The 72,089-nt window shown below is 43.7% G+C and overlaps 1 pseudogene; it reads left to right on the top strand.

Annotated features, from left to right (window-relative positions):
* Positions 1 to 16,661: 16,661 nt before the first annotated feature.
* On the top strand, positions 16,662 to 19,596 carry LOC112406899 (40S ribosomal protein S21 pseudogene; annotated as a pseudogene).
* Positions 19,597 to 72,089: the final 52,493 nt, after the last annotated feature.

Raw genomic sequence — 72,089 nt, 5'->3', positions numbered from 1 at the left:
TGATTCCCCTCTGCCATGGAGCCTGATGAAGTCACAGGTTCCGGGGATTTGGACAACTTTGGGCCGTGATCTGCCTTGGCAGCAGGAGGGGGAAGGGTAGGAGGAGACCACACCTGGGGGAGGTGAGTGAAGGCTGGCTGTCAGGAAGCCCTGCCCAGACGGGAAGGAGGCAGTGTGGAGGTGGCCCAGGCCCCATTTAACAAGCTCTACCTGGGGCCCTGGGCTGTGGAGGAGGGCAGAGAGGAGCGCATGGGGCCAGGGAGGGGCTGCAGGCAGGGAGGAGGGGTCAGGAAATGCGAGGGGTGGGAGGTGGAGGGAAGGAGGGAGGGAGCCGATGGGGCCTGAGTTCGGATGCAGGGAGGGAAAGAGGAGTCAGCTGGATGCTGCTGGGAGGCTGAGTGGACGTCCCCATAACGGAAGAGCTGGCCCCAAGTCCACCTGCAGCCATAGGCCCCGTGGTCACACTTCGGATGTCCTTATGTCCCCGTCCCCGAGTTCCCCAACCCCCAGGGACGAGGGTTCCAAACGCAGGGGGAGAGAGGCCACATGGAGCATTCACCCCAATCAGCCCTCTGAAGCACTCTACCCCGCCTTGTTGGCCTCCAGCCGGTATGGGGGGTGCGGGTGGACAAGGCACTCCACTGAGTGGACCTCTGACCAAGAGAAGCAGATAGGGATGGGGGAGGGTAAGGGACTGACCCTCCTGGGCTGTAGTCACCTCAGGGCTAGCACCAGGGTAGGTGGGTCTGCAGGTGTGGATGTACCTTGGGGATCCACTTCCACCCAGGGTGGGAGGGCCGGACACTTCAGTGGGGGACTTGATTGTCTGCTGACCAACATGCCCAGAGATCACAGGCGTGGGCGCTGCGGGCACGACGCAATGGAGCCCTGGGGTGAGAGTCTTGTCTGCTCCAGCCCTGGGGTCCAGTGACTCCAATGATGGACAGCGGCCGGAGCTCAGCCAGGCAGTCAGGTCATCCTCACATCCAGTCCTCTGACCACTGGGCTCCATGGTCACATTCAGGATGTCCTCATGTCTCCGTCCCCTGACCACTGGACCCTGGGGCCACACCCAGGATGTCCTCACATCCCCATCCTCTGACCTCTGGCCCCCGAAGTCACACTCAGGACATCCTCACCTCCAGTCCACTGACTACTGGACCCCAGGGTCACACTCAGAATGTCTTCATATCCCATCATCTGACCACTGGATGCCATGGTCACAGTAAAGATGACCTCACATCCCCTGTAAGGGTCTGGTCCCCTCAGGCTATGGACCCCAAGTCCGGCAGTGCTGTCCCCACAGACGGGCTCCCTCTGGAGCTCGAGGCTTGCTGCCCTGCTGGGGTTTGGGCCCGTCAGCTCCGGGAGGTGGCTCCTCCCACACCCTCACAGGAGTGGGTGTTTAACGTCCAATCAGGGCTCAGAGTATTTGAGTGCGAGCCCGAGGCTCCCGCGCGAAGAGACGCGAGAGGGGGTCGGAGGAGCCGCCGGGAACTCTGCTGGATTCCGAGGTCGCGGTGAGGACCCCCTGCCTGTCTGAGTTCAGAGTCTCCGGGTGGGGTGGGGGTCGAGGTTGGTCCACGCTCCCCCAGGCCTCAGCTCCTCCTTCCTTGCAAGGCCTCAGCGGCTGGAGGGGCAGCAGGAGGGGCTGGAGGGCCGGGGCCGCGGGGGAAGCGTCCACTCGCAGACTCTCGTGTCCGCCACACAGAGGGTGGGAGCCCCGCTGGGTCAGAGCCCTGAGCCCTCAGAAGCCCCTGGGCTGCAGCTCCCGGAGCTGTAACAAGCCCACCGTCTCCCGTGCCGCTGGCCGAGTAGGCAGGTCAGGTTGGGGTTGGGGAAGAACTTGTTGACTAAGGTCTCCTGTCCTGTCCTTACGCTGTGGCGATAGGGCCGTCAGGGCGAGTCGGTATACGTGAGCATTTGGGGGGCCGGTGAGAATTAAGGAGACCCAGTGAGCATTTGGGGAGCCCAGCTAGCATTTGGGGGGCTTGGAGAGTGTTTGGCGAGCCCAGTGAGCCCTCGTGGGGGCCTAGTGAGTGTTCAGGGCCTGGTGAGCATTTAGAGAGCCCAGCAAGCGTTTGAGGAGCCCTCTGAGCGTTCAGGGCCGGGGGAGGAGGAGAACAGGAATGTCGGGTGGGTTTGCCGGCTGTGTGCACGTCCATCCGTTCATTTACCTGAGAACTATGTCCTGAGTGTCTACTGTGTGTGTCGCCACCTGCAGATGTGCATGGGGACAGAAGAAGCCTGCTTGCGTAGTCACAGGTTGGTGGCTCAGGTGTCTCACCTGGCCAAGGTGGGTGAGTGGGACTGGAGCCTTAACTTATCCTAAACCTGTGTGTTTTGTGAAGCCCTCTCCTGGTGCTCACCTGAGCCCCGTGTTGACTGAGAAGGCAAAGGGTGGAGTGGATCCAGCTGAGGAACTGCTCAGTGGGGAAGGCTTCAGGGTGCGCAGGTGCACGCAGCTTACTCCCAAGGGTGCTGTCCCAGGGCTCGAGGTTGGAGCTGCACCTGGGGAGCGGGGCTCGCCTGGGCGGTTCTGGGTTTGCCCTAGTGCTGAGCACACCTGAATCTACTTGGAAACCAGAAAGCGGGGTCTGCTGTCAAGGGCGAGGACGAGTGACCCACACCTGTGCACCTGGGAGGAGGCGAGTGCCTGGCAAGTACAGGATTGGTGTCCACGGTGGTGGGACGATTTTCCCCTCACCATGGATGAACCCACCACCATCTCAGATGAGGGCAAATGGGAGGATGAGGGACTTGTTACAAAGTGATCCGGATTCTGCTGAAACAGAGGTATGGGGACAGGAGTGGACAGGACACTCTTAGTGTCATGTGACTTGTGTTTGGGGCACAGGTCTCCTCTGTGATGGCAATGCAGATGCACACCCACAGGTGTCCCCACAATGGTAACACAGACACACCAACAGGTGCCCTACATGATGGGGACACACATCCACAGGGGCCTCTGTACCACTCACACCTGGGTCCTGCAATAAGTGTTTCGCTCTACGTCACCTTTGCAATGACTTTTATTTCAAAAGAATTATTGCAAGGAGGAAGGGGAACTATTACAAGGGGATGAGAGTATACTACTAGGGGGAGGGACTACTACGATAGAGGGGGGACCATGACAGTAGAGGGGGACTATTACAGGAGAGGAAGACTTACTCTAGAGGGTGGACTGTTGCTATAGAGGGGGGACTATGACAACAGAGGAGTATTATTACTCTATGGGGGACTGTTACTGTAGTGATGAGATATAACAGTTGAGGAGGACTATTACTATAAAGGGGTACTGTTACTTTGGAGAGAGGATATAAAAACAGAGGAGGACTGTTGCTCTAGAGGAGGGACTATGACAATAGGAATAACTCCCGACAAAGTCTGCAAGCATCTGGAGAGTTGGAGCAAAGGAGGTTTCTCCATGGAGACAAGTAAACACAAGTATAAAGAGGCCCAGGCATGGGGTTGGCGAGAGAGGTGGCCTGACGGCACATGGATCAGAGGCCCCGACTCAGGAGGTGCCCTGAGCGGGGCTTCCACCCAGGGGACAGGCAGTGGCCACAGTTCGGGCTGGGGAGGAGGGGAACGCATGGGTAACCAGCCCTTCTTCTGACTGATCCCGGGAAGGAGCGGGTCAGCTCCTGGCTGATGAGCCTGGGGAGGGACTGGGTCCGTGTGGCCTGGTCAGGAAACAGGGGCTCCTGAATCTCAGCTGAGTCTTTGTGGGGAAGGGTCTTCACAGGAAGTCGTTGCCCAGACACAGAGGTTGAGGGGGTTTGGACCCTCGGTCACCTTTAACATTGTCGAGAGGGCCTTTGTCCCTCTCACAGGTGGGCAAGCCAAGGCACAGAGGCTCAAGAGCAAGTTCAGGGTCCAGGCAGGGAGACAGGTAAAGACCCAGGGTCTGCAGTGGAGGGAGGCTTCTGAACCACCAAGTCCTCAGCATGTTTGGGAGACACAGCTCTGCTCACCAATCACAGTTTCTGTCTCCTTGGAAATGGGTGATTGCCGTTAAAGCAGGACCCCCTTCAGTGTTGGGGTAAGGGATGCTCAGTGCCCAGTAAGCAAGGTTCCAGTGTCTTAACCCCACCCCCCCCCCAAGGACCCTCGGCCTGTGAGGAGAAGGAGGGAACACCCAGACCCTGGGCTGTGACAGGAGGGAGGGGACATTCCACAAACACAGGAGGGAAAACACCATTTACTCTGGAACCAGCGTGAAAGCACAGTGGGGCGTGCATCACAGGCGGCATCATGGGTGGCCCGCTGCGAGGCTACAGAGACGGAAGAGTCTCACCCTTCTCCGCCCATGTTCCTGGATAAAAAGTCACTGATTTTTTTCATGAAAAAGATGGTTCTGTGTTTGGAGCCAGGCCTCTACTCCCAGGAGCCAGGAGATAGGCATTTCCTTCTCCATCACATTTCAGAGATATGCCCAGACCTGCAGGAAACATTCTGAGCTGTGATAGTGTCAGAGGCGTGTTCAGCCTTTAAAAGATGTTCATACACTTCAAAGAGAGAAGGAATCCCCACATTTTCTAAAGCAAATGTCTTAAGAAAGGGGAAGGGGAGGAGTCTTCCCTTATTCTCAAGGGGGAACTAAGACACGAGGTTTGAATTTAGATTTGCTCTTACACTGCCCAGTGTTGAGTCCCAGGTGGGCTGTGTAGGAACTGAGTTCCCCAGCCTGCTTTGTGAATTCGTCTGCACTGTGGATGGGTGTTTTCTGTTCTGTCTCAATGTAGATGAGGCCCCAGGAATTATTTTACTTTGTCGAGGATTAAAATTGCAAAGCAACATGCTAGTAATGGAGCAATGACCACCACCACTCCCACTTCTGGAACAGCTACGGCAGATTGACTAGGTGTGTGCCCCTGAGGACGCTGAACAGATCGGGGGGCCTAGGGGAGGTACGAGGTAGGTACAGGGAAGGGGGAATCTCTCCATTTTCAGATTCATGTTTTAGCTGGATTTTCTTGGAGGAACACTGAATCTTGTAGGTAGAAGTGTCTGTGTGCCTGTAAGGTACAGGGGTGACCTTAAATGTAGGGACTCCTGTGACTGTATCTGGGGGTGACGTTCATTCACTCAACAGACTCGTGGTTGGGGTCAAGGGCCTGCGATGCAAGTGTCAGGCGAGCTCCCTATTGGGAGTGACTCTGGAATTTCTCTGGCAAAGGGGCTGCTGGGGGGAGGGGTGTCCCTGTGGACCCCCTGCTGGGTCACTGCCCTTTCCTTCCTTCATTTGTTCATTCCTTCATTCACTCAGGCCTGAGTGAGGCTGAGGTCTCTTAAGGTGATCCTCCCTCCCACAGTGATGGTGCCCAGTTGCAGACGTGCTAGAGCACAGCATCGTTGTCTGGTTCTCTTGTGAGAAGCGCGCCTGGCTTCACCACAGCCGTAACTGTGGACCTGCCGGTTAGACACGCTGTGTTCCTCCTCCTCCGTCTCGTAGGAGCTCTGCCCGCTGCCCTCACTGACATCCAAGTGCGCAGAATGGCTGTGTTTATCCAATTCGGCAAGTCATGGAATTGAGGTGAAAGTCTAGAAAATCCATACCCCTGGACACTTATGTCTTGGGTGCAAGTCCAGCTGATGTGTCAGGGTCCAAGTTCCGTCAGGGGTGGTGACAGGGTCAAGGGCAGGGACATGCTGGCCAGTGGTCAGGACCTGGCTCTCCAGGGAAAAGAACCGGCATGTGTGCACAGTTTAAAAGCTGATGTGAAGGACAGTGATACAGATAACAAAGGTGATGATATGCTGATGTCATGTAATAACATAACACACAATCCTCTTGTCAGCGGGCTCCCCCAGAAGGTGCATATATGGGCATATATGTTTATTAGCTAAACTGATACACAGGCTGTATAGTACACAATTCACCAAATATGCTAGTAGACAGGACTCTGGTGTAGATTCCAGAGAACCTGGGGCCTCACGGATGCTTTGGTGGATGTTTGCTCAGCTCCCATTTCCCAGACATGCGTGGTCCCCCAGTTGACAGATGAGAGTGGTCCTGACGTCACAAACATTCCTTGGTATTTTCTTGTAATTAAGGAATAAGACTATGAACCCAGTTGAGCTGAACCTCATTTTTTCCTCCGTGATGTCAACAGCCTCTACTGAGTTGCATCCTGGGTTTCAGACGTGGAAGAATATTCTCTCAGTCATTACAATGCGGTTTTGTTTTACCATTTTTGTTTTATTAGGGATGCATGTTTAAATTAATCTGCTATTTGCCTAAACACCACAGACACACACCTGTGCATCTGGTCTGCACATGTCACACTTTCCCCATCACTTTCTAAGTCTAGACCATCAACAAAACAATCAACCAAGACTGTGGCATTTGCCATTTCTGTGGTGTAGATATTCCCACGGTGGCCAGTTTCAAGTTTCCAATGTGATGTTCCTGAGAGCGGAGTTGGGAAGAACCCCAGCGAACGTTTCCACCACACACACTATGGGTGGGAGGGAGTAAGAACCCGAGCAGAGACAGTAGTAGATGCATTACGTAGCCAGCAAAGTCTGCAGTGATAGTGGTGAGATTTTAGAATTTGCTGCCTTTATTCTTCATATAGTGTATTCAATTGTAAGGTAAGTTAATTTCTAACACTATCTGTGTTTAACAACCCGCTCACGCCATTCTTGAAGATTGCAATATGGCTTTCACCATGGGTGGCAACCACTTCCAGTGCCCTCTCCCCTTCCGGGTTCAGTGCCTGGAACCCAGAAGTTAAACTAAGAAAAAAAAAAAAATACTGAGAAAAGACAGACTAACAATGAAAGATCACATGCCGTATGTCCACGTGGAAGTTTATGAAGACATGTTACTCAAGGGGGCAGTGAGAATTGAGGACTTAAATACCATCTTGGACTGGACAAAGGAAGGGGGTTTGGGGAGAGTAAGTTATGGAGAGGCAGCCAGGAAAGCCCGCTGAGCAAGGGTGTTCAGTGGCGTTTGTGATGCAGACTCAAGTCGGTGCTGTGTCCATTGACGAGAATTGTTAAGATGCCTCCTCTTCCAGCTATGGAAGAAGGAGAGGTCGCTACAAGTGGGCATTTCCTTTATAAAGTGAATTTCCTCTACAGAGAAAACTTGTGCGCCCTGTTCTTTTTCTTTTCTTTTTTTTTAAACATCTTTATTGGATGTGCCTTGTTCTTAAAGCTTTTCCTGCATCTGCTGGTTTTCAGTGGCCTTCCGCTCAGAATAATCCTTATGCCAAATGGGCACATTTTGGGTTGATGAGTTCTGGTTTCCTTCATTTGAAACTCAGTGGTTTTCCCTTAGAAAGCAAAATGGGGAATCTCTGTGAGATCCCAGGAGTCACCTGAGCCCCTTGGTTTGGAATCATTGAGACCTGGCCCAACTGGAATAGGATCTAGGAGGATCAGTACTCCATTTGGCTGTGAAGGGGGTATGACAGGGTGGGTGGTTGGGAGGGGTGCAGACCCACCCCTGTTCTCCTAATAAGGACAGCACAAAGGTGTGTGTCCCTGTGTCAGAGCTGACCACACTCCCACATGGGGGCCCTGTGGTGCAGTCATCCCACACTGCAGAGTCCTGAGGTTGGGGTTTGGTGGTCTGAGCCCTGGCCTGAGACCTGTGTGCGGGAATGTGTGGGTCATCGTGGCTGGATGGCACCAGGATGCAGTCACTCCCATGTGTGCTGCATGGCAGAGTCTAGCTCCAGCCACCTGGACACCTGCTGTCTGAGTGTCACATGCCCCCAGTGGTCTGTGGTTCCATGCTCACTCCTAGGGGGTGGGCATTTATGAGACAGGGCGTGAGCTGAGAGAGCCACAGGACAGGCGGTGAGGGAAGATGGAGGCGGGGTGCTAGTTGAGTCTCTTTCATAGATGGGGAGAGGTATGGGGTCTCTGCTGCTGCTGGGGCAGAGCAGGAACTAGCGGGGGGTTGGCTGTTGGTGTGCTCAGTGCCGTGTAGGGGTGGAAAAACTTTTCCTCTACCCGCTTATGTTCTGTACCAGAGATCAGCAAATTAAACTGACAAACGACAGATTAACAGGAGCAAAAGGTTTATTATGTCTGTGTACAGAACCATTCACAAAAAAGAAGTGGAGACCCAAAGAGACAGACTTAAAGACTTATGCGCCATTTTAACCAAGTGTGATAAGTTAGTAGAGAAGTGACAAGACAAAGGAAAACAGGTTTCAGCTTCTAATGGCAGTAAGTTATGGGACGGTAAGTAAATGGGAAATAATGGAAGACAAAGATGATTTAGTGAGGTTTGTTCCTCAGACTGAAGTCAGAACCTTCTCAGATGATAAGATTCCTTCTTCCCTTCCTGGTACAGGAGAGGGAGGGGCACATCCTCACAAAGGGATAAGGCAGATGGGGAAGGGCAGAGTTTTTCTTTTCACTGCTTCTCAATTGCCTTTGGCTCAAAATGACCCTTATGCCAAAGTGGTGTGTTTGGGGTGGCAAATTCTGATCCTCTTCAGCTATATACAGAGAGTTTCTAACAGCTGGAGATGGTCCTGGTGCATGGGCCTCCCCCAGACTAGAGGGAACTCTTCCCCCTCAGAGGAGAGGGTCCAAAATGTCGGGGTGATGACCAACACACTTCATGGTTATGGTGAACCTCAGTTCTGAGCTCCTCACACGCTTCAGCTCACAGAATCCACCCTCCAGCCCTGTGAGATGGGCACTATTACCAATCCCATTTTACAGGTGAGAAATCGAGGCATGGATGCTGGGGTGACTGGTGGATGCAAACCCAGCTCTTCACCACTTCTCCATAGAGAATGGTGTCTGAGTTTCCTGGGGCTGCCATAACAGACACCGCAGACCGGGTGGTTAAACAACAGACATTTATTGTCTCACGGGTTTTGGAGGCTAGAGCTCTGAGTTCAAGCTGTGGGCAGAGTTGTTTCTCCTGAGGTCTCCCTCCTTGGTGTGTAGACAGACATCTTCTCTTCCTCCTGTGTCCTCTTTCAATTAGAACCTGAGCCAGACGGTGATCAAAGCAGCAAAAACAGATTTTATTCAGGAGCTATTGCAATGGGGGAAAAGAAGCCCCTGTATAGAACCGGACTCCATCCTGAATTCCCCAAGGGCAAGGGGTTTACAGTTGATGAGCAGAATGAAGGGGTCACGACGGACACTTGCTAAGAGTAGACATCGGGGGTCAGCGGGGATTCTGACTAAACTGACCTACCAGAATCCTTGCGATCAGGCATTACCTAGGGGAGGTGGGGGATGAGGAACCGATCAGATATCCGGGCTGACCAGATATCGAGGGAGGGTCCTCTGCAGAGGAGGAAAGCGCATCTTTTCCTCTGCCCCTTCTCCGGCTGGGGCCCCATGCACAAGACTGGCCAAGGACAGATCAACAAGAGAAAGACACATACAAGTTCATTAGGATGGTGTTGGTTCACAGAAGAGTTCATGGTGTCACACATACGCATGGGGACAACCAGTGATGATCACCCCAAGGGTGAATAGAACTTGGGCTGGTCACCCATCTTGGGCTGTTCAAAGAAAGAGGTTTGGGCTTCTTTTCGCGGGAGTGAGTTACAGAAAGGCAGCCAGGAAACCATGGTGAACAAGGGTGTTTAGTGAGGTTTGTTCAGTGGGCGTCTCCTCCGTAAATGTGAATTTCCTTTGTAGGAGGAAAGCTTGTGCCCTGATCTAGAGCTTTTCTTACATCTGCTTCTCAATAGCCTTTAGACCAAAGGTACCCACATGGCAAAGAAGCCCATTCTGGGGTGGTGTGTTCTGGTGCCGTCATTTCTCCACGGCCTCAGCTGTGCAGGCCCAGCAAGGATGGGACCTGGGTGAGAGATGCTTGAGGAGAGTCTTGGTCACCTCGTGTGGTCCTGGGTGTGCACCTTGTGTCTCTGTGTCCTGATATCCTCTTCTGATAAGGACACCAGTCCTATGGGATCTGTTATTTCAGAGTGAAGGGGGATTGTGTACCCCCCATTGAAAGACATCCACATCTTGACCCCAGGGCCTCAGGACGTGACCTCATTTGGAAGTAGGACCTGGTTTTGTAAGTAGGTAATACAAGGGCATTATGGTGGCCCTAATCCTGTGTGACTGTGTCCTTATAAGATGAGGGGAGACACACAGAGGAGAAGCCACATGAAGACGGAGACAGAGGTGGGAGGGATGCAACCACAAGTCCAGGGACTCTTGGAGCCCCCAGAAGCTGGAAGAGGCAGGAAGGACCCTCCCCTGGAGCCTCAGTCCTTTCCAAGTAGACAGTCGCCATGAGTGGGCCTGAAAAAAAGGTGGTGCCATGACCCCTGACCCTTCTGTGTTCTCTGCATGGTGCCCTGGGGACAGCTCTTGCAGGACGCTGACCAGCAAGGTGTTTGCACATGAGACCATAGGGTGCTGGCCCCCTAAACATGCAGGCCCATCTTACCCTTCCTCCTGGGATCTGGTCACATGGAGTGTCTGTGCACCAGGTAGGGCTGGGCTTTTGGCCTCTGCACAGGACCTCTGGGTGTTGGTTAAAAGTGCAGGTTATGCCCCAAGAATAATGGAAGGTAAACTTCTCATCAGCCCTATGCAGTGTGGGCAGGGAGTCATAACTAATTATAGAGTTATAAGCAGAGGAAGTGAATATTACTCAGCCATGAAAAGGAGTGAAGCACTGACACTATAACATGGATGAACCTCGAAAACATGATGCCCAGCGAGAGAAGCCAGACACAAAAGGACAATTAGTGTGTTGCTCCATTTATACGAAACATACAGAACAGTCAAATCCATAGAGACAAAGTGGATTAGTTATGTCGGGGCTGTGGGAAATGCGGGGTGACCTCTAAGGGGTGGGCGTTTGGAGGAGACAGTGGAAATGTTCTAAAATGGATTGTGTCGATGGTTGCACAGCCCTGTGAATATATAAAACACCGCTGAGCTTTATACTTAAAATGGATGAATTGCGTGGTATGGGAATTAAATCTCAACGAAGTTATCAAAGGTGAAAACCTGGAGGCCTCCAGTTTTGTGGGGTCAGACAGAACCTGCGTGTCTGAAAGCCCCGTTACGTCCAACCAGGCAGTCTGGGGGCACCTCATGAAATTCTCCCCATGGCATCAGACACGTGGCCTCTGGCATGGTTAGACCTCAGCCAGTGAGGCTGGATTCTGTGGCCCCGCCGTCCTCTCTTAGAAACGGTGGCGTCAGCTCCGTAGCAGGAGGTGGGTCAGCTTGAAGCCCACTTCTTTCATCTGCACATTTCTTCTTTCTCTCCCAGCAACGGTGACAGCCGAACCGTGCCAGAGCAACGAAAGCAAGGGTGTCATGCACAGAATGACCGAGAGGTTTGACCGGGAGGGGTGGGCTCCTCGGAGGCGGTGACCCAGGACTGAGGTCCCAGAGCCTCCTTCTGAGCGTCATGGCCCCAATGCCCCACTCACAGGAGTTGCCATCAGGCTTGATGGTTGAAGAAGCCACGGCATCGGGATTTCACTGGTAGAAACCATCCTCCTTTGCTTCCCTGGGAGAAGCAGGCCTCCATTTACTTTGTTGGGGAGGCCCCCGTTCTTTATAAACAAAAATGATAAACTTTAATATTAAGAATTATGTTATATACATGTAAGGAATTCCCTGGTGTTCCAGTGGTTAGGACTTGCGCTTTCACTGCTGAGGGCACAGGTTCAATCCCTGGTCGGGGAACTAAGATTCCATAAGCCATGCGGTGTAGCCAAAGGAAAAAAAGAAAAAGAATTTTGTTATATATACAAGTAAAGAATAATCATAAAGATCCAGGGATAGAACATGACGAGTGGGCACCCAGGAGTACCCTTCCCTTGTCAAGCCTCCTCCCCACGCTGAGGCAGCTGTTCTCCCAATCCTGTGACAGTAATCTTGTCCTCAGAGTTTACCCCCAGGCACACATCCGTAAATAAGGCAGCCCAGCTTTGCCTAGTTTCCAGCTCTGTACACAGGTTTACTGTGCATGTTGCTTTGTGGCTCGTGGTGGCTCAACATTGTATCCATGAGATTCTTTCATCGTGTGGATATAGTTTTTTAAAATAATTGTTATAGTTTTTAATTAAATTAAAACATAATTGCTGAGGAATATTCCTTCGTATGAGCGTGCACGGTTCATTTCTGTATCCAGTTGTGATGGCCTTCAGGTTGGTTTGGGCTCTGGCTCCTGTGGCTGTGTAGTCCATGTCTGTGTGTCCTGGTGCGGTGCTCGGGGGTGTGTATTTCACTGGGCGCAGCACTGGGGGTCCCTGTGTGCACGGATTTCACTGTCTGAGGCCGGATTGTTTCAGAAGTGGGTGCGTCCTCGCCGTGTATTAGGCTTTGCATTGCTCCACGTCCTGCTGGCAGTTGATAGTGTCTGTCACGTTTGCCGGTCTGGTGCGTGTATGCGTAGTTTTTTCTTATGGTTTTAATTCCCTGGGTTATTAGTAAAGTTGTGCATCTTGTTGCATTCCTGGACTATTTCCTGTTGTTTTTTTTTTAAAGTTTTTAAAATTGTGGTCAGGGGGCTTCCCTGGTGGCACAGTGGTTGGGGGTCCGCCTGCCGATGCGGGGGACGCAGGTTCGTGCCCCAGTCCGGGACGATCCCACATGCCGCGGAGCGGCTGGGCCCGTGAGCCATGGCCGCTGAGCCTGCGTGTCCGGAGCCTGTGCTCCACAACGGGAGAGGCCACAACAGTGAGAGGCCCGCTTACCACAAAAAAAAAAAAAAATTGTGGTCAAATACACATAACATAAAATTTACCATCTTAACCATTTAAGTGCATATTTCAAGGTCATGAAGTAATTCATACTGTGTGTAACCATGACCACCATCCACCTCCAAACTTTTTCATCTTGCAAAACTGACACTGTTCCCATTAAACACACTAACTCCCCATTCCCCTCCCTCACCCTTTGGAACCCACCATCCTACTTTCTGTCTCTGTGGATCCGACTGCTCTAGGGGCCCTGTATGAGTGGAATCAAACATTTGTTCTTTTGTGTCCGGCTTACATCACTGAGCATAATGCCCTCAAGGTTCATCCCTACTGCAGCCTGTGTCAGAACTGCCTTCCTTTTTAGGCTGAAGAATATTCCATTGTATGGATGGACCATGGTTTGCTTCTCCATTCATCCATCAGTAGACACAAGTAATAGGTACATTAATTTCTCACATCATAAATATTTGTGGAATAACTTCAGAAAGTCCTATGAATCAGAAGTTATTTACCATTAACTTTTTCTTAAACTTTTTATTTTGAAAAACATCAAAGCTAAGAAAAAGGGAAAAATACATACGAGCTTCACTCGTTTTCGGGAATTAATGCTTTATAGTATTAGTTTATTCCCTGTGTGTGTGCGCACGTGTGTTCCTGTGCTCGTGTATGCATATATTTGTACTGTGCATACGTTAGTGTGTGTGCCTGTGCACGCATGTGTGTACACCTGTGTGTGTTTGCCAGAACCACTTGCAAGTTGATTACGGCTGAATTGGGCCCCAAATACGTCAGCATGCATCTGCTCAGACGATCCTGTGTAGCCATGTAAAGGTCATGGATATTGGGCATTTAAATGAATGGAGCAGAATGTCCTAACACAGAGTCTGTCTTCTGCTTGCTGTCACTCTCAGTAATGTCCTTCACACCTTCATTAAGTCCCATTCAGGGTCCACCTGAGGCCCCCATTACATTCAGTCATCTGCCCCAGGTCCCCTTTAAGCTACAAGTCACAGTTGGAGAACCCGGCCAGGGCCAGGGTGCACCCCTCCTGTTGCCCTGACCTCCAGGACCTGAAGTTAGCTCCTGTGTTCCCATTGCTCAGTGTGGCCCCAACTTGGATGGGGCTAGCGCCTCTTTCCTCGGAGGGTCCCGACGCCCAGACAGGAGGGTTTATCCATTCGTTCTCCACTTGGATGGCCTCTGTGCCCCAACCTCTTCCCCCTGTTCTTCCTTCAGAGACAGCGAGGTACACACTCTGGGCATCATCCCTGGTGCACGAAGCCACCTGACCAGGAGCAGTCAGCCCTCCCTGCTGCAGGGAAGCAGGACCTGAGTGTGGTGCTCTCGGCTGCCTGAATGTGCTCCACCTGAAATCAGGTGGCAGGGTGGACCGTCCTGCCTGGGCTTCCAAGTGCGGCCTCCTCCTGATAGGAGCCCGGGGCACTGGAATCAGGCCGCTGCTGGTCTGTCCTTGCAGGAGACTGGGCCGCACTACAAGAAGTTCCTGGCTTACTCCAGGATCCTGGCCATCACGTGGCCAGAGAAATTGGTATCGTTTTTGTTTCACACATTGAAATGTTTGATGACAGAAAGATTTTGTTCAGTTTCCTGATGTGGGTGAAGTGTGGAATCTGACGTTTTCCAAGATACGTACATCCTGGTTCCTGCAAGAGGGTGAGCCCCTGTCCAGAAATGAGAGACCCCATGTGTGTGACCTGTGCCTGCTGGGAGAGCAGCCCTAAGCTAGTTTAAAGCTGGCCAAGTTCTGTCTACACAGTAGATTTAGACCTTCCCGTGTTCTGTCTATACTGAATATGCTTAGATCTGACCATGTGCTGTCTGCAGTGAGAACATTTAGACCTGACTGTGTTCTGTGTGCACTAGGACATGGAGACCTGGCTAGAGACCAGGCCTGGCTTCAGTCCTGGGAGCTTCAGGGCAGACGTGGAGAGCTGGGTAGACACCAGGCCTGGCCTCAGTCCTGGGAGCTTCAGGGTGGACATGGAGACCTGGGTAGACACCAGGCCTGGCCTCAGTGCTGGGAGCTTCAGGGCAGACGTGGAGACCTGGGTAGAGACAAGGCCTGGCCTCAGTCCTGGGAGCCCCAGGGGGCATGTGGAGCTCTAGGTAGACACCAGGCCTGGCCTCAGTCCTGGGAGCTTCAGGGCGGACGTGGAGACTTGGGTAGAGACAAGGCCTGGCCTCAGTTCTGGGAGCCTCGGGGGATGTGGAGCTCTAGGTAGACACCAGGCCTGGCCTCAGTTCTGGGAAGTTTCGTGCCTGTGTCTGAATGTCAGTGCTTAGATGTCTGGGGTCTGGAGCTGAGGCAGGCTTGTCTGGGTAACAGCCTCTGCTCTGAGTGTGGTTCATGTCCCTCCCCGGGGTCAGTGCTGTGGTAGGGGCCTTGGTCCTTACCCCTGTGAGGTTCACCTTACCTGGGGCTCATGGAGACTCCTCAGGTGGGCTCTGTGGTAATTATTCCGGTTCACCAGCACACACAGGGTGAGGAGAGAGGCAGGGTTACCTGGTGAATTAATTGCTGGGCACGTGGATCGTGGTTTAAGGCCGATGGGCAGCATATGAGATGTGCCCCTGTGATCGCCTTCCAGCCAACCATCTCTGCTCAGCAGAGTCTGGACCTGCCCCTCCTCTTTCAGTGCTGCTGTCTCGTGAGTTTTCTCAACACCTCAGAGAGAGAGAGGCAAGGGCCGAGCCTGTCTGAACCAAGGTAGTATGTTCAACTTTAGCATGAAAGTTTTAAAAACAATGAAAATCGCATGGAACCCAAATGAAAAGAGGAGGGGACTGACTTCTCTGGGACTGGTGTCGGGGGAGGAGATAGACCCTACTCTTCTTTCTACAGTCCCAGGAGGGCCCGGGGACCCAGCTCCTTCCCACGTTGGGGGCTCAGCCAGCACAGCCATGGTGTCCTGACCAAGGGGACGTGTGACCCCAAGGTGTGGGGTCCGAGGAGGTGGGGTCACCCTGGTGAGTGTGGACGTGTGACCCCAGGTGCAGGGTCTGGGGAGGTGAGGTCACCCTGGAGATTGTGGTTGTGTATCCCCAGGTGCGGAGTCGGGATTGTGTGGGTCTCACCCCATCTGTATGGGTCAGTCTCGAGTGCAGGGGGAGACCCCATATCTGCTCTTTGCCTGCAGTGTGTCTCGTCCCTTCTGAGATTTCTAACAACTTCATTGAGGGTGTTGCCCTGATTAACCTATGGACCCTTTTCTTAATCTTGTCACATTCATATGGAGATGGGTTCCTTTGAGTGGCTTGCTGCTCCATGTTCTGCTGCGTGGCAACCCTCAGTGGCATCATATTATCACAGCGTATCATATATCATATCCAAACCATGGGAATCACCGCTGTCTGGGTTCCCCTGGACACAGCTCAGATAGCACAGACTAGGTCCCTAAGAATGGTCCCCCCACATGCCATGTGAGGGTACAGTGATGGCCCCAGAGGTGCAGGACGGTGCTTGGGCCTCACACATTTGTATAAAGGGGAGTTGAATTGGAATCTCAATTAACAAGACATCACTTTAAAAATTTATTTTAAGTGAAATAAAACACACATCACACACCCCTTACCATCGTCACCATTTTAAGTGCACATTTCCAAGGCATCAGGTACATTCACCTTGTGGAGCCATCACCACCATCCCTAGAACTTTTCATCTTGTAAAACCAAAATTCCACAATGATGAAAGTCTCACTGCCCACCCGCTCCTGCAGCCCCAGCACCACCGTCCACTTCGGTCCATGAGTTGTCGACTCTAGGGCCCCCATTTGAGTGGAATCCTGCAGTGTTTGCTGATGGGTCAGTTTGGAAGAGCTGACTTTCAGTCTGAAGGTCTGCCTGTTTGCATCTGAAGAATCTGCATTTAGGGACAGGGTGTCCGGGGCACAGATGAGCTGTGACCTGACCAGTCGCCTGTGGGGCCCTCTGGCCCCGTCCCTTGAGCTGTGCCTCATCTGTGTCATGGCTGTCCCCGCTGGCACCCCTGGGATGCTGGTGTCTGAGTGAGATTCCTCTGGTGCCCTGCTCCCCTGCCCTCTTCCTGCCTGTTGGGGAGGGGGCTGCTTGCTGGGGGGTCTCTGCTTCTGCGGCAGGAAGGACCCTACAGGGCAGACCCACAGTGTGGGGCATGATCCCAAGAGCATGAGGCCCTCATAGGACACAGCGTCAGGGCCATGACTAGTGCTCGGACCACCTCATCACCGACACAGAATGTTCCCAAGATCCCACTCAGGAGGGTGTGGTGGGTGGCCTGGGACCCCAGAGGCCCCATTCCTATCCTGGAGCTTGGAGAGGGCATCCACCATGGGCTCTGAATTCACCCCACATCTCAGCCGTCTCCCTCTGTCCTGTCTTTGAACACAGGAAAACTTCTACTGATTATTGTCCACAGCATAGGCCTGGTCCTGTCGAGATTAGAGTTCTTTAATTTAGGCACCCTGGGATAGCAGCTGTTTTTAGGCCTAAAGAAGCTATAGCTCATGAGTGTAAAACATTTTCAGTTGAAACTAATATTCGATGACTAGCTCTATACTAGTCGGTTGTTGACTTCTATTAGTCATAATTCTCCAGGTTTCAGATCTGATGTGGGAATTGTAGAGGAGTCAAAATTAAAATCTTCATAACCTGTGTATTCATAGCTTCAGAATCATTTGATGGCCCATAGTTTTTACGGTTAGGGAAGGGTTACTGATTTCATGTATCATGAAAAGGATTCGTAGTGATGATAGGGCAATTATATGATGGCTGATAAATGGTTCAAATGGTCTTGTGCATCTGGTGAACCTGTATGGGTCAGTTTAGTTGTCAATATTAGTTAAGTTCTATTTTAAAAATGGATATTAATGTGTGATCATGAAAATGTAAAAGTTCTTCCATGACAGGTAACGTTGCATCTTGAGAGCCTAGTTGAAATGGATGTGCCATAGTGATATACAAGATTTTTGCCTATGATTTAACTTTGATGAAGTTACATAACTTATTTTTATCTCATTTATTGAGAAAGACATAATTGTCATGGTGTGGGCTTGAAACTGGTTGAAAAGAATTCGATTCCTTCCTTCCTTATTTTAAACTTACATAAGTAGGATCTTCAAACATAGGATATGCTGGACAGCGTCCATGTAGCCATTCTAGGTTAGTAGTTGTTACTCTACTGAGACTCTCATTTGAATGCAAGAGCTTCTCAAATTATAAAGATTATTAGCAGTACTGCTATTACTGAGATGCACGAGCCTGTAGATGAAAGATTTCATGTTGTGTGTGCGTCAGCGTAGTTGGAGTAATGTAGTGACATCCTGAAAGGCCAAGAAAGTGCAGCGGGAAGAAGATCATATTTACTACTACAAATATAACGATGAAGGGAATTTTTGCTCATGTTGAGTTAAGTGTATAACCTGAGAATAGTGGAAATCAGTGCATGAAGCCTCCTATAATAGTGAACACTGCTGCTTTTTTTTTTTTTGCGCTCACACTCATTGTGGTGCCACCAGACGCTCCCTCAGCACACAGAACAATGCCAGCGAGTTCGTGGACCTGTACATGCTGCGGAGATGCTCCGCAGGCAACCGCATCATCGGCGCCAGGGACCATGCGTCCATCCAGATGAACGTGGCCGAGATTGACAAAGTGACAGGCAGGTTCAATGGCCAGTTTAAAACCTACGCTATCTGCAGGGCCATTCGCAGGATGGGTGAGTGAGATGACTCCATTCTCTGACTGGCCAAGGCAGACGGCATCGTCTCAAAGAACTTCTGCCTAGAGAGGAACCTGGATGTGGAATGTTTGTCATAAATAAATAGTGACACCCCCCCCAAAAATAGTGAACACTGCTCCCATTGACATTATATAATGGAAGTGTGCTACTTCATAGTATATACCATGGAGGACAATGTCCAGGGATGAATTAGCTAAGACCATTCCTGTTACACAACCTACTGTAAAAAGAAAAAGCCTAAAGCTCATAATAGACTGGGAGATCATGTAATATTACCTCCATGAAGAGTTGCTAATCAGCTACTTTTACTCCTGTCGGGATAGAAATAATTACTTTAGCTGATGTAAAGTATGTTCATGAGTTGACATCTGTCCCTACTGTAAACATATGATGGGTCCACAAGATAAGTCCTAAAAAGCCAGTGGACAGGACTCACACTATTCCCATATAGGCGAAAGGCTCTTTTTGTCCTAAATAGCATGTAATATGTGAGATTATTCCAAACCCTGGTAGGCTACAAATAACAGACTTCAGGGTGACCAAAGAATCAAAATAGGTGTTGGTATAGGATTGGGTCTCCTCCTGCAGGGCCAAAGAAAGTAGTGTTTATATTTCTTTCTGTTAACAATATGGTAACATTTCGGCTGCTAGAACTGAGAGTGATAATGATAGTAATATGGCTAGAATTAGGGCAGCTCAAACAAATAATGGTGTTTGGTATTGAGATATGTCTGCTGGTTTTATAGTAAAGATTATAGTTGTTGACTGAAAAAAACGCACAAAGTGAGAGTTTTGTGTTAAGTTTTATTTTGGGGCAAAATGAGGACTATAGCCGGGGAGACAGCACTGCAGACAGGTCTGAGAAACTGCTCCAGAGAGGTAGGGGGTAGGTCAGTATATATGTGATTTTGGTGCAGGGGGAATACATGCAATCAAGCACATATTTTTTTGCAGAAGGATTCTGCTAGTCACGAGGAGCAAAGTCACCCATGAAGGATTTTAGTGCTTTTCTAAATACGAGGAGATGCAAGAATTGGGCTCATAAAATCTTCTCCTGAAAATATCTATCTGAAGACCTGTTCTGCCAGTTGTTCCCAGGGCATAGAGTGCCTCATTCCTGATCTTCACCCGGAAATCCTTTCAGGTATTAAAGGTCAGCAGCTGCTGCGGCTCATAATTTAATCCTTGTAGAGGTAGATGGCAAGTGCCAATTTTTAGTTGTCATAGTGATAAAATTAATAGCACCAAAAATTGAAGAGACATCTGCTAAACGTAAGGAGAAAATGCTTAGGCCAACAGAGGCTCCTGTGTGGGCCAGATTGCTGGCTAGAAGTGGATATACACTTCAACCAGTACCAGAACCAGCTTCTACTGTTGATAATAGGAGTAGGAATAAGAATGATGGGGGAAGTAGTCAAAAGTTTATCTTACTTTTCAGGGAAATGTTATATCAGGTGCCCCAGTTATTAGTGGGACAAGTCAATTTCTGAACCCTCCAATCATAATGGGTACAACTCTACAGAAAATTATTACAAATGCAGGGGCTACATTACAGATTTGGTCATCTCCAAGTAGCACTCCAGGTTAGCATAGCTCAACATGGATTAATAGACTTAAGGTGTTGCCTACTATTCCAGCTCAAGCACCAGATAGTAAATATAAAGTGCCGATATCTTTGTGCTTTGTTGAAAATGATCAGCAGTTTATGAACATAAGTAAAATGACTGAGTTAGCATTAGACTATAAAGCTAAAGAAAGAGATTGAGCCCCCTTTTTGCCAAGCCCTGTGTTCAGTCAGCAAATTGAATTGCAGATTCAGAGAAGCAGCTTCAATTCTGCCTGTGCTTCTCCTATTTTTTTTTTTTTTTTTGGGAAGGCGGGAGAAGTATTCAATAGATTGAAGCCAGTTGACTACAGTATTTCCTGTTAACTAAGATTTCATGGGGTGGAAGCCCATCAATCTAGTGAGGATTTAGCTTAATTAAAATGTTTTATTTGCATTCAACTGATGTAGGATAGAGACTTGCAATACTTATTTTCAGGAATTAAGTAAATTATACTTGCTTACGGTTTTGAAAGCTCTCGGTCTAAACTAACCTAAATTCCTAGCCCAGCACTGATAGAAATGTGTGTTACAGGTAGTAATAGTGTAGCTATTACAATTAGTAATGATAGGAAGGTTATCTGTTTTGTATGTTGGAATTGTCATTTTATTTTTATTGAAGGGAATATAGTTGGTGCTGTGGAGTATATATCTAGAAATATATGTTAAGTAGTGCTCGGATGGCTGTTAGTGTTGGTAGAATGTTATTGTTTTTTATCTCCTAGTAATTATTCGTTTAGGTAAAAATCTTGATAGTGGTGGGAGACCTAATGATCCTTCAATGGTGAGGATAAGGATTGTGATGGAAACTGTTTTCTTTCATGTGTGTGATAATGATAGTTTCTGGTACATGAGCTGGCCATAAATGGTAAGAAGATAATGTTATTATGATATAAATTAGCATGTTTAGAATTTCTGTGGTTGAATTATACATTATAATAGCAGTTATTCATCCTAAATGGGCCATTGATGAATGAACGGGCTATAATTTTTGTAGTTGAGTTTGGTTGAGTCCCCCTCAGCCTCCAATTATGATTCATGATATAGCTATGATTAATAGTATGTTTAGGGTTATGGATGGTGAGACTTGGTATAAAACTGATAGGGGTGCAAGTTGGTCATGTTACTAGCATCAGGCCCGCTGTTCATGGAATGCCCTGTGTTACTTCAGGCACTCAGAAGTGAAATGGGGAAAGCCCTAATTTTGTGACAAGGGCTATTATTATGATGGTCGATGCTTTGGATTAAAGATTTTTGTAATGTTCATTGACCATAGTATATTGGATTAATAATTTAGCCATTATAGTAGTATTGGTGCAGTGGGTTGTTTTAGAAAATATTTGTTGGATGTTTCTATAGCTTATGGGTTAATTTTTTTATTAGAATGGGGATAACATTAACCAGTGTGAGCTTGTTACTTCAACTATGGTTCCTGAGATGACGGCCAGTAGAATTGAAAGTAAAAACAATACGGCTTATTAGTACTGGAAGGATATAAACCAACATTCTTGGAGTCTGGGACTGATAGCTTACTTAGCAGACCTTACTATAAAATGTACTATAAGGTGGTAGTATGAAGCAAGTAAAATTCTTTTTTTTTTAACATCTTTATTGGAGTATAATTGCTTTACAATGGTGTGTTACTTTCTGCTTCATAACAAAGTGAATCAGTTATACATATGTTCCCATATCTCTTCACTCTTGCATCTCACTCACTCCCACCCTCCCTATCCCACCCCTCTAGGGGGTCACAAAGCACCAAGCTGATCTCCCTGTGCTATGCGGCTGCTTCCCACTAGCTATCTGTTTTACGATTGGTAGTGTATATATGTCCCTGCCACTCTCTCATTTTGTCATAGCTTACCCTTCACCCACCTTCCTTGAGGATCTTTGCTGTCCTCAAGTGTGTTCTCTAGTAGGTTTGTGTCTTTATTCCCGTCTTGCCCCTAGGTTCTTCATAACCTTTTTTTTTCTTAGATTCAATATATATGTGTTAGCATACAGTATTTGTTTTCCTCTTTCTGACTTACTTCACTCATATGACAGACTCTAGGTCCATCCACCTCACGACAAATAACTCAATTTCATTTCTTTTTATGGCTGAGTAATATTCCATTGTATATATGTGCCACATCTTCTTTATCCATTCATCTGTTGATGGACACTTAGGTTGCTTCCATGTCCTGGCTATTGTAAATAGAGCTGCAATGAACATTGTGATACATGACCCTTTTTGAATTATGGTTTTCTCAGGGTATATGCCCAGTAGTGGGATTGCTGGGTCGTATGCTAGTTCTATTTTTAGTTTTTTAAGGAACCTCCATACCGTTCTCCATAGTGGCTGTATCTATTCACATTCCCACCAACAGTGCAAGAGGGTTCCCTCTTCGTCACACCCTCTCCAGCATTTATTGTTTGTAGATTTTTTGATGATGGCCATTCTGACCACTGTGAGATGATATCTCATTATAGTTTTGATTTGCATTTCTCTAAAGTATAATGATGTTGAGCATTCTTTCATGTGTTTGTTGGCAATCTGTATATCTTCTTTGAAGAAATGTCTATTTAGGTCTTCTGCCCATTTTTGGATTGGGTTGTTTTTTGATATTGAGCTGCATGAGCTGCTTGTAAATTTTGGAGATTAATCCTTTGTCAGTTGCTTCATTTGCAAATATTTTCTCCCATACTGAGGGTTGTCTTCTGGTCTTGTTTATGGTTTCCTTTGCTGTGCAAAAGCTTTGAAGTTTCATTAGGTCCCATTTGTTTATTTTTGTTTTTATTTCCATTTCTCTAGGAGGTGGGTCAAAAAGGATCTTGCTGTGTTAGGTAGGTTTATTCCTAGATATTTTATTCTTTTTGTTGCAATGGTAAATGGGAGTGTTTTCTTGATTTCACTTTCAGATTTTTCATCATTAGTATATAGGAATGCCAGAGATTTCTGTGCATTAATTTTGTATCCTGCTACTTTACCAAATTCATTGATTAGCTCTAGTAGTTTTCTGGTAGCATCTTTAGGATTCTCTATGTATAGTATCATGTCATCTGCAAACAGTGACAGCTTTACTTCTTCTTTTCCGATTTGGATTCCTTTTATTTCCTTTTCTTCTCTGATTGCTGTGGCTAAAACTTCCAAAACTATGTTGAATAAGAGTGGTGAGAGTGGGCAACCTTGTCTTGTTCCTGATCTTAGTGGAAATGCTTTCAGTTTTTCACCATTGAGGATGATGTTTGCTGTGGGCTTCTCATATATAGCCTTTATTATGTTGAGGAAAGTTCCCTCTATGCCTACTTTCTGCAGGGTTTTTATCATAAATGGGTGTTGAATTTTGTCAAAAGCTTTCTCTGCATCTATTGAGATGATCATATGGTAAAGGTTCTAATTTCTCCATCAAATCTGAAGGAGATCCTTGCTGGGTAGAGTAATCTTGCTTATAGGTTTTTCTCATTCATCACTTTGAATATGTCCTGCCACTCCCTTCTGGCTTGCAGAGTTTCTGCTTAAAGATCAGCTGTTAACCTTATGGGGATCCCCTTGTGTGTTATTTGTTGTTTTTCCCTTGCTGCTTTTAATATGTTTTCTTTGTATTTAATTTTTGACAGTTTGATTAATATGTGTCTTGGCGTGTTTCTCCTTGGATTTATCCTGTATGGGACTCTCTGTGCTTCCTGGACTTGATTGACTATTTCCTTTCCCATATTAGGGAAGTTTTCAACTATAATCTCTTCAAATATTTTCTCACTCCCTTTCTTTTTCTCTTCTTCTTCTGGGACCCCTATAATTCGAATGTTGGTGCTTTTAATGTCCCAGAGGTCTCTGAGACTTTCCTCAGTTCTTCTCATTCTTTTTTCTTTATTCTGCTCTGCAGTATTTATTTCCACCATTTTATCTTCCAGGTCACTTATCTGTTCTTCTGCCTCAGTTATTCTGCTATTGATCACTTCTAATGAACTTTTAATTTCATTTATTGTGTTGTTCATTGTTTGGTTGCTCTTTAGTTCTTCTAGATCCTTGTTAAACGTTTCTTGTATTTTCTCTATTTACAAGATTTTGGATCATCTTTACTATCATTATTCTGAGTTCTTTTTCAGGTAGAGTGCCTATTTCCTCTTCTTTTGATATTATGTGGAGCTGGGAGGTCTCTTGTGGACCAGTGTGCTGAAGTTGGCTCTCCCACCTCAGAGGCACAGCACTGACTCCTGGCTGCAGCACCAAGAGCCTTTCATCCACACGGCTTAGAATAAAAGGGAGAAAAAGTAGAAAGAAAGAAAGCAAGAAAGAGGATAAAATGAAATAAAATAAAGTAAAATAAAATATAGTTATTAAAATAAAGAATAATTATTATGAAAAATATTTTTAAAGTAAAACAAAAAATGGACGGACAGATCCCTAGGATAAATGGTAAAGGCAAAGCTATAGACACAAAATCACACACAGAAGCATACACATACACACTAACAAAAAGAAAAAGTGGGGGGAAATATATATCTTTGTTCCCAACGTCCATCTCCTCAATTTGGGATGATTCGTTGTCTATTCAGGTATTCCACAGGTGCAGGGTACATCAAGTTGACTGTGGAGATTAAATCTCCTGCTCCTGAGCCTACTGGGAGAAATTTCCCTTTCTCTTCTGTATTCGCACAGCTCTGGGTTCAGCTTTGGATTTGGACCCGCCTCTGCGTGTAGGTCCCCAGAGGGCGTCTTTTTTTCGCTCAGACAGGACGGGGTTAAAGGAGTAGCTGATTTGGGGGCTCTGGCTCACTCAGGCCGGTGGAAGGGAGGGGTACGGAGTGCGAGGCGAGCCTGCAGCGGCAGAGGCCAGCGTGTCGTTGCATCAGCCTGAGGCACGCCATGCGTTCTCCCGGGGAAGTTGTCCCTGGATCACGGGACCCTGGCAGTGGCGGGCTGCACAGGCTCCCGGGAGGGGAGGTGTGGATAGTGACCTGTGCTCGCACACAGGCTTCTTGGTGGCGGCAGCAGCAGCCTTAGCGTCATCTCTGGAGCTCCTTTAAGCGGCACTCTTAATCCCCTCCTCGTGCACCAGGAAACAAAGAGGCAAGAAAAAGTCTCTTGCCTCTTCGACAGCGCCAGACTTTTTACCTGCCGGCTAGCCATGGTGCACTAACCCCCTTCAGGCTGTGTTCACACTGCCAACCCCAGTCCTCTCCCTGTTATCCAAACTCCGAAGCCCGAGCCTCAGGTCCCAGCCCCGCCCACCCCGGTGGGTGAGCAGACTAGCCTCTCGGGCTGGTGAGTGTCGGTCGGCACCGATCCTCCGTGCGGGAATCTCTCCGCTTTGCCCTCCGCACCCCTGTTGCTTTGCTCTCCTCTGTGGCTCCGAAGCCTCCCCCCTCCTCCACCCACCATCTTCGCCCCCGAAGGGGCTTCCTAGTGTGTGGAAACCTTTCCTCCTTCACAGCTCCCTCCCACTGGTGCAGGTCCCGTCCCTATTCTTTGTCTCTGTTTTTCCTTTTTGCTTTTGCTCTACCCAGGTATGTGAGGAGTTTCTTGCCTTTTGGGAGGTCTGAGGTCTTCTGCCCGTGTTCAGTGGGTGTTCTATAGGAGCAGTTCCACCTGTAGATGTATTTCTGATGTCTGTGGGGAGGAAGGTGATCTCCGTGTCTTACTCTTCTGACATCTTGAAGCTCCCCCGAAAGTAAAATTCTTTTTTTTTTTTCACATCTTTTTCTTTTGCCCTACCCAGTTACGTGGGGAGTTTCTTGCCTTTTGGGAGGTCTGAGGTCTTCTGCCAGCCTTCAGTAGGAGTTCTGTAGGAGTTGTTCCACGTGTGGATGTATTTCTGGTGTATCCGTGGGGAGGAAGGCGATCTCCGCGTCTTACTCTTCCGCCATCTTCTTGACCTGTTTCTAGATTTTTTGATGATGGCCATTCTGACTGGTGCGAGATGATATCGCATTGTAGTTTTGATTTGCATTTCTCTAATGATTAAAGATGTTGAGCATTCTTTCATGTGTTTGTTGGCAGTCTGTATATCTTCTTTGGAGAAATGTCTATTTAGGTCTTCTGCCCATTTTTGGATTGGGTTGTTTGTTTTTTTTGTTATTGAGCCACATGAGCTGTTTGTAAATTTTGGAAATTAATCCTTTGTCAGTTGCTTCATTTGCAAATATATTCTCCCATTCTGAGGGTTGTCTTTTGGTCTTGTTTATGGTTTCCTTTGCTGTGCAAAAGGAACACTCCCTAATTCATTCTACAAGGCCACCATCACCTTGATACCCAAACGAGACAAGGATGTCACAAAGAAAGAAAACTACAGGCCAATATCACTGATGAACATAGATGCAAAAATCCTCAACAAAATACTAGCAAACGGAATCCAACAGCACATTAAAAGGATCATCCACCATGATCAAGTGGGGTTTATTCCAGGAATGCAAGGATTCTTCAATATATGCAAATCAATCATTGTGATAAACCATATTAACAAATTGAAGGAGAAAAACCATATGATCATCTCAATAGATGCAGAGAAAGCTTTTGACAAAATTCAACACCCATGTATGATAAAAAGCCTGCAGAAAGTAGGCATAGAGGGAACTTTCCTCAACATAATAAAGGGCATATATGACAAGCCCACAGCCAACATCATCCTCAGTGGTGAAAAACTGAAAGTAAAATTCTTAAGGGTAGGTTCAATTCCTATGATTCTAGGAATAGGAGGGTTTAAACCTCTATTATTTACTGTATCTAAGTAACTCTTTTGTAAGACATGTTTCTTATGTTTGTGGTGGGATGCCTCATGTGATGAAAGGTAGAGAAACCTCTCATATAGATAGGGCTAGTATTAGTGGTAAAAAAAAAATTTATGAGGTAAGTTGATCATATCAAAATTGTGGATAGGATATTTCAACTCATAGAAAGGAGATTGTTAGGAGTGGGTTTTTTGGTTTAATTATTTTTATTTAAAAATTTTTATTTTGTATTGGAGTGTAGTTGATTTACAGTGTTATGTTTCAGGTGTACAGCAAAGTGATTCAGTTATACATATACCTATTCTTTTTCAGATTCTTTTCCCATATAGGTTATTATGGAGTATTGACTAGAGTTCCCTGTGCTATACAGTAGGTCCTTGTTGGCTATCTGTGTTATATAAAGTAATGGCTATATGTGAATCTCAGACTCCTAATTTATCCTCCCCCTCTTCCTCTTTGGTAACTGTAAGTTTGTTTTCTATGTCTGTGAGTCTGTTTGTTTTGTAAATAAGTTCATTTGTATCATTTTTTAAGATTCTACATATATGTGATATGATATTTATCTTTCTCTGACTTCACTTTGTATGATCATCTCTGGGTTCATCCATGTTGCTGCAAATGGCATTATTTCATTCTTTTTAATGGCTGAGTAATATTCCATTGTGTATATATACCACATCTTCTTTATCCATTCATCTGTCAATGGACATTTAGGTTGATTCCATATCTTGGGTATTGTAAATGGTGCTGCAGTGAAGATTGGGGTGCATGTATCTTTTCGAATTATGGTTTTCTCCAGATATATGCCAAGGAATGGGATTGCAGGATCATATGGTAGCTCTATTTTTAGTTTTTTAAGGAACTTCCATACTGTTTTCCATAGTGGCTGTACCAATTTACATTCCCACCAACAGTGTAGGATGGTTCCCTTTTCTCCACACCTTCTCCAGCATTTACTGTTTGTAGACTTTTTGATGATGGCCATTCTGACTGGGTGTGAGGTGATACCTCATTGTAGTTTTGACTTGCATTTCTCTAATAATTAGCGATGCTAAGAATTTTTTCACATGCTCTTGGTCATCTGTATGTCTTCTTTGGAGAAATGTCTGTTTAGGTCTTCTGCCCATTTTTTGATTTGGTTGTTTGTTTTTTTTATATTGAGCTGCATGAGCTGTTTGTATATTTTGGAGATTAACCCCTCGTTGGCAAATATTTTCTCCCATTCTGTGGGTTGTCTTTTCATTTTGTTTATGGTTTCCTTTGCTGTGCAAAAGCTTTTAAGTTTATTGTCAAAATGACTATACTACCCAAGGCTATCTACAGATTCAGTGCAATCCCTATCAAATTACCAATGGCATTTTTTGCAGAGCTAGAGCAAAAAATTCTTAAAATTTGTCTGGAAATACAAACAACCCCAAATAGCAAAAACAATCTTGAGAAAGAAAAACAAAACTGCAGGAATCAGGCTCTCTGACTTCAAACTGTACTATAAAGCTACAGTAATCAAAACAGGAGTGTTTTAATGATGACATTGGCTGTATATAATTCTGGCATGTAGGGATTGTGAAATGCTCCTAAAAATAGATGGTTGTGAAAATACTTACTATAATGATATTGACATATTCTGCTAGAAAGAATAGGGTGAATCGGCCTGTTACATTTTCTACACTGAGGCTGAATACAAGTTTTAATTCTCCTTCTGTTAAATCCAGTGGGGCTCCACTGGTTTTTGCTACAGTGGAGATAAAAGTTTCTGGCTAGGGGTCAGGATGTGAAAAATAGTCATAGGTGTTCTTGTGTAATAATTACTGTTGAAAGTATCAATGATCCATTTATCTGTAGGAATAATAACAGAATAATTGCTAATGTTACTTCATATGAGATTGTCTGTACTACTGCCCATAGAGCTCCGATTAATGCATATTTTGAATCTGAAGCTCATTCAGAGCAGAGAATGGAATAAACGGCTAGGCTTGATATAGCTAGTATAAATAGTACGCCTAGGTTCATATTAATTAGTGGATAAGGTGTGTTAAGAGGAATTCATAATGTGACAGCCAGGGTTAAGGCTAGCATTGGTGCAATAGTAAACATAAATTGATGAGATTGATGGTTGTAGTGGTTCTTTAATAAATAATTTGACTGCATCAGCAATGGGTTGTAATAATCCATAGAGGCTGATGATATTTGGCCCTTTCTGGATTTGCAGATAGCCTAGGATTTTCCATTCAGTTAAAGTGAGGAATGCTATGGTGAGTGAAACTGGGTAATTAGTGAAAGAACGTTGATTATAAACATATTCTTAGGAAGACGACTTGAACCACTGTGGATAAAGGTTTAAGTTTTATGCAGTTACCATGTTCTGTCACCCTAACAGACACTGTTCTACAGTAGGGTATGTATAATTTAATTGAATGTAGATTATATAATCAGTTTGAAGACATTTTGTAAAGTAGGCCTTATTTCTCTTGTCCTCTCATACTGGGAGAAATCTATAATAGATAGAAATCAACTGGGATTACTCCAGTCTGAGCTCAGATCACGTAGGACTTTAATTGTTGAACAAACAAACCATTAATAGCAGTTATACCATTGGGATGTCCTGATCCAGCATCAAGTTTGTAAACCCTATTATCAATATGAACTCTAGAATAGGAACTTGTTCTGTTGATCAGTGTTTTAGGTCAATAGGTGTAAAGCATTTGACTAGTTGGTCTAAGTTTTAATCACTCAAAGGTTGTTCTACTCTCCAAGGTCACCCCCACCAAAATTGTTAATCCATTAAAAGTTATGTTATCCCTTAAAGTTCAGTTATTATTTTTTGAATTAATTAACTGAAGCTCCATAGGGTCTTCTCATCTTATGTTATTCCCACCTTTTCAGGGCAAGGTCAATTTCACTGATTAAAAGAAACAGGAAAACCCTCGTGTGACCAATCACACAAGTCCTTATTTAGAGAAAAAATGATTATGCTACCTTTGCACACTCAGAATACCCTATTAAACAGGTGTCATTGGGCAGGCAGTGCCTCTAATACTGGAAGTGCTACAAGTAATGTTTTTAATAAACAGGCAGGGTTTGTGATTGCCTAGTTCCTTTTACTTTTGTTAATCTCTCCTTAAATGTGTGCCTGTGTTGGGTTAACAAACGTTTTAATAAATAATGAGGTATTTGTTTAGGTTTATTTATTATTTATTTAGCATGCAGGCTCAATAGCTGCGGCATGCAGGCTCTCTAGTTGTGGCACGCAGGCTCCGTAGTTGCCCCACGGCATGTGGGATCTTAGTTCCCTGACCAGGGATTGGACCTGCATCCCTTGCATTGGAAGGTAGATTCTTAACCACTGGACCACCAGGGAAGTCCCGTGTTTAGGTTCATCTTAATGTTAACTATCAGTAGGTTACCCGTCTGATGTAAGCTCATGCAAGGAGAACCATTTCTTGTTACTCATATTGACAGTATTATTGTACTTCTATTAATTAATAGATTAGACCAGTATTAAATTAGGAGTTGGGTTGTTTACTGTTAGTATTAAGATGAATGTGCGGTTGACCTTGAATGCTTTCTTAATTGGTGGCTGCCTTTAAGCCAACTATGGTATTGTTAATGCTTACTCACTAGGGAAATTTGTATCCTGTAACTAAAAGCTGTACCTTTTTTGCATAACTTTTACAATTATGTTAAAAGTTATGTTTTTAAAGTAATATTTCAAGTTGAACTAAAATTCTTTTCTGGAAAACCAGCTATCACCAGGCTTGTTAGTTTTGTCACCTCTACTCATACATCTTCCTACTCTTTTGCCATATAGATGAGTTTATTCCTGTAAACTGTCCATAAATAACTCATCTGATTTCAGAGTATTTAACTTAAGTTCTCTATGTTAAAGTTTTCTAGTTAAACCATTATGCAAAAGCTAAAAGAGGTAAACTTTGCTTTTTGGTACTTTCAGTGATTTTTTTCATCATTCCCTTATGGTACCTTATCTATAGCCCCTGATTTAAATTTCTATCTCCTATACTTTATTGTTTTTAATTTTGATTGAAAAATAATTTACAATGTTGTGTTAGTTTCAGGTGTACAGGAAAGTGATTCAATTATGCATATATGTATATATAAATAAATACATATATTCTTTTTTTACTTTCCCTTCCATTATAGGTTATTGAGTATAGTTCCCTGTGCTATATAGTAGGTCCTTGTTGGTTATCTATTTTATATATAGTGGTGTGTATATTTTAATCCCAAACTCCTAATTTATCCCTCCCCCCACCCTTTGGTAACCATAAATTTGGTTTCTATGTCTCTGAGTGTATTTCTGTTTTGTAAATAAGTTCATTTGTATCTTTTTTTTTAAGATTCCACATAAGTGATATCATATATGTCTTTGTCTTATGTAACTTAATATGATAATCTCTAGGTCCATCCATGTTGATGCAAATGGCATTATTCCATTCTTTTTTATGGCTGAGTAATATTCCATTGTATTTATATACCACATCTTCTTTACCCATTCATCTGTCAGTGGACATTTAGGTTGTTTCCATGTCTTGGCTATTGTAGATAGTGCTGCTGTGAACATTGGGGTGAATGTGTCTTTTTGAATCATGGTTTTCTCCAGAGTGGGATTGCAGCATCATATGGTGGCTCTAATTTTAGTTTCTAAGGAACCCCCTGTTCTCTGTAGTGGTTGTACCAACTTACATTCTCACCAGCATTGTAGGAGGGTTCCCTTTTCTCCACACCATCTGCAGCATTTGTTACTTCTAGACTTTTGATGATGGCCATTCAGACTGGTGTGAGGTGATACCTCATTGTAGTTTCGATTTGCATTTCTCTAATAATTGGCAATGCTGAGCATCTTTTCATGTGCCTTTTGGCCATGTGTATGTCTTCTTTGGAGAAATGGCTTTTTAGATCTTCTGCCCATTTTTTGATTGGGTTGTTTGTTTTTTTGATATTGAGCTGTATGAGCTGTTTGTATATTTTGGAGATTACCTTGTCAGTCTCATCATTTGCAAATATTTTCTCCCATTCTGTACATTGTCTTTTTGTTTTGTTTATGGTTTCCTTTTCTGTGCAAAAGCTTTTAAGTTTAATTAGGTCCCATTTGCTTGTTTTCATTTTTATTTCCATTACTGTAGGAGACAGGTCCAAAAAGATATTCTGTGATTTACATCAAAGAGTGTGCTGCCAATGTTTTCCTCTAGGAGTTTTATAGTATCCAGTCTTACATTTAGGTCTTTAATCCATTTTGAGTTTATTTTTGTGTATGGTGTTAGAAAATGTTCTAATTTCATTCTTTTACATGTAGCTGTTCAGTTTTCCCAGCACCACTTATTGAAGAGACTGTCTTTTCTCCATTGTATATTCTTGCCTCCTTTGTCATGGATTAATTGACCATAGGTGCGTGGGTTTATTTCTCGGCTTTCTATCCTGTTTCATTGATCTGTATGTCTCTTTTTGTGCCAGTACCATAATGTTTTGATGACTGTAGCTCTGTAGTACAGTCTAAAGTCAGGGAGCCTGATTCCTGCAGCTCCGTTTTTCTTTCTCAAGATTGCTTTGGTCTTTAATTTATGAATGTGGTGTATCACACTGACTGAATTGCAGATATTGAAAAATCGTTGCATCCCTGGGATAAATTCCACTTCATCTTGGTGTATGATCTTTTTAATATATTGTTGGCTTCAGTTTGCTAGTATGTTGTTGAGGATTTTTGTGTCTATGTTCATCAGTGATATTGGCCTGTAATTTTCTGTTTTTGTGGTTATCTTTGTCTGGTTTTGGTATCAGGGTGATGGTGGCCTCATAGAATGAGGTTGGAAGTGTTCCTTTCTCTGTGGATTTTTTTTGAATAGTTTCAAAAGGATAGGTGTTATCTCTTCTGTAAATGTTTGATAGAATTCACCTGTGAAACCATCTAGTCCTGGACTTTTGTTTGTTGGGAATTTTTAAATCACAGATTCAATTTCGGTATTTGTATTTGGTCTGTGCATATTTTCTATTTCTTCCTGGTTCAGTCTTGGGAGATTGTACCTAAGAATTTGTCCATTTCTTCTAGGTTGTCCATTTTATTGGCATATAGTTGCTTGTAGTAGTCTCTTACAGTCCTTTGTATTTCTGTGGTATTGGGGGTAAATTCTCCTTTTTCATTTCTGATTTTATTGATTTGGACCCTCTCCCTTTTATTCTTGATGAGTCTGACTAAAGGTTTACCAATTTTGTTTATCTTTTCAAAGAACCAGCTTTTACTTTCATTGATCTTTTCTATTGTTTTTGCTAATGTCCCAAGCAAGATGTCAGTCTTCAGATGCGTGCTCTTGTGATGTTTGCCACCAGCCTTTATGTCCCAAGAGAAAGCCACAGCTGCCTCCTGCCTCCCCAGGAGACCCTCCAATACCAGCTGGCTGGTCTGGCCCAGGCTCCTATGAAGTCACTGTTTTTGCCCCATGTCCTGGTGTGCACATGACCTTGTGTGCATCCCCCAAGAGTGGAGTCTGTTTCCCCCACTCCTGTGGAGCTCCTGCGATCAAGTGTCATTGGCCTTCAAAGCCAAGTGCTCTGGGGGCTCCTCCTCCTGATGCCAGACCCCCAGGCTGGGGAGCCTGACGTGGGGCTCAGTTCTTTCCCATGGGAGAACTGCTGCAATATAACTATTCTCAAGTTTGTGGGTCCCCCACCTGGGGATGTATGGGATTTGATCATATAAGTGAGTGTGCCCCTCCTCCCATCTTGTTGTGATTTCTTGTCTTTGTACGTAGAATTCCCTTTTGGTAGGTTGCAGTCTCTGTTACTGATGGCTGTTCAGCAGTTAGCTGTGATTCTGGTGTTCGTGCAGGAGGAGGTGAGCTCCAGGTCTTCTGCTCCACCATCCTGTCTTTATCTCCTATACTTTAGATGTTGGATGAATGTTTTACTTACTTATGATAGTTGAGTTTGGTAGGATGGTTTTAGCACCAAGTGTTCATGCGGTATGAAATCTCCTGGGCGTAAACTAGGTGCTTTTCTTTAAGCTACACTTTGATTCATCACACTTTCCAGGATGCTCACCTTGTTACGACTTACCTCCTCTTATATGTTTGAATATTCGTAGGGACTGGAATCTAATGTGACTTGGACTATATAATGTGTTATGTAAGATCAAGAGACTGATGTACATGATTATACACATGGGATAGATAATACCTGATATGTATAATTGTGAATTAATTATGTATGATAAAGCATAGTATATACTTACATATGTGGAAGGGTACATAATGTACAAAGTACATAGTAATGTTAGTTTTTAATGATGTCATTTTTTAATACTTAAAACCAGCTGTGTCCACCTCAGATCGACTGAATTAAGACCTCTGGGAACCTGGAAAACTGCATTTGTTTACAAGTTTTTCCCACCCCCCGGGGATTCTGATGTCCCCTCAAATTTGAGAACCTCTGTCCTAGAAGCAAAGGATGTGGTCCAGTGTCCTGGAGAGACAACAAACTCTGAGGGAGGGCAGAGGGGGAGGGACCACCACATACCTGGCTCCTGCAGAAGGTACCTGAGAGATTGGCCCAGAGAACCGTTCTCCCAACTATACATTGCCTCCCTCTTCAGGAAGTACAGAACTGACCTTTACTGAATGCTGGAACTATTGAATGAGCATGGACACCCCCCAAATTCAGGCACATGAAGCTCAAGGTCTGAATCTATAGAAAATTGTCTTAAATTAGAAAGATATTGTAGACAGAATTTTCTAGGATTAACTCTCCTCTACCCCTACAGCTTGTTATTGAGTGGGGGTGGTGCTAATTGGGAAAAGGAAAAGTGTCAACGCATGAACTATGACTTAAAGTTTCAGGGGTCTACAGTCTTGTACCCTCTGTCAAAGAAGTTTCTCAGAGCATCTCGGTATCTGTGCTGATGTGTACATAGCAAACTTTATAGATCTTCTGTGGATGTACATCTGAAATTCCAGCAAACCACAGGATAATAGCCTAAGAAGTCATTTTTTAACTCAAAAATTCAGTTCTCTACTTATCTTCCAATCTTCTCACTGGTTAAATTTCTCCAGTCCCTGCCATCCCAGCTGGCCATCAGCCCACCCGATGTCAAACCTGGGCAGAAAGCACTTTGGTCAAAAGCATTTCTCTTTCTTCTTCCTTTGTTAGAGGGATATAAAGGCTCAGCTTTTAAACTGTTCCCCAAGTTGAAAAATGTGATATATAAACTCAATACCAAAGGAATGAAACTTGCCTTAGTGTGGATTTAGACTTTTTTTTTTTTTTTTTTTTTTTACAATTTGTGGGAAAGGTAAAAGAAAAACCCGTATTGAATTTCATACAATTTTGATCATATCGTAAAGTGAAAAGCCACTTTCCATTTATACGAGGAACTCTGATGGGCTTCTGGGTCCCCTAGAAGAAGGTAAAAGCCAAAGAGCCAGGAACAGAGCTGGGCGTTCCCTGAGATACAATAGATGTTTCCTGGGAAAAGGAAACTGTGAGAAACTGTTTCATGGCAAACCACTGCATGGTATTAAAAAAAATGCAGGCCCTTCGCTTTCCTTGGAAAATTATGTCTTACAGGTTGTCAACTGATCTAAGAAGGTGATGTTTGGATTTTCTTTTTTCAGGTGAGTGTTGAGCATTTAGGGACGGGAAGGTGACCATGGCAGGAATTTTTGGTCCTGTGGTTCCTCTGGGACAGAGCTCTTAGGGCTCCACAAATTGCACTGATTCAACTATTTGCCAGGTGCCAGGACCTCCACTCAGGGATAAAGAGCAGCTCTCTCACCTCTGGAGTTGGCATGGGCTGGAAGCTTTGAGAAATGAACTCCTGCTGGGCACATGTGCTGGTTTCTATGGCAACAGTCATCGAGGTTTGGGCCAAGGTTATTGGACTTAGTGAGTCCCCACAGAGACTAAAGACAACCTGTCTGGTGCCTTCCCAGGAACGATTTTTTTATCTTCCCCAGCCTGGCTTCTGATAGTCCCTGCCAACTCAGTACAGTATTCATGTTTCTGCATCCCACATACATCCCACAAATTCCAGCGTCTGTCAGGCTGTTGCAAGTTGCAACACAGCATGTTCTGTCTAGCAAGTTGCAAAGACAGCATGTTTTATTTAACTTGGCTTTCTTGCAACAGAATGTTACTTACGTCAGTTGTTATTGTTAACGATAATTTAGTGTGTACCTCTGATCTGCCAAGCACTGTCCTATGCACTCAACATAATTTCATCCTTCAGAACAGTACCACAAAATCAGTGTTACAGTCCCATTTCATATTGTTCAGCCTCCAACTGTTTGTGTTGTTTTGCATTTTTTTTCCTTGTAGTTGACTGCTAACCTCAGGGTATTGTGGTTGGAAAAGATGGTTGATATGATTTCAGTTTTCTTCCATTTACCAAGGCTTGCTCTGTGGTCCACATGTGATCCATCCATGAGACTGTTCCATGTGCTCTTGAAAAGAATGTGTGTTCTGCTGTCTGATGGAATGCTCTATAAATATCAATTAAGTCCATTTGGTCTAATGCATCATTTAAGACCTGTGTTTCCTTATTGGTTTTCTGTCTGGATTAGCTGTCCATTGATGTGAGTGGGCTGTTAAAGTCACCCATTATTATTGTATTACTGTCAGTTTCTCTTTTTTTTTGCTGTACGTGGGCCTCTCACTGTTGGGAGCACAGGCTCTGGACGCGCAGGCTCAGCGGCCACGGTTCACGGGCCTAGTCGCTCTGCGGCATGTGGGATCTTCCCAGACCGGGGCACGAACCCATGTCCCCTGCATTGGCAGGCAGACTCTCAACCACTGCGCCACGAGGGAAGCCCCAGTTTCTCCTTTTATGTCTGTTACCGTTTGCCTTATATACTGAGGTGCTCCTGTGTTGGGTGCATGTATATTTACAATTGTTGTATCTTCTTGGATTGATCCCTTGATTGTTATGTAGTGTCCTTCTTTGTCTCCAGCTTTCTTCTGATTTCTGTTTGCACAGAATACCTTTTTCCATCCCCACACTACAGTCTGTATGTGTCTCTAGATCTGAAGTGGGTCTCTGGTAGACAACATATATATGGGTCTTGTTTTTGTATCCATTCAGCCAGTCTGTGGCTTTTGGTTGTAGCGTTTAATCTATTTACACTTAAGGTAATTATCCATATGTATGTTCTCACTGCCATTTTGTTAATTGTTTTCTATTTGTTTTTGTAGGGCTTTTTTCTTCCTTTCCTCTTTTGTTCTCTTGTGATTTGATGACTATCTTTAACATTCTGTTTGGATTGCTTTTTCTTATTTGTGTGTGTATCTATTACAGATGTTTGGTTTGTGGTTACCATGAAGTTTTTATATAGCAGTCTATAAATATACAGGATTGTTTTAAGTTGATCTCTTAATTTCAAGTGCATTTAAAATATCCTGCATTTGTACTCTCCTCGTCTCATGATTATTGGTTTAGATATCATATTTGTGTGTGGATGATTTCCTACCTTTACTGTATGTTTACCTTTAAAGGGGAGTTTTCACATTTTGTAATTTTCTTGTTTCTACTTGTGATCTTGTCTTTTCTGCCTAGAGGAGAAGTTCCTTTAGCATTTGTTGTAAAGCTGGTTTGGTGGTGCTGGATTCTTTTAGATTTTGCTTGTCTGTAAAGTTCTTGATTTCTCTGTCAAATCTGAACAAGAGCCTTGCTGGGTAGAATATTCTTGGTTGTAGGTTTTTTCCTTTCATCACTTTAAATATATCATGCCATGCCCTTCTGGCCTGCAGAGTTTCTGCTGAAAAATCCGCTGATAACTTTATGGGGGTTCCTTTGTATGTTATTTGTTGCTTTTCCTTTGTTGCTTTTAATATTTTCTTTGTCTTTAATTTTTGTCAATATGATAACCGTGTGTTTCATCATGTTGATCCTGCCTGGGACTCTCTGCACTTCCTGGACTTCGGTGACCGTTTCCTTTCCCATATTAGAGAAGTTTTCAGCTATTATCTCTTTGGGTATTTTCTCAGGCCCTTTCTCTCTCTTCTCCTTTTGGGACCCCTGTAATGCCAACGTTGGTGTATTTAATGTTGTCCCAGAGGTCTCTTAAACTGTCCTCAATTCTTTTCATTCTTTATTCTGTTCCACAGCAGTGATTTCCACCACTCTGTCTTCCAGCTCCATTATCTGCTCTTCTGCCTCATTTATTCTGCTATTGATTCTTTCTAGTGTATTTTTTCATTTCAAATACTGTATTCTTCAACTCTGTTTGGTTGTTCTTTATATTTCTTAGTTAAAAATTTCCTGTAACTTCTTGCACTGTGCATTCATTCTTTTGGATCATCTTTACCATGATTACTCTGAAGTCTTTCCTTCACTTACTTGTTCTTCTGGAGTTTTTATCTTGTTCCTTTGTCTGGGAAATATTCCTCTGCCATCTCATTTTGTCTAAATCTCTGTTTGCAGACTGAGTTCCGCAGGCTTCCAGCTTCTAGTATTCTTGATTCTTGTCTCTGTCCCCTGTGGGTGAGGCTGGTCTAGAGGCTTGTCCAGGCTTCCTGGTGGGAGGAACTGGTGCCTGCCCACTGGTGGGTGGAGCTGGGTCTTGGCCATCTGGTGGGCAGGGCCATGTCAAGGGGTGTGTCTAGAGACAGCTGTGGGCTCAGGAAGTTTTTAGGCAGCCTGTCTGCTGATGGGTGGGGCCAGCTATGGTGCTGATGACCCAAGCAAGATGTCTGCCTCCTCAAGAGTTCACATAGCTGAACACTCCCTGAAATATCCACCACCAGTGTCCACATCCCCAGGGAGAGCCACAGCCACACCTCACCTCCCCAGGAGACCCTTCAAGACCAGCAGGTAGGTCCTGTCAAGGCTCCTGTGAAGTCACTGCCTTTGTTCTGGGCTTGGTATGCATGAGACCTTGTGTGTGCCCTCCAAGAGTGGAGTCCCCACTTCCCACAGTCCTGGGGTGCTCCTGCAGTCAAGCCCTGCTGGCCTTCAAAGCTGGGGAGCCTGGCATGGGGCTCAGAACTCTCACTCCTATGGGAGAACTTCTGCAATATGATTCTCTAGTTTGTGGACTGCCCACCCACGGGGTATGGGATTTCATGATATTGCAAGTGTGCCCCACCTACCATCTTGTTGTGGTCTCTTCTTTATACCCTTGGATGCAGAGTATCTTTTTCGGCAGATTCCAGTCTTTATCCATGGCTGTTCAGTAAGTTGTGTTTTGGGTGTGCTCATGAGAGGAGGTGAGTCCAAGGTCCTTCCACTCCACTGTCTCCACCAAAGAGCCTTACTTCTGCTGCTAGGATTGGGGAAGTTGTATTTTGAGTTTCCTGAGGTCACCCTCAGGCGTACTCACACTGCTTGCATTTCTGTTTGGTCCATCTCCAGGGACAATGAACTCAGCTAGCCTCTGCTTCTTTCTTGTTTTGTCCCAAAGGCAGTGCTCCATGGAGTAAAATAGTAACCTTGAAAACTAAGACAGTTTTTTTTTCCTTTGTGCTTTGTCAAATTTCACTTGCTCACAGGGGGCTTCATGCAGGGGCCTTGCACCTGGCTTTTCAGACCAGAGTTTCTAGTGTGAAATCACAATCCCTATTTCACAGATAAATAAGCCAAGGAGCACATCTGATGTTCCACAATTATAGGTGATGGATTCTAGATGGGAACCCAGCTCTTCTTGATTTCACCAAACCCATTCTGTATTTCCATTACTCTGCTACCTACCTTAGACAACAGGTTACCTTTGTCATTCTTCTTAGAAGACTTAATAAGTCATATGTTGTTTCCAAGCTTCTCCTCTGTGCTTTAAACCATCATATCTCCTTTAACCATCATATCTCCTTTAAACAGTTCTTTCTCTACCATCCTTTACTGAACCATCTTAACTTTTCCAACTCTCCCGGTAAAGGCCTAAATGGAAAAAATTGTCTTAATAAGACGAACAGCAGTTTTCAAATATGTACCTTTTAATGCCACAACCTGCCAAGATCATGGCCTTTGGGGTGTCTCATGTAGATTTCTCTGGGCTATGTTTGTTCTATTATCTTCTGGGTTTCAACCTTCTGAAGGAAGCAGTCGTGGGGAGGGGCTGAGGAAAGATGGGTGAAAGAACAGAGATAAATTGTCTGGAATAATTAAACAATCTGATGTATCAACATGTAGTAGAAATAACAGAACACCATCTTGTAAACTATTCTAAAGCAATGGATGAAGAATGCTCACTGAAAATCTTAATTCAATGTTGATCTATCAATCATTTGGGATAAAGGCTGCCATCTTTATCCACTTGGCAAAGTTTTGCCAAGTGCCAGCATCCCAAGCCAGTGATCACAGCAAATAGGCTGCCTCCTAAGTAAATTTCACATCTGCAAACTTGATTGTTGCATTTTTTCAGGCATTAACATGCAAAAAGGCTGAGAATATTGTAGCCATCTCTCAGTGCGGTGGTTTTAGTGACAGGGCTGGAGCTGGTTTCCTCAGTTTATAAGGTTTTCCTTTCTCTAGGCAGGGGGTTTATTTATTACCCCATCTATTTTTTATTGGGCTTCTTGGGTTTTGCTTTTGCTAACAGGTTGGCCTCCATTTACTGGGCCTGAGCAAAGGCTGTCATCCAAGGCCCCAGAGAAACTCCTGGACATAAAATCAGGAACATAGAAATTATCCAGTCACTTGGGACACTCAAGCTCCTTCTGCAAAAGGCCAACTTTTCAATTCACAGTAAGTGAGGAATGACACCAAATCAGCAACAATTTAGTCCTTGTCAGAATCATTCCATTTTTTTAAGTAGAAAATAAAATTCAGATCCGTTACTCTGCTTTCTAGACACAGGGTATTCTGATCCCATCCTGTCTTCCCCACTCTTCTCTTCACTCCAAATAGAAGAAGTGCTTTGCTCTGGTCTAATGACAGCAAATACTTATCCAGCTATTATTGTGTGCCAGGCACTGTGTGAAAAGTCATTTGCATGGATTATCTGGAACTAATCCCAGCTGCCCATGAGAAAACTAAGGCACAAAGAGGTTGGCCCAGCATCGCATAACCTCCTCGAGGCAGAGTCAGAATTTGAACCCTGGAAAGTTTGACCCCAGGGGCTGAGCTATTTACTGTGACATCACTCTGCTTCTCAAGCCACCCAGGACAGACTGAACTTTCCCTCCAGCCACCCAAATTTTGACCTTCAAAGCCCTGCTAAAACCCTACTCTTTCATGACTCCTTCTTTGACCACTTCAGGGCCACAGCAAATTCTCTCCCTTTGGATCTCCTCAACCACTTGCTGTTGCCACACTGACTCTGGCAGTGACACTCGCTGCCTTCTGCTGTGACAGATTGCTCCTGAATCCCACAGACTCAGATTCCAAACCCACCTTGGGCACTTTTAGTTGGATGACTGTCCATTCATTCACCATCAAGTATACATTCAGCACCTAACATATGATTGATAGACTCTGGGGTCACAATGGTGAGCACAACACAAACCACTCCCTTGTCCCTTTAGAACTTTCCTAGATCTTGGGCAAGTGACGTCATCTCTTTGAGCTTCAGTTTCCTCAGCTCTAGAATGGGAATAATAATACCAATCTTACATGCTCTGCTCATAACAGCCTAGAAATATCAAAGTACCCTGTAGAGTGCCTGGCACACCATAGGTGCTCAACAAATGGTAGCTGTTGTAATAACTACCATTATAACTGTTCAGTTCTTTTAGCTTCAGTCTTATTCCCCAACAAGGCTTCTCTCTCTCTGTCAGGATTTGGTGAGCTGAAAGAGACAATCATGGAGACAGTCGCAAGGGTGAGGTGTCCGTGGCTTTCAGTAATCAAGAGTTGATTGAAGCCCATGGGGCTGCTCTTCCTTATGGGTAAGGCCAGCCCAAAACCTAAAATCTTGCGGCTGATCCAACCTGATAAGCATTTTCTATCAGCTTCTGTTGGGCAGTAAGAACTCCCCAAGTCATCTCTTGTTGGCATTGTTCAGACTTTCTGCTTTAAAGGGAGAAGGCTCTCCAAGCCCCAAACATTAGCCATTAATTCACCCGTAAACTCTGGGCCCCTCGAAGCCACCCTTCCATGATACAGAAGTTCCTTGCAGCCACAGCTAAACAGCTTAGAAGTAAGAGCATAGCTGCCTTCCCTTCCATGCTTGTTTCTTGCCAGCTCCCAACCCTGAACTCTGCACTTCAGTCATTCCAAACCTCTGGCTACCTCCCTAATACACTCTGCTGCTTCTCTCCCCTGTGCCTTCGTCACTCATCTCATTTCCTCATTCCTTCCCTTGCCCACCTGGTAAATTCCCTCTCAGTTCAGGCCAACCTCATAAATGAAATCTTCCCACATTCACCCAGGTGGAGTTGACCACGCCCCTCCTTGGTCCTGTTCCTCTGTAATGGTTCCTTCCATCCTTCAGGATACTTAAAGAAGATAAGGGAGAGGGTGCCCACAAATATATCTGATGTCAGCCACATACCTGACACACTATGGGCACTCTGTGTAAACTCACTCTGTTGTTTGCATAATCTTTCCCCCATTAGATGATAAGAAAGTTGAAGACATGCATCACTTTTTTAATCACAGCATCCCTGATGACTGGCACTTTGTAGGTGCCCCCCCAAGGATGTTTATAAATTTAAAATCAACTCACACAATAGTTGACAGTAATCAATGTCTACTGTGTAAGTGTCCAAGTGGTTATGGTTTCATGGAGTAAGACCAGCAACAGAGCAGCTTCTATGCCTTCATCATTAGCCTAGCCCAGCAGGCCCACATTTAAGGTCAGCTTTAAGGGCTGGAAATAACAAAAAGAAGGGAGAAAAAATAATCTTTTTACTTACTGAAGTAAACAAACATCAACTGCAAAAAGAGGCAAGAGATAAGAAAGGGATATAAAGATTATAGTGATATCCTGGAGAATTCCATCCAGGCAGTCTCACTGCTGTGTTCTCCTGGCTGGATGGGTGGAGGTATAATTTATATGCCCAGACATCATCATCCTGATTTTTTTTTTAAAGGTGATAAGTTGTTTTAATCAACCTGGCTTTTTTCCCCATGTCTGACACAGTTGTAAGCTAGAAGGCCATTTCCTGCAATTCCTCCTTCTATTTGGCTGATATATTATGTTCTCTTCCAAGTTTTTCTCTTGAGAGCATCCCCCTTTTATTATTTTTCTACTCAGTTCTTATAAAAGTTTTGCAAAGTATGACAACTGTTTTCATTTCTGATCTAAAAGGGAGGTGGTACAAAATAGAAAGAATATGAGTACAGCTGGAATGATTTTTGAGCAAAATGTGTTCTTAGCAGACAAACATCATGCAAATCATAGAAGCTGGAGGCCACTACAATTAGGGCAGAGCCTCTCAGTTGTGAGAAGGCCCTAAGAAGAAACGAAATGAAACCTGCCCTGCCTCACTTAGGTGATCTGTCTTCTCCTCCTGCTGCTTTATAAATTACTGTCTTTTTTTTTTTTTAAATGAAGACTGCATCCAGGTTTATGTTGGGCACTGTGCTAGCCACGCTGTCAGCACACAGTAAGGTTTTATCTTGATTAATAGTAATAATAATCATGCAACGTGAGAAAGTTTCAATCAATTTCCCACAGCTATATCTGTCAGCTCCTTTGCACCTTCCCTGAAGTTGCCAAAAAGAAAACGAATTCATTTGTACACACATCCACCCTGTGCCTCAACCATCCCACTTTCTTTATATGCCAGATGAATTTCTCAGGGATGCAAGGTGCCAGGAGGAAAGCACTGCAATCCTGAAGTTCTATTCAGAACACTTCTCTAACTCTGCTGCATGTCCTTGAGCAAGTCACCCAATGTTCTAAGATGGTTCTGCCTCCTTGCCTGCAAACATTGGGGCCTCCACCTCTGGTTGTCTGCCCTGTCAGATGGCACTGCCTTGGGACCAATCACACTGACCAGTGAAATAATGCTGCCCTTCATGATCTCCCACAGGGTTTCTTATATTTGTCTCTTGCAGGGAAGGGGTTTACAACAATGCTGATCATATTTGCTCATCAAATGATCAACCTGAACTGATCCTCTATGGTTAATCTATTATTCATTCCTAAATGCTCAGTCCAACAGTCATCTCGTCTTAACTTCTCTCATGGGACCACCTTGTATTACACACACACACAGACACATGCCTTCTGTGCCGTCAACAGCCGAATGTTTAAACTTCAACTTCATACTTGCTTCCTGTCTGGATTCACCCCAGGTTCACAAGGATGGTTCAACATAGACAAATCAATCAATATGATATACCACATCAACAAAAGAAAAGACAAAAGCTACATGATCATCTCAATCGATGCAGACAAAGCATTTGATAAAATTCAACATCCATTCATGATAAAAACTCTTACCAAAGTGGGTATAGAGGGAACATACCTCAACATAATAAAAACAAGCCTACAGCCAATATAGTACTCAGTGGTAAAAAGTTGAAAGCCTTCCCGCTAAAATCTGGAACAAGACAAGGATGCACACTCTACCACTTCTATTCAACACAGTATTGGAAGTTCTAGCCACAGCAATCAGACAAGAAAAAGAAGTAAAAGATACCCAGATTGGAAGAGAAGAGGTAAAATTGTCATTATCTGTAGATGGCATGATACTATATATAGAAAACCCTAAAGATTCCACACAAAAACTACTAGAACTGATAAATTCAGCAAGGTAGGGGGATACAAGATTTACATACAGAAATCTGTTAAATATCAGAAAGGGAAAGTTAAAAATACCTTTTAAAATCACATCAAAATATATATATACTTAGGAATAAACCTGACCAAGGAGGTGAAGTGAAAGACTTACATGCTGAGAACTATAAAACATTGATAGAGGAAACTGAAGATGATTCAAAGAAATGGAATGACATCCCATGCTCTTGGATTGGAAGAATATTGTTTAAATGGCCATACTACCCAAAACAATCTACAGATTTAATGCTATCCCTATCAAATTACCCATGACATTTTTCACAGAACTAGAACAATAACCCTCCTAGACTTCAGACAATACTACAAAGCTACAGTAATCAATATGGCATAGTATTGGCTCCAAAACATATGGATCAATGGAACAGAAGAGAGAGCCCAGAAATAAACCTACACACCTATGATCAATTCATCTTCAACAAAGGAGGCAAGAATATACAATGGAGAAAAGACAGTCTCTTCAAGTGGTGTTGGGAAAGTTGGATGGTGCATGTAAATCAGTGAAGTTAGAACATATCCCCACACCATACACAAAAATAAATGGCTTAAAGACTTAAATATAAGATATGATAGCATAAAATTCCTAGAAGAGAACATAGGCAAAACATTCTCTGACATAAATCATACCCATGTTTTCTTAGGTCAGTCGCCCTTAGAAATAAAAGCAAAAATAAACAAATGGACCTAATCCAACTTACAAGCTTTTGTACAGCAAAGGAAACCATAAACAAAACAAAAAGCCTGCAGAATGGGAGAAAATATTTGCACAATGCAACTGACAAGGGCTTAATTTCCAAAATATATACAAATAGCTCATAAAACAAAAAAACAACCCAATCAAAAAAGGGGTAGAAGACCTAAATAGACATTTCTCCAAAGAAGATATACAGGTGGCCAGTAGGCATGTGAAAAGATCCTCAACATTGCTAATTATTAGAGAAATGCAAATCAAAACTACAATGAGGTACCACCTCACACCAGAGTGGCCATCATTAAAAAGTCTACAAATACGGGCTTCCCTGGTGGTGCAGTGGTTGAGAGTCTGCCTGCCGATGCAGGGGACACGGGTTCGTGCCCTGGTCTGGGAAGATCCCACATGCCGTGGAGCAGCTGGGTCCATGAGCCATGGCCGCTGAGCCTGCGTGTCCGGAGCCTGTGCTCCGCAACGCGAGAGGCCACAACAGTGAGAGGCCTGCGTACCGCAAAAAAAAAAAAGTCTGCAAATACATGCTGGAGAGGGCGTGGGGGAAAGGGAACCCTCCTATGTTGTTGGTGGGAATGTAAATTGGTACAGCCACTATGGAAAACAGTATGGCAGCCAGTTCCATAAAAATCTAAAAATAGAGTTGCCATATGCTCCAGCAATCCCATTCCTGGGCATATATCTGGATAAAACTCTTAATTTGAAAAGATACATGCACCCCAATGTTCATAACAGCACTGTTTACAATAGCCAAGACATGGAAGCAACATAAATGTCCATTAACAGATGAATGGATAAAGAAGATGTGGTGTACTCAGCCATAAAAAAGAATGAAATAAGCCATTTGCAGCAAGATGGATGCAACTAGAGATTATCATACTAAGAGAAAGAAATACTGTATGATATCACTTATACATGGAATCTAAAATATGACACATGAACTTATTTACAAAACAGAAAGAGACTCACAGACATAGAACACAAACTTATGGTTACCAAAGGGGAAAGGCCTTGGGAGAGGGATAAATTAGGAGTTTGGGATTAGCAGATACAAACTACTATATATAAAACAAACAACAAGGTCCTACTGTGGAGCACAGGGAACTTACTCAATATGCTGTAATAAACCAAAATGGAAAAGGAAAACAAAAAAAGATCACCAGGTTTAGAAGCTAATAACTGAGGAGACCCAAGGAAAAGAGAGAGATTCTTCCCATTAGCTTCAGCAAAAATTCTGAGATTGAGCCTCATTGGCTAGCTTAGGTCACATGATAATCCCTGAACCAATCACTATAGTGACATGGATAGAGTGTCCTCATTGATGGTATGTCAGAAGAAGGGAGAGTGGATGTAACCAGGTCAGAAAAAGGAAGAGTGGATGAACAAGCAAACCTACACAGTTATCTCACCAGTATTTAGCATTCATTAGGCACCTCTGGTGTCCTAGGCACAGCCAAGAAACAGCAGTCAGTGCTGTGTTGGGTTTTTATAAGCACTCAGCAAAGGCAACCACAAAGAAAATCTTTCTTCTCTGATACAACCCCCTCACCCTCAAAGTCATTCCAAGAGAGGAGAGTAATTTATTCCAAGAGCAGTGTGACTTAGGTTTCCTAGTCATTGCGATTGAGACATTTTAGGAACCAAGATCAAAATTCAGCAGTAACAGTTGGAAGGAAGTAGGTAAAAATACCTCTACTTGCAAATGATGAAACTCAAAAGAATCATGGGTAAAACTACTAATAAATATTAAAAGAGTTCAGTAAAATAACCAAATAGAAAATTAGCATACTTTGCCAGCTATTATTGTCCTTCAGCTCCAAACCCACCCATGTATACTCAGCTTTGTGAAGCAGAAATGGGATTCTACAAACCCAATTTCAGTTTTGTCAGTTAAATGAATAATGAATTTATTATTACTAGATCTTACAGGTCATGTAAACCTGTGAGATCTCTTTATTAAGTGTCAGTACTACAGATTTGGACAGATTTTTCTGTGTGGCTTTTACTAGTAGGGGGCCCTAGAGGGAGACCACAGGGCTGGAAGAGGGAGAAGGGACTCACTTTTTCCTGTTGGCTTCCTGCCTACTTCCTATTCCTGTGAATGTCTCCAAGCAATGAGCCCTCACTCTAGTAGCAGCAGTGGGATCCAATTTTCAGTTTCTCCAAGAATTACAGAACCAGCCTCCTCATGCACCCTTCAAAGACACCAGCTCCAGCCAGTCCATGTCCTCTCCTCAGAAGTCCACTTCCCACAGGCCCTTTCTCTGAGCTTGGAGAGGCCAGCACCAGCCCAGCAGACCCCTCCTCAAAGTGCAAGTGTCAGCTCTGCAGGACCCCACCCCAAACTTCTAGATTTAGTAATTTCATCCTCTTCCCTTTTTACCCTATGGGCAGTAGCCACTTCCTGAAGTGCCTTCCTCTGTGACACCTTGGTGTTCTTTTTTCATCTTTTCAGTTACCCACTTAATACCTTTATATCAGTTAGCAATTAGTTGTATGAAATAATCTGTGTTGTTTCTGTTTCCCTCTTCTGACCCAACCTTGATTGATACCTATTGCAGAAAGCAACAGACTTCACATATACAAAATAACCTATTAGAAGATATAAGGGAAGAGAAGATAAAACCCCATTCACAATAGCAAAGGGGGTTAAAAAGTAAGATTAAAAAAAAACCTAGGCATTAACCTCACAAGAAATGTGTATAACCTGTATGAGGGAACCTATAAAATACTCCTGAAAACACAAAATTTGTTTGAACCGATAGAAAGACATGTTCTTAGGAAAACTCAGCATCATAAGGACATTTATTGTGATCCCAATAAAGATTCAGTTAAGTTTTATTTTTTTCTGAAGCTAAACAAGTTGATAATAAAGTTCATATGGAAGAATAAAAAAGCAAGAATATCCAAGAAAGCTCCCCAAAACAAAGAATAATGGTGAGGTAAGGGCTAGACCTACTGGATATTAAAACATATTATAAAGCCTTTATGAATAAAACGGTGTGCTATTACATCATTCATAGGCAAACCAATGATCCAACAGAAAACCCCAAAATAGATCTAAGCATATATGGCAATTTAATACTTGATGATGACAGTATCTCAAATAAATGGTAAAAGATAAAGTTTTAATAATTGATGTTGAGACTACTAGATGACCATATGGAAAAAACCAAAATATTCATTTCTCAAATTCCAAACGGAGTAGAGGTTTAAACGTTTTAGGATAAATTCCAAATGGAGTAGAGACTTAAAAGTTTTAAATAATAAATGGGGAAGGGACTTCCCTGGTGGTCCAGCGGCTAAGACTCTGTGCTCCCACTGCAGGGGGCCCAGGTTTGATCCCTGGTCAGGGAACTAGATCCCACATGCTGCAACTAAGCATTCACATGCTGCAACTAAAAGATCCTGCATGCCACAACGAAGATCCCACACAGGGCAATGAAGATCCTGCGTGCCGCAACTAAGACCCGGCACAGCAAAATTAAATTAAATTAAAATAAGGAAAATCTGTCCTAGCTATGACTCAAAACCTAAAAGCAATAAAAGGAAAGATATATACATTTAAGGACATTTTTTTTAAAGGTTTTGCACAACAAAAAAAAATCCTATAAAGAAAATGGCAAGCAGGGAAACTATTACAATGAATATCATAGACAAAAGACTAATATTCCAAATATATGAAAATCTAAAATTCAGAAAAAGACTAACAACCAAATTTAAAATAAGCAAAGTATATGAACCAACAACCCAAAACCTTTAATTAAAGATATTTGACCTTGTTCAAAATAAGAGCAAATAAAACTACATGCATATGACAAAAGAATCATATCTAGAATATAAAAAGAATTTCTAAAATAAAGAAGCAAAACAATCTAATATAAAATGGAAAAAAAAACTTTAACAGGCATTTCACAAAAGAAGATACTCGAATGACTATAAAAAGGTATTGTACTTAACACCACTAGTCATTAAGGAAATACAAATATAAATCATAATAAACCATCATTACATACCCACCAGAATGGCTAATATTTTAAAAGACTAATAACAAATTTTGGCAAGGATGTGGATCAGTGAGAGCTCTCACGGGCTGCTGATCAGGCAAATTGGTACAACTATGTTGGGAAACTATTTGGCAGTGTCAGCTAAAGATAACATGAGTCTACCCCATGACCCACAAATTCCACTTTTAAATAAATACCCAAGAGAAATAAGTGTAGATGTCCAAAAATGACACGGACAAAAATTCTCACACTAGTGTTACTCAAAAAAGCACCCCCCCCAAAAAAACTGGAAAACCTAAGTGCCCATCCACAGAATAACTATAATTTATTTAGTCATACAGTGAAATAGTACACAGTAGTAGAAAATAACATGCTACAGTAACCACATGGATGAATCAAATGCTCAATGAAAGAAGCCAGAAATAAAATCATGCTGTGTGATTTATTTATATGAGGAAAAGGTATCCATGATGCTAGAAATCAATACTAGTTAGCTCTAGCAGCACTGTTGACTGAGAAATAGCAGAAAGAAGGCTTCCAGGTTCTGGAAATATATCTTGATCATGATGATAGTTACAGATGTGTATGTAAATAAAAGTATATCAAACTTTACACTAAAATTAGTTCACTGTACATACTTTGTATGTTAGACCTCAATGAACTTCAAGGATACCAGAAAAAGAAAAAAACAAATACTATTTCTCACCTATTAAACTGGCAAAAATTTAATAAGTCTGACAACACTGTTGGTGAGGTTATGGTGAAATGGGCACTTCATACATTGCAGGGTTGCCGGTACAACTTTTATGGAGGAGAATTTGGCAATGTCTAGCAAAATCACATACGCATCTATCCTTTCACCTCACAATTACACTTCTAGGAATCATTACTGTCAAGAATACAAAATGATGGTGTATAAAAATATTTATTGGGGCATTTTTTGTCATGACAAGATTAGAAACAAGATCTATGCTTATCAATTGGGGGTTTGTTGAAAAAACAATGAAATTTCCATATAATGGAGGATCATGCAGTATAAAAGAGAATATAGAATACTTTCCTGGTTATATTCTTCAGTGATAAAAGGTGCAGAACACTCTTTGGAGTATGTGATTTGAAAGGGCAGGGAGTGTCGTGGTTTAAAGATAGCTATGAATTCTTTCACACGCCTTTTGTCCAGAATTGTGACCTCTTTTCCTGCCTTTTGAATCTGGGCTGGCTTACGACTACTTTGAACAATAGAATATGGTGGAAGTGACACTCGATCAGTCAGACTCTAGCCTTTGAATGGACTGTCAGCTTCCCCTTTACTCTCTTAGAACCATAAACCATCATGTAGGAAGTCCTACTACCCTGCTAGAGAGACTACCGCATAGCCCTGAAACCACCTGAAGAAAGAGGAGGGCCCGGCTGCACCCACATTTCCAGCCATTCTTGCCAAGGCACCTGGCACGTAAGTGAGTTGTCTTAGATCCTCCTGGCCAGCCCAGCCCAGTCAGGCCCAGCCACCACAAAAATATCATTGACACCACATGGAGCGGAAAAATTGCATGCAGTAGTAATATGCATATTTTTATTTTTAAAGTGTTACATGTATTTTGTAGCAAATAATCAATTGGACATCACTAGGAATCAAAATGTCGAAAATAAGTATAAATTAAAGACCCCATGAAGTTAAATTTGAATGGAAAATATCAGTATGTACTCCTATTTTTTCTGTTTCTAAAAATAAGTATTTCCTAGTTCTGTCCATTGAAAAGGCGTAGAAGCAATGACAACCCAGTGGCAATGAGCAACACGAGGGCCCAGATCACACTCTCTAGATATCATTACCCACAAAAAGGCACCAGGACTTCTCATAGAAATGACTGAATCCAAGCCTGAGGTTGGAAATACACACATTAGCCTAAGGTGTCTTGTACCAGGAAGGCAAAGAAGCTATGGAAGACAAATGGAGTCATGCCAAAAGTCATAGGAGCCAAATCAGAGAAACATAGTGGCCTGAGATGACATCATGTGAGAAAAAGAAATCATGACTGCACTGGATTGAAACATATCAAATATATAAAAATTCATGAGTTTGTCGTGATACTAAAAAAAAAATAAAGTCTTATTCATCACCACTGGAGGTTGCTAAGGCACCAACTTATTACTCTAAAATTTGATAAAGTGAAAAGATCAAACACTTAACTTTGCCTTTTCTGTATGAATTCTGTTTCAGAGTACTGAAAAGATTACTGGGGGAAAGTTCTTCCATACAGAAAAATCCCAGGTAATAAAGTCAGAAGGAGTGGTGAAATTTGAATATCACCATTTGGCAACCCCATTGAAATAACAGATTAGGCAATAACTATGAATGGATGCTAAAATTCATTAGCTGTAAGGTTGATGGAGAACATCACAATGGAGAGATCAGGCTGACATCACTTAAACACACAAGTCTATCTTTGCAACACTAAAAATGGGAGAAGCACACATATGCTTCCTGATATATTACAATACAAAACACATAGCTCCACCTGTGAACCTATGAAATGCTCCTTTCAAATAAAAAAAAATGAACCTGAATCTGTTCAATCTCTAGATACAGCTGCACGATAACAGGAAATACCAGGAATAGAGTAACAAGCTAAATGACATAATGAGAAAGTAATCAACCAAATCCAGAATGTGGAATATTTTGCAAGCCAAATGTTCTAGTACCTCCAACAAATAAAATGGCATAAGGGGTGGGAGAGATGGGTAAGAGAGTCTGACAGACATATGAAAACCAAATGCAATATGTAGACCTTTTTGAGATCCTATATAACTAACTGCAGAGTGACTCGGAGAAAAAAAAACTCTTTTGAGTTTATCAGTTTCTTAGTTAACAAGGTGAAAGTTAAACATTTACCTACCTTATGACCTAGAAATTCCATCCCTAGTTTTTTACCCAAGATAAATGAAAATGTATATCCACAAAAAGATGTGTACAAGAAAGTTCATAGTCATTATTCATAATAGCCAAAAAGTTAGCATCGGGGGGGTGGGGGAGATGCCCATCAACAGAAGAATGGATTAAAAAAGAGGGTGGTATATTCATACAATGGAATACTAGTTCTTAACAAAAATGAAATGAATTACTATTTACACAACATGGGTAGATCTCACAGGTATTATGCTAAATAGAAGAATCTAAACACAAACCAACATAGTATGATTCACTTTATATGAAATTCTAGAATAGGCAAAACTGTGGTGAAAAAAGTAAGAAAAGTGATTGCCTCTGAAGGAAAGTTGACTGGGATAAAAGTTGACTGGACTTTCGAAGGTGATGGGAGTGTTCTATATCTTGATAGGAATGTGGATTACAAGAGAGTATGCATTTGTCCAAACGTGTGGAAATGTACACTTAAGACTTGCAAACGTCACTCCAAGTAATTTTTTAAAAAGAACTATAAACAAATGCTAGCTGTAGTCAAGAGGTTTTCTTTTTCCAGTGGTAGATATTAGCAATTCTAAAACCACTTTCTGTATATTCTAGGCTTGAACAAATAAGTAAATACTTTGAGGATAACATACATTGAGGGCCAGGTTTCTTAGGATTAGAGGATAGAGATACAAATGTGGAACGGGGAACAACTAAAATGTACTGATTGGGACTAGAGGCATCACTGTTAATTTATAGGTTTTAATATAATTTTAATACTTTCTGGTTTTATAAATAAAATACATGTGTATACATGCATTTCCTGTCTCTGTCCACTGAGGCATCACCAAAGGAATAACAGCAACAGTGAGCACACCTAGCATCCAGAGCTCGGCTTCTAAATACTGTTCTCCATTACAAACAGTAAGAACTTTTTGAAAAAGCTGAATTCAGATCTAGAACAGGGAAAACACAGGGGATCCTAGAACACCTTGTTGCACCAAAAGTTAAGGAAGTGCTCAAAGAACAAGGAGCTCCCCACTAGTTACTTTTTAACTGTACAAGGGAGAAACCTGGGGACACTATCTTAACCAAATGATCAAAGTCAACGTCACCAAGATCCTCCTGATATGATGCACTGAGACCAACACATCACTGCTTTGGCATTACCGTCAAAAAGGCATAACTTAAAACTAATCATAAGGAAACTTCAGACAAACCCAAATTGGGATATTCTACAAAATAACTGGCCTATACCCTTAAAAAACATGACAAGGTCAAGAAAGACAGAGATTGAGGAACTTTTCCATACGAAAAAGACTACGGGGACACAACAACTAAATGGGTGATCCTGGATTGGGCCTGGACTGGAAGAAAAGACTTAACTATAAACAGAATTATTGGGAAAATTGCCAAATTTTGCATGTGGACTGAGGGTAGGTAATAGTATTATATCAATGGTAACTTTCTGGCTCTTGATAATTATACTGTAGTTATATAAGAAAATGTTTTTGCTTTCAGAAAATGCACACTGAAGTGTTTACTAGTAAAGGGATATGATCTGCAATATACTCTTCACATAATTCAGCAATATATATATAAGTAGTAAATCAAATAGAGCAGAATGTAAGCATTTGGAAAATTTAGGCAAAGGGTATAATGAGAGTTACTTGCACTATTCGTGCAACTTCGTTATCAGTTTTAAATTAATATATTTTTTAAATAACAAACCCCCAAAATAATCCTTTTGTAAATCAAAGAAACGAATACCGACAGGGTTAGATGATCTTTAGCAATTCCTGGTAATTCTGAGTGCTGTGATAATGACATGGTGATTATGTTTAAGTCTTTGCTAGTTAGAAATACTGAATTATTTGTGGGTGATACATGATGTCAAAATCTGCTTTAAAATATTCCAGTAAAAACAAAAAGTGAGGGGATAGATAAAAAGAATGGTTGAATAATGATAAATCTGGGTGATGGGCACAGGGAACTTCAATACACTATTCTCTTTCTTGTTGCACATAACTGAAATTTCCCATTAAAAAAAAAGTTTGCCAGATACATCAGGAAAGCATTCTCCAAGTAATGGAGAGGGAACCTTATCACCTGGGTCCCAGTTTCCACTGTGCGGTGGCCTCAGCAGGAGCCTGGGCAAGGTGAGGTCTGTCTGGTTATGACTCTGCCTGTGCCTGGTCATTCGCAAAATGAGGCTCAAAGCTGCCTGTCTGTCTCACTGCCAGGGCTCTTCCGAGGTGCAGAGTGAAAAGGTTTTGCCAAGTCTCCCTGGCAGTGGCCACGTGTGCGAGGGCGGAGCTCTTGTCGCGTGGCTGCCCCCTGCCTGCCATCCAGCCCAGCCGTCTGAGCTGCTGGCCTTCAAGGTCCGCTGTAGGCGGGCTGCATCCCACATACACACCTTCTGCTTCTCCAAATACCTTGGCAGCAGCAAACATGGGAGTGGCAAGTGAGGCGGGGAGCTGCAGTAAGCCTGCCTTCATTATGCAGGAAATAAACACGTCAAGAGTGATTTTCCTCTCAGGAAGAAATTAATTTCTAAATGAAATAATGAGTTTCCTGATAGTCATTTGCAAGGCTTGGGACCTCGGAGCTGGGCCCTCTCCCTCTCTCTGTTCACTCCCCCTCAGCCAGCTGTTTAGCTTGCTCTGCCTTGTCTGTGGATTAATGCCCTTTTCCCTGGCTGAGCTCGCCCTGGTGACACATGAGCCCTTCTTGGTCTGAGAAATGGGATAATGAGACGTCCAATTAAGGTGAGGTTCCGTGAGCGCTGGCTCCAGAAACACAGCCTGGCTGCGGGAGAGGGGCTTTCAACTGGCTTGAGATAAGGAACAGATGACCTTGGGGACCACAGTCCTGAACGTGCCATTCTCAGGGCAGCTCTGGACGGGCACAGCTGTGAGGCAAACCAAAAGTGGCTCCCTGGCCCCTGGCAAGTGAGGGTGAGGACCTGGCGAGGCGTCCTCGGAGAATTAGGGTCACCTGGGTAACTAGATATCTTACTGCTGTGTACCCTGCCACTGCTTACCTTTCAGACTGCTGCTGGCCCTGCCACTGAGGCCACATGGAGTGAGGAGTGAGCTGGGTGGCTCTCAAGGCAGAAGGAGTACCCCTCCCCCAAAAAAGTAGAGACAGAAGAGCTGCATCCATAATGAAAGTAACTAACGATGGTCATCTATCACTCATTTAGGGTTAAGTGTTTGAAATGTATTATTCATCTAATTTTCCTTAAAAATATGTTTATTATCTCCACTTTTGTTATATATTTTTAAAATATTTAGATACATTTATTACCTCCACATGAGAAACCTGAAACTGAAGATAAAGTGACTTTCAGAGACCACAAAATAACAAGGGGGACGTAAGATTTGAACCTAGAACAAGTTTGAGTCTTAAGTCCCAACTCAACCTCTGTGCTACACTGCTACCGACTCTTAGGAACCAAAGCCCAAATCAGAATGGCAATTACCCAGGGGCCACCGGCTCCAGGAATGGAAGGCTCAATCAAGGGGAGTCCGGAATTCTGGGGCAAGAAATGTACCCCTGAGCCTGGGGCAGAAGGCTGACCTCCAGTCTCTTTGAAGGTCACCAGGCTAAAAGCCAGGAAAACAGATCCCACATGACACCCTTCCTGGTCATTCAACCCCAAGAGAGGGTTTCTTGGATTCACAAAGGAGGAACTGTCAACCTGAGAGGTGATCTGAACTACCCAAGATTACCCAACTAGAACAGCCCAGTAGCCCAGCACCCCCTTTCCTCCCCAGCAGACCTCTTCCTGGGGGAGCCAAAGGATAACATCACCACTAAATGCCTCTCAGGGCTTCATGCAGCCTTTCATAAAACAAGACCCACAGTCTAGTGACGTATTTCACACTCTATTCAAAATCGATCTTAAACAGAGCCTATTCACCAGTAGTCCTTGTGGATTATCCCCATGGGTGGATAATTTAATAAGCCCATGTATGAGTTTCCTATTGCTGCTGTAACAGATTTATCACAAACTAAGTGGCTTGAAACAATGTAAATATATCCTCTTAATTTCTAGTCTAGAATCCATTTCACTGGGCTAAGTCAAGACGCCAGCAGGGCTGGCTCCTTCTGGAGACCCTAGGGGAGAATCAGTTGCCTTTTTCCCACTTGCAAAGGCAGCCTAATATGTCCAGACAAAACTCTAATCCAAAAAGATACATGTACCCACTACGTCCACAGCAGCACTACTGGCAATAACCAAGACATGGAAACAACCTAAATGTCCATCAACAGATGAACGGATAAAGATGTGGATATCATATGATATCACTTATATGTGGAATCTAAAAAAAAAAAAGATACAAATGAACCTATCTACGAAGCAGAAACAGATTCACAGACATAGAGAACGGACTGGTGGTTGCCAATGGGGAGGGGGTTGGGGAGGGATGGAGTGGGAGGTTGGGATCAGCAGATGCAAACTTATTATATACAGGATGGATAAACAACAAGGTCCTACTGTAGAGCACAGGGAGCTATATCCAATATCCTATGATAAACCATAATGGAAAAGAATATTTTTTAAAAAAGAATATATATGTATATACATATACCTGAATCGCTTTGCCGTACAGCAGAGATGAACACAACACTGTAAATCGACTCTACTTCAATAGAAAATGAAATAAAGATAAAGGCAGCCTGCATCCCTTGGCTCATGGCTCCTTCCTCCATCTTCAAATCCAGCAGCAGAGCATCTCACTCCCATGGTCACATTGCCTCTTTCTTCTACAGTCAGATCTCTCCCTGCCTCCCTCTTATAAGGACACTTGTGATTACCTTTTGGGTCCAGGTGGGTCCCCATCTCAAGATTCCTAACTTAACCACATCTGCAAAGTCCCTTTTGCCATATAAGGTAACGTGCACAGGTGCTAGGGATTAGGACCTGGCTACCTCTGTGGGCCATGATTCAGCCCACCACAGCTTATCCACAGTGAGGGGAAGGCAGGGCACAAAACCTTCCAGACAACCTTCATAGGGCCACTGGGTTAATATTAAAATTACTGAGTTTGCCTCAAGTAAAGACAGGCAGGAGAGGAAATAGGAAACAGAAGATGACTGAGAATGAACCAAGAAGACTAGCCTCGTGTTGAACCAAGGATGGATGCCCACCCTTTCAGAGGCCTCAGACACCCCTCCCTCTGGGAATAGAAGGAAAAGTTTGACCTTCTCAAAAAATGCACAGACCCCCAAACATACCATCCAGTATATAATTTTTGATGTTTCGCAGACCCACTGCAGCCCATCAAGGCTAAATATTTGCTGTGTACAGTCAAAGCAGACCTAACAGACTCAACTGGGTGTTCAGGTCGGAGTCTTACATCCCTAAGTCACTCCTCCTTAGCTCACTCTGTATATGTGCTGACCCTGTCCTGGGTAGCTGGGGTTGGCACACTAACCAAAACTAGCCATCAAGCAAGTGATGTTGTAGGGCCTCCGCTGGTAAAGGCTCAAACTAGAACACACCACCAGAAACAACAAACAAAACTAACAAAGAGATTCTGGAAAATCTAGCTTCACTCATAAAAGTTCAATTTTCATAAACGGTACAATGAAAATTTATACATTTGAGTGCTTGGGGGGATTTTATTTTCAGAATCCACCATGCTAGATAATAATCAGACACCTAGGATAAATAAAAAATGTATGTACAGTATGAGAAAAAGAACCCAATAGGGAAAAAAAATGGGCAAAGACATGAACAGATAGTTCAAAGGAGACTGAATAGGGCTCAATGTCAGGAGTCATCAGGGAAAGGCAAATTAAATCCAGGATATAACACTACACATCACCCAAATGGTCAGAGTAACAAAGAGGGATGGTTCTCTCTTTGAGAGAGTGTTGGCTAGGATGTGATGCAAGAGGAATTCTCGCATAATTCTGCAAGGGGAGAGGTGTACATTAGTACTCAACTAAAGCTGAACATATGCATGCTGTATGTATGACCCAGTAATTCACACAAAAATATATTGTTAATCAAAAGGTATGTATTAGAATGTTAATAACAGCACCATTACTTTTTACTTTTCTTAAATTGTGGTAGAATGTACATAACATAAAATTGACTTGTTATCCATTGTTAAGTGTGCAGTTTGGTGGCATTAAGCATGTACACGTTATTGTGCAACCATTACCATCATTCTCTAGAACATTTTTCATCTTCCCAAACTGAAACTCTGTACCCAAATAACTCCGCATTTCTTCCTCTTCCAGCCTCTAGCAACCACCATTCTACTTTCTGTCTCTATGAATTTGACTACTCTTGGTGCCTCACATAAGTAGAATCATACAGTATTTGTTCTTTTGTGACTGGCTTTTTGCACTTAGCATAACGTTTTCAAGGTTTATGTGTCAGACTTTTCATACTTTTTAAGGCTGAATAATATTCACTGTCTGCATATACCACATTTTCTTTATCCATTCATCCATCAGTGGACATCTGGTTGCTTCTACCTTTTGGCTATTACGAATAATGATGCTGTGAACGTGAGTGTACAAAAATATCTGTTTTGTTCTCTGCTTTCAATTCTTTGGGGTATATACCCAAAAACAGAATTACTGGATCATACAGTAATTCCATTTTTAATTTTTTGAGGAATCTTAGTATTGTTTTTCATAGTGGAAGCACCATTTTATCTTCCTACCACCAAAAGGGTTCCAATTTTTCCACATTCCAACACTTGTTATTTTCTGTTTTTTTCTTAGTATAGCCATCCTAATGAGTATGAAGTATATGTCATTGCAGTTTTGATTTGCATTTCCCTAATGGTTAATGATGTTGAGCATCTTTCATGTGTGTATCGGCCATTTGTATATCTTCTTTGAAGAAATGTCTATTCAAGTCCTTTGCCCATTTGTTAATTGAGTTGTTTGGGTTTTTGTTGTTGAATTGTAGGAGTTCTTTATATATTCTGGATACTTGGATATTAACCCCTGAGCAGATATTTAATATGAAAAGATTTTCTCCCATTCCATGTGTTGCCTTTTCACTTTGTTGATAGTGTCCTTAGATACACAAAAGTTTAAAATTTTAATTTAGTCCAGTTTATCTACTTTTTTGTCGCCTGTGCTTTTAGTGTCATATCCAAGAAATCACTGCTAGATCCAACGTTATGAAGTTTTCCCCTATATTTTCTTTGAAGAGTTTTATGGTTTTAGCTCTTACATTTAGGTCTTTAGTCCATTTGAGTTAATTTTTGTATATGGTGTAAAGTAAGCATCCAACTTCCTTCTTTTCAATGTGTATATCTAGTTTTCCCAGTACCACCTGTTGAAAGACTATCCTTTCCCTGTTGAATGGTCTTCTCGAAAATCATTTGACCATATATGCAAGGGTTTATTTCTGGGTTTTTATTTTCTATTCCATTTTTCTATATGTCTGTCAACAGCACCATTTTTAATAGCCTAAAAGTAGAAACTACCCAAACTTCCATCAATAGCAGAATAAATACATAGTGAGATAATTGTACTGTGGGAATACTATACAGAAATGAGAGTAAAAGATTTATAACTAGTAACACTAGTTACTAGTGTTTGTGAGAATGAATCTCACAACCATATGTTGAACAAAAACAAAAAAGCCAGACACAAAAGAATACTTACTTTATGATTTCATTTACATAAATTACAAAAGCAGGCAAGTCTAATGCTTCTAGAAGTCAGGATAGTCACTACTCCTAGAGGAAGAAAGGAGTGACAGGAAGGGCGTGTGGCAAGGACAGGAGGGGCTTCTGAGCTGGGGGTGATGTTACATTTCTTGATCTGAGCGCTAGTTTCCTGAGTTTACTGAATTAGTAAAATTCATGAAACCATACATCTATAATTTGTGGATTTTTCTGAATTATATTGCAATAAAAAAAGTTTCTTTTTAAACACATATTCTATAGGCATAAAGCCTAGGAAATATTATTTCACTGTAAGAACCACTGTCACAGCCTTTGGTCTATCAAGCAGCTAAGCCAATCAGAACTCAGCAATGCCCAGCCTGTTCCAATCACATACACGGAGTAGTGGTCAGCTGAAAACAGCTTATCAAGTTCCCAGCATCAGCTACTACGGTTCGTGTTCTGAGTTCATAAAACCGATATCAACCAAGTGCATTATCCATGATCAATGTCTAATAATACAAATATAAGATTATACCTGTTGCTAATACGTCTACGACTGGGAGACAGCATGACAAGGGCAGACAATTAAATCAGGATAGGCAGTAAGTTAATCCTGCGAGACCTGGGAAGAATGAGAGGTGCCTCATCTCTTACTGTCACCAGGAGCCTTGTGAGTCATTCCAAAGCCCCGCTGGCCACAGGAGCCTCAGGAAAGATGTTTTCAACCTGTTTTGCCCCTTTGTACTGCTTCATGCAAGGCTGTGTTGCCTTTGCTCCCCTCATGCCTTTCAAATGATTCCCTCTGTCGCCTGTGAGCACTCATCATATGCCAAACCCCGTGCTGAACACTCCCTGTATCATCTCCTCTACATCTGCACAACCACCCTGGAGGTGAGGACTACGCTACCCTCATTCAAAGGGAAGAAGATCGAGGCTTGAAAAGTGTAAACCCCTGAGGGAGGCTGTGCATATGTGGCGGTACGTGGGAAATCTCTGTTCCTTGCTCTCAATTGTGCTGTAAACCTAAAACTGCTCTAAAAAATAAAGTCTTTAAAAAAACACGTAAGCATCTTCCCCAAGCATAAGCAGTAAGTGGCAAATGTGGATTCAGAATGAGGCTCTCAGGGCTTCCCTGGTGGCACAGTGGTTGAGAGTCCGCTTGCCATCGCAGGGGACACGGGTTCGTGCCCCGGTCCGGGAGGATCCCACATGCCGCAGAGCGGCTGGGCCCGTGAGCCATGGCCGCTGAGCCTGCGCCTCCGGAGCCTGTGCTCCTTAACAGGAGAGGCCCGTGTAACAAAAAAAAAAAAAAAAAAAAAAAAAAAGAATGAGGCTCTCAGACTCCATACCCGCCCTCTTGCCCACAATCCCATAGCGCCTCTGTATCCTGATCTGTCCCCAGCCACAAAGAGCTTGGAGCCTTGCTGAAAAAATAAGACCTATCAGGACAAAAGGCGAACCCCCAGTGCCCTCAGTGATCAGGGGGCACCTGCTGTCTTACCCACCAAGCAGGGACTGTGTACTGTTTATCTCAGAGTCCTCATGCAGAGGACCAGAGCACAGAGCCTAGCAGAGTAGGTGCTTCGTGAGTGTCTGTTGACTGAGGGGGAGAGAGGGAGGAACTGTTCCTTTGACAGGAGACCATAGAACAGTCTAGAAGCCATCACTGCTCTCAGAACCCCACAGGGCTGGAGAGTCACAGTCTCCACCCGCCCAAATGTAGGAAGTCAAAAGTGGAGTTTAGGGGGTAGCTTGGTGCGATTCAGATCCTGCCTTTATTTAAAATTTCGATATTTTGCTGAACACGATTTTTTCCTCTAATTTTGATTTTTAAAAATATTGCTTTAAAATATTACTCTTCTTGATTTTTGAGTCTTTTGGCACCGCCTTACATTTCGCTCTGGAGGCAAGTGCCACTCTCCCCTCATCCCAGCGCTGCACCATCTTCACACTTGAAGAGAAAGCCACACTCAGGACACAGCAGTCCTGTGAGTGCAAGCAGCGGACTCTCAGTCCACAACCACAGAGTTTGTGCCCGGACTATTCCAGCTCCGCCATCCCCAAGCAGTGCAAATGCGTGTGTTGGCAGCTCCTAACCACTGGAGGACAATTTGAACAATGTTTCGGTCTTTAATTAAACTTCAAGAACACCTGTTTCATCAGGTTATAAATTCCAAGTGAACTTTAAGAGGCATCTGTTTGGCACACAGAGCTTTTATTTTCTTGGCTGTAACCACAGCAACATTTTCGCTTGATTATCCGTCCTTCATTCCTGCCACACACACACACACACCCCACCCTCTTCGTCCGCCTCTGGTGGCCACAGGGAGCTTACGGTGGCTTTTCACACTCCCCATTCAGCTCTCCGGCTGGCACAGCAGCACAACAGCATTTCGTGCTGTTGATTTGCCTTTTCCTGATGGCTCACGTAAAATTGGGACACTTGTACAAGAAAGCACAGTGCTGTAAACGGAACTTCCTTCACTACCTAAAGCCGAAGAGCTCAAACAACTGCCCCTTTTTTCAGCATCTCCAGCACATAATTGAAGCCCTAGGCTGGCTGCCTCACATGTATGTGCCCCTCTCTGAGCTTCAGTTCCCTGTTCTGTGAAAGGAGGTGATGACAGTCACCCCGCCCCCCAGCGCTGTAAGGATCAGGGGGCTTTCTCTGAGGTCACACATCTAGTAAAGCAGGGGTCCCCAACCCCCAGGCCATGAACCTGTTAGGAACCAGGCCGCACAACAGGAGGTGAGCTGTGGGGAGCGAAGCTTCATCTGTATTTACAACCTCTCCCCATCGCTCGCATTCCCGCCTGAGCTCCACCCGCTGTCAGATCAGCTGCGGCATTAGATTCTCACAGGAGCGCGAATCCTACTGTGAACTGCGCATGCGAGGGATCTAGGCTGCGCATGCCTTATGAGAATCTAATGCCTGATTATCTGAGATGGAGCTGAGGCCGTGATGCTAGCGCTGGGGAGTGGCTGCAAATACAGATTATCATTAGCAGAGAGGTTTGACTGCACAGAGACCATAATAAATCAATTGCTTGCAGACTCATATCAAAACCCTGTCAGTGAGTGGCGAGTGAAAACCAGCTCAGGGCTCCCACTGATTCTGCATTAGGGTGAGTTGTAGAATTATTTCCTTATATGTTACAATGTAATAATAATAGAAATAAAGGGCACAATAAATGTGATGCGCTTGAATCATCCTGAAACCATCCCCCACCCCCTGCCCAGTCCATGGGAGAACTGTCTTCCACGAAACCAGTCCCTGGTGCCAAAAAGGTTGGGGACCACTGTAGTAAAGGGTAGAGTAGGGAAGGCCTAGAAGCCAGCCCTTCAGATTCCAAAATCTGCCCACCTCACCGACTTCTGGTTCTAGGACCCCAAAGTGACTCTATTAAGGGTCACCTAGGGGTAAAGCAAGTCAAAAGTGGCAGTAGTGAGGATGAAAAACTTAAAGAATACCGTCACCTGCACGAAGGCTTGATTGGGAGGGTGGGAGAGCCGTCGTTAAACCGTCCCCACCTGAGCTAGGGTTAAGCCCAGACAGAAGTCGGGAGATAGGCTGGGTGGCGGTAATGACACTGGGGTTGCTGTCAAGCACACTCTACACTGACTTGCCTAACTTCTCTATGCCTCAGTTTCCTCTTTTAGAAAATGAGGAAGTAGCGTCCAACTCACGGGCTTGAAGTATGATTTAGAAGAATTAATGTAAAACGTTTAGACTAGGGCCTGAGATATAGTAAGAGCTCAATAAGTGTTAAATTATTGTTGCTGTTCCTAAGTACCATATAAAGTGCTTTTGCCATGCCATCCCCCCTTCCTACCACCTCCAAGATAACGTCTCAAACTCCTGGTGGTTTGGGCCATCATCATTCACATCCACCGTGTGCTCTTCTGTACAGCGTGGGATTGCCTTCCCTCATGCTGTCAGGTCCCCCAGGTGCCCTCATGCTACCCAGCACTTCAAGAGCACACTTGAGGCTGTCACCTCTATCAAGGCTTCCCCGACCACTCCCATCCTCGGTGACCTCCCCGTCCTCTGCAGCCTGGCCAACACATGCTGCCTTGTTTCCCCATTCACATGACACATCTGAAGGCACCCTAGCCTTGCCTATCCTTCTGCTGATGGAGACAGACCGTGGACCATCCCAGGGCCTGTGCTCAGAGCCCAGCTCAGCCCTGCCCGGTCCCGATACTTGTTCATTCATGCCTTCCTCAGATATCTATGTGTGCTTTGTGCTAGAACCTGAGGCTACAGCAATGAGCAAAGCAGAGGCAGAACCTGTCCACGTGGAAGATGATAACACACAGGTTATTAGAGAAATAACTATGCAATCTCCAAACCGTGATCAATGCAATGAAGAAAAATAAGAGTAAATGAACTATCTGGAGATGGATAGGTTTCCTGCGGCTCAACATCAACTTAAAACTGAGAACCTTTCACGACCTCGTCCTTTTCTAACAATCACTTTACTTGACACATCATAACACTATCATCTCTAAGCACAAAATCCCCAAATCACTGAGGTAGGAAGAAACCAAATGGGCCTTCCCGATTTTTCCTTGCCTTGGCAGAGGGCTGGCTTGCTCTGTGGCACAGAAGTTCCAGGCCCAGGCTCTGGGGCCTCTCGGTTTGGCACTGGCCTCTGGTTTGCAACTGAGCCTCAGGGCGGAAGCAGCTCATCTGGAATTCTGGCAAGGCCTCCAGGAGGGAGCAGCATTCAGATTCCCTTCAACTAATTTTTTTTCCAAGCATAAACAGTGGTTGGGTTTTTAAAAGCCACCAAAGCAAGAGAATGGTGAAATATAAGATGCTGCAAGCAGGAAATGATAGCTAAAACCCACGCCTGGGGTCCGACCTGTGCAAACACCCAGCCACTTGTTAGTTCCTAATCTGAATGGAGTCTTCCAGGTGCTTTCAGGGGATCACGGGATTTTATTTTTCTATCAGAGCACTCTCTAAAGGGATTTTGGGCTAAGCCTGGCAATACCCCCCTTTCTTTCCTGGAATAGACGGCAGCCAACTTTCTCTCACCTTCAGTCTTAAGTCTAACTTGAACAGTCCACTCATTCATTCTGGTTGCCTTTCTAGGGCCTGCAATTACTGTGTGTATGGAGGCCACAGCCGACCCTCCTCTACCAAGCCAGCCATGCTCATGCTGGGAAGGGCTCATTTCCCACTCAGCCTGTCTGCCTGCAGTGATTCCTGCTGGGGTCAGGCTTTTCCTTCCAGCCTCTCATTTCTTTGCAGCCTTCCCCTCCCAGGAAGTACAGGACCTGAAGCAAATACTCAGCTTCAGCATCACCTGCTTCCTAGCGCCACCACTGTTGACTCTTCTGACCCGTGGACTCCAGAATTGTTTTCCTACCGCTGTGATACCTGCAGCTTTCCCTGCCTTAGCTGACTGTCTTGGACCTGACTTCACCCATTCCTGTTTGCCAAATGCTGTGCCATCTGCTAGGCAGGTCAGATTCTTGGTCATGGCCATGGGGTGTACCTGAGCTAACCTGACCTTTGAAATCAGGCAAGCTTGGGTTCCACTCCCAGCAGCCCCATTCCCAGCTGAACTCCACTTTCTGCATCAGCAAAATATGGAGTTCCATAAAGTTAGAAAACAGAGAAAAAAATTAGTTGATCACTTTGCAGACTGAGTGTCCTTAATGACTTCACGTATATTCACCTGGTCTTCCAGGCTTAATGGACATCCTATCGTGATAATAATACCAGTCCCATGGGACTAAGGATTAAAAGGGTTAATACGTGCGAAGTGCCTGAATTCCTGCTAGACCCTTGGAAAAGACTAAATAAATATTTCGCCCTCTCCCCCTTTAGTTCAAACTGGTCCTTTTTCCACCTATACCATTCTAACATGTATTATATCACAATTGCCTATTACATGCCCTCTAGCCCCATACTGGATGGTCTTTTTTTTTTTTTCTTTCTTTCTTTTTGTGGTACGCGGGCCTCTCACTGCTGTGGCCTCTCCTGTTGCGGAGCACAGGCTCCGGACGCACAGGCTCAGCGGCCATGGCTCACGGGCCCAGCCGCTCCGCGGCATGTGGGATCTTCCCGGACCGGGGCACGAACCCGTGTCCCCTGCATCGGCAGGCGGACTCTCAACCACTGTGCCACCAGGGAAGCCCTGGATGGTCTTAATTACAGTACTCTCCATCTTTCTATGCAACTGTCAATCAGAAACATCCAGTTGCTTGGAGGGGGACAAAACTGGGGTTGGCTGTCGTCATCTTCACCTTGTCTTCTGGAGTCCTGTGGAGCTTAGGATTTTTACAGAAGTATATCGTGGCAGCTGCAACTGTCTCATGCTAAAACTAAGAAGTCAAGATGCTTATTTCATAGAAGCCCACATTTCTGGCAACAACCTGCACCTTGTCTGTTAGGAGAAATGAGTGGGTCTATACATGACTTACTGCCTCTGTAGAGGTTTGGTTTAGATTGTCTCCGAGTACGTGAAAAGGTATATTTTCCAAGCCCAAGAATTGATCAGCATTACCTACATCTGCAAACCTGTCCTTTATGTATGCTGTACATTACTTTGGGGGAAAAACCACCTCTGCTTTGTAACTAGAATTTTCCTTTTGCTTGATCGTGGCTGTGGGCTGAATTAATGTGACAAAGGGGGTTGCTGGAGAGAGGGCCTGTTACAAAGGCATGGTAACAATTGCTTTCCAGGGGAAGTAACCAAATACACTCCAGTCTTGTTGAAAAGTACACATCTGATAAATATACATGTGATTTCAATGGACGAACAGTTCAAACTTACTTAGGTTTTTAAACAGCAAATACAATCTAATTCATCCTCTCCCCACTCTGCGATAAGAAGCTTATAGACTGTTCCAGCGCCTTGTATCCCAAAGACAAGATGCATATACATCTGTGAATAAGTTTGTCTACATGTGCATGTACTGCCCACGCTGTTCCATTTTAAACCTCTACTTTTCTCTACTTGGGAGCAAAATAAGCTACCAGGTGATGGTTCCTAAGCACAAGGATGGGAACACGGCACTTATTCCATAAGCATCAATAAGCCCATAGGAAGCTGCCTGGCAGGGAAGACTCAGAAACCCTTCTCCTACTATCCTGTAAGTCTATCCATCTTAGGCACAGAGAAAACACAGCCAAATAGCAAAGGCTGCTCAATACTGCCCCCAGAAGCCCCACCAAAGTTACACAACTCACTTCTGCAAGGGAGACTAGCATACAACAGCATTCCCCAAATGTGTTCATCTCCGGATGTCTTTTGATGAATCATCTCATAGGATTAATATTTTGTGAACCAGTTTGGGAATCATTGCTTTGCCAAGGATGCCTTGGCAAAGAGGATGATTTGGAAGAGAAAGAGAGGTCATCTCAATAAATTCTTACCGCTCATCATTTGGCAACCTTGACTGACTCCTGGCGTTTCACTGAGGGCAGAGACATAGAGATTTTGATGGGCTTAAGCAAACTCTCCTAGGGAATTCAAATTCTCTAGAAAATAACTACAAGACCAAATGGCCTCCCAGAGATAGAGGCTGGAACACTTCCTCATTTGTGGTCCCCATAGCTAGGACACACTACTACACAGCAGTGGACATCCAAGTACGTGTTGGATTCCTTGATAGGAGATAATTCATTTATATGCGAGGAAACCCATCAGCCATCTTACCCCTCCAACAGGGCTCCAACAGGCATGCATCTCTGGCCTGAAGCATAAGCACTATGTTCCATTTTGTGGCCCAAATGTGACCCAGGGCAGGCCAAGGGGAACCACCAACCTGTGTCCCTGGCCATTCCTGGAAAAACAGCCTTGACTCTGAGAGAAAGCTTATCAGGATACCTGTGATGAAACCGAACACCTTTTTTACCTTTGGGGAATTAAATGGTAAAGTACTAAACAGCTTGCCTTCTTTCCACTGGGTTCTCCTAGACCAGCTACAATGTGCTCCAACTGCTCTGACTTTAACAGCAACCTTCCGGTTAATTTCTGATTCCACACCTCCCTGGGCCCCAAATCCCAAGAATAATAAAGGGTAAGACTTTTCAAGGCCAATACCAGTTGAATGCATTCATCACTTCCTCACCCCGTGAGGGACAGGCTCAGGGCTAAATGTAGAGATTAGGGAATTACCATTCAATTAGAAGCTATACTAACTGATAAAACTAGCTGATCCACCCAGATAAAATTAGCTGGGTTAACAAAGGTACCTAACAAAAGAAAAGTCTGCCAAATTTAAAGTCTAAAAAAACGTGGTGAGATTTAAAATAAAAGGAAAAAACGTCACCCTGGTGGGGAAAAGATCCTGGAAGCAAGTACATTCAGTTAACTGATACAGCTATATCTATCTCCCTCTTTTTGGGAGGCTAAGCTAACCCATGATAGAACAAACCCACTGAAGTAATAATTACAAAATAACAATATGAAAAAGTTAAATTTTAGAACACTTTCTTTGGGCAAAGCACTCTGCAAAGCATTCTTTCTGGACTATTTAATTCCCACACTGATTCAGTGATGTTCATGGTACTTTACCCTCTTCAACACATGAAAAACTGAGGCTTAGGGATGTTACCCAGCTACCAAGTAATGAAGCTGGGATTTGAATGCAAATATGTTTGAACCCAGAGTCAAAGCTCCCAACCAATATACTCAATAAGGCATAGGCTATAACGTCTTCCTGGAGCTGTCGCATTTAGAAGGGATCAAACCGGAATTCCAGCCTCCTTTTTACACAGCTAGTGAGTATCACGTGCCTGCCATGTCCCAAGCACTACCTTGGGGGCTCTACGTCCATCATCACTGAATCCTTACCGTAGTGCTTTGATGTGGGCCATACCTCCATTTTACATACAGATAACTGGGGCTCAGAGAGGTTAGCTGTCCCATGTCACCCTGTTAGGAAGAAGCAAAGCCAGTACTCCACCCCAAACCATGTTTCATTCCAAAGTCCGTAACCTTCACCTCCAGACCCATACCTCCATATCAGGAGTTTCCATCTACAAATTTGGAAAAACTTGAGATGTGTGGAACTATCAGAGTACACAGAGAATCATGACAAACTTCCCTTATAAATTCCAGAGTAATCTCTTGGTCTCCCAAAATTTTGAAAACCAAACAACCAGCCCCAAACAACCAGTATAAACTCAATACGCAGTCCATCATGCTGAAATTCTGTAAAGGAAGATTGGTGATAAATGTTTCTCAAGTTATAAAAATTCCCCTGGTAGCGTCATGGATCATGGAGGCTTTTATGTGAGTCTGGGCCTCCCTCCAGTTCCTCCTAGGGTTCCTGCTTGGATTCCTACACTTACGAATTGTTAGCTTTTGGAGCAGGGTTAGCGGAGCTCTGCAGAGAGCTGTGATATCAGGTGCCAGTTGTCTTAGCAACTAACAGATGTGTGCCCTCCCCACTTCCCTCTCCCTACCACCCAATGCACAATGAGTTTTAAACCCTTCTCTCCAGTTCCCACTCTTAATAGCACAGGGTATCTCAGGATCCAACTTGGGGCCCAAGTGGGTACCCTGTAAAGACTTTGGCTAGTTTTCTAAGAATTTCTTCTCCTCCTCTCCCAGGCTGGGTTCATCTGCCTGCTGGAGAAGTTTCAGCAACTCTCACCACAGCATCGGGCTTTCATCTCAGAGGACAGCTTCCCAGTGAAGTTGATCCAGCCCACTTTCCATCCTGGGCGCTTGTCATTATCAAATATTCAAGTGGAACTAATGAATGCCTTTAACTTCCCTTGAACATAAAGTCTTGAACAAATCAAACCACGAGAGCCTGCCGACTTCAGAGAATTAGTCTGGTCGTTGAGAACATGTATTTGCCATCCTCTCCCCCACAAAATACTTCTCAGTTTCTCGTCACCACTGAAAAGGATAATAATATCTTCACCATACTATGCCAGCAAGAAAAATGTTCCTTTCCCCAGGAGGCAGCAACACATTTTCTGACTGAGCCTAAGAGACACAATGTTAAAATTTGAATTTACTTGCTTTATAATATCTTTAAAATATCTGGGACCTGTCCCTGAGTTCTGTGAAGTCAGCAGTTTCCCCAGTAAGCTCATTTATTTTTCATGCTGACTAGAAACAGAGTTTGATTTTCCCCAGTCCCATTTCTATCTCCCCTGGAAACTCCCAGAGGAAGGACCTTGATATCTAGGAAAAGAGCAGCTTGGAGCAGAAGTATGGAAGGGCTGGCCATTTAACAGAGACCACAGTGGCTTCCTGAGGAAGGCAACATTGGACAGCACATCTCAGTGATTTTTCTCCATTTCCTTTCCGGAAGTTGCCCAGGCAGAGCATGTCCCTGAGAGGACTCTGGGGAGAGAGCGCCGAGCATCTGCGTGTAATGGTCCGTGACACCATTTCAAAACTGTATGAGGAAGAAAACCCAGTTGGTGCAGGATGAAGCTGACACACCTTCTGGAGTCAGGAGCAGGGGAATCTGCTATTGAGGGAAACAAAAATGGAGCCATACCAAGGCTCTAGTCAAAACTCTGAAAGCGTCAGTGTCCCGATTCTCACAGATAAGCCCTAAGGACAAGAAGGAATCATTCCCCATATTCCCTTACCTGACCATGCACCCAGAACTATGGGGTTGACTTCTCTCAAATTTTTGAGAGTTCTGAAAGGACAAGGATGCAGCCTATTTGAGAATCAGAATTCTATCTACTAGTCAGGCTGTCCTCCCAGCATCAAAGAGCCCAAACAGTTAATAAAAGTATGAACTCTCAGATTTTTAAAATATGAACTCAATACATATTTATTGAATATTTGAATAACAGTATGATTGTCAACTCACTTGGAAAATGCCTTTCTTTTAAACATCTTTATTGGAGTATAATTACTTTACAATGGTGTACTAGTTTCTGCTGTATAACAAAGTGAATCAGCTATACGTATACTTTTTTTAGATTCCATATATATGTGTTAGCACATAGTATTTCTTTTTCTCTTTCTGACTGACTTCACTCGTATGAAGACTCTAGGTCCATCCACCTCACTACAAATAACTCAATTTCGTTTCTTTTTATGGCTGAGTAATATTCCACTGTATATATGTGCCACATCTTCTTTTCCCATTCAGCTGTTGATGGACACTTAGGCTGTTTCCATCTCCAGGCTATTATAAATAGAGCTGCAGTGAACATTTTGGTACATGACTCTTTGAATTATGGTTTTCTCAGGGTATATGCCCAGTAGTGGGATTGCTGGGTCATATGCTAGTTCTATTTCTAGTTTAAGGAACATCCACACTGTTCTCCAAAGTGGCTGTATCAATTTACATTCCCACCAACAGTGCAAGAGGGTTCTCTTTTCTCCACACCCTCGCCAACATTTATTGTTTGTAGATTTTTTGATGATGGCCATTCTGACCGGTGTGAAGTGATACCTCATGGTAGTTTTGATTTGCATTTCTCTAATGATTAGTGATGTTGAGCATCCTTTCATGTGTTTGTTGGCAATCTGTATATCTTCTTTGGAGAAATGTCTATTTAGGTCTTTTGCCCATTTTTGGATTGGGTTGTTTTTTTAATATTGAGCTGCATGAGCTGCTTTTAAATTTTGGAGATTAATCCTTTGTCAGTTGCTTCATTTGCAAATATTTTCTCCCATTCTGAGGCTTGTCTTTTCATCTTATGTTTTCCTTTGCTGTGCAAAAGCTTTTAAGTTTCATTAGGCCCCATTTGTTTATTTTTGTTTTTATTTCCATTTCTCTAGGAGGTGAGTCAAAAAGAATCTTGCTGTGATTTATGTCATAGAGTGTTCTGCCTATGTTTTCCTCTGAGGTTGATAGTGTCCAGTATTACATCTAGGTCTCTAATCCATTTTGAGTTTATTTTTGTGTATGGTGTTAGGGAGTGTTCTAATTTCATTCTTTTACATGAAGCTGTCCAGTTTTCCAAGCACCACTTACTGAAGTGGCTGTCTTTTCTCCATTGTATATTCTTGCCTCCTTTATCAAAAATAAGGTGACCATATGTGCATGGGTTTATCTCTGGGCTTAAGGCCATAGATGACAAACCCATAGCCAACATCGTTCTCAATGGTGAAAAACTGAAACCATTGCCTCTGAGATCAGGAACAAGACAAGGTTGTCCACTCTCACCACTATTATTCAACATAGTTTTTTTGGAAGTTTTAGCCACAACAATCAGAGAAGAAAAAGAAATGAAAGGAATCCAAATTGGGGAAGAAGTAAAGCTGTCACTGTTTGCAGATGACATGATACTCTACGTAGAGAATCCTGAAGACGCCACCAGAAAACTACTAGAGCTAATCAATGAATTTGGTAAAGTTGCAGGATACAAAATTAATGCACAGAAATCTCTTGCCTTCCTATACACTAATGATGAAAAATCTGAAAGAGAAATTAAGGAAACACTCCCGTTTACCACTGCA

The sequence above is a fragment of the Neophocaena asiaeorientalis genome, unplaced genomic scaffold (assembly GCF_003031525.2).
Source record: "Neophocaena asiaeorientalis asiaeorientalis breed wild unplaced genomic scaffold, Neophocaena_asiaeorientalis_V1.1 scaffold85, whole genome shotgun sequence".
NCBI lineage: Eukaryota > Metazoa > Chordata > Mammalia > Artiodactyla > Phocoenidae > Neophocaena > Neophocaena asiaeorientalis.
This window is presented reverse-complemented; position numbering and strand designations above follow the sequence as displayed.